Genomic DNA, 71,271 nt, shown 5'->3' on the forward strand with positions numbered 1-71,271 from the left:
TCAAGAAAATTCTCGCTCAAGTATTCCCCTCCTCGATCTGATCGAAGAGTTTTGATACTTTTCCCAAGTTGTTTCTCAACTTCACACTTAAACTCTTTAAATTTATCAAAGGCCTCAGATTTGTGTTTCATAAGATACACATATCCATACCTTGTCAAATCATCAGTGAAAGTAATGAAGTACGAATAACCACCTTTTGCTTGAGTTGGAAACGGTCCGCACACATCTGTGTGGATCAACTCTAGCACATCATTAGCACGCACCCCTTTCCCAGAAAGTGGCTTATTAGTCATCTTTCCTTTGAGACAGAATTCACAAGCACCATATGATTCAAAATCAAATGAATTTAGATAGTCTAACTTTCTCAATCTCGCTATTCTTTTCTCATTGATATGACCAAGTCTACAATGCCAAAGATAAGTAGCATTATCCGTATTACATAGCTTAAGTCTTTTATTTTGCACATTGAGAATATTCCGTTTGTATTCAAGCATATATAATCCATTCTCTAAAGAGGCATTTCCATAAAACAATCCATTATTAGAAAACGAGCATCTGCTGTTTGCAAAATGAAATGAAAAACCTTCGATGTCCAACATCAGAATGGAAATAATATTCTTTGAAATAACTGGAACAAAATAACAATTATGTAAATCTAGTCTATGTCCTGAGGGAAGATCTAATCTATAAGTTCCCATGCGTTCGGCAACAACTTTTGCTCCATTTCCAACACTTAGGTCTACTTCCCCAGGCCTCACTTTCCTGCTGTCAATTAAACCTTGCACATTATTACAAATGTGTTAACCACAAGCGGTATCCAATACCCAGGATTGTGAGTTATTCATAGACATATTTATCTCAATGACAAACATAGCTGAGCTCCCACTCATTGCACCTTGTGCCTTGAGTCTTGGGCAGTCTCTCTGCCACTCCGTGCTAGTCAATTTGTTTGTTTCCATCATACACTCATAAGATAAGTTTGACATATTATCTGAACAGAAAATAAAACGAAAGCAAATCAGAAAAGCATGCAAAGATCACATTTGCATCACTAATCAAACAAGGGATTATTGTATTGATTAGCTCCCACTAATTTTGACATATATTATGTCCCCCAAACATAAAATATGAATTTATATCAAATATAAATTTTAGTGGTCCAAGATCCAAGTCTATATTATTGCAGCCCCTGCTTTGGCTGATCACTACAATAATATCACAAGGTAGGCCTCCAAGCCAATTGCAACAACTATTTTGCAATTCTTGGTTTATTAATCCAATTAATATGCATCCATAAACTATTTAGGTCGCTTTGGCGTCACTAAACAATTTAAGCAAGTCAACCCCATCACACGATGCCAACCATGCATCTATGAATGAGCCTAGGCCTTGTAGATTTAGAGTAAACACTTTGGCGTAAAACTCGTGGTCGAAAAGGCTAGGAACATCAAACAATTATGATGGACGATGCGTTTGTTTCAAAACAAGACTTATATTTTATGGGGAAAAGTGTGATACTAGTTCTGTGAATATAATATCCAATATTAAATTTCAAACAATTACTGGGCACCGCCTACCCAGACATAGTATAACACGGACTACAAATACTGGGCGCCGCCTACCCAGACATAGTATAACACGGACTACACATACTGGGCGCCGCCTACCCAGACATAATATAACACGGTCTCTAACTACTATAGTTAAATAAATAAGCATAAATCAAATAGCATGCTTATCACATAGGATATCAAATAATGCTCAATGAATAAAATCAAATTTTATTCTCTAATTAAATGTGGATTTAATTATTTATATTAATTCTAAATTAATATAAAATTATAAAAATATTAATCCAATTAATATTTCATTCCAAATCAAACGTTGACTAACCATTCATATTAATTCTAAATTAATATATTAAATATTCAATGAGTTTCTTTCAAGATTCCCACGTGTATATTGAATATAGTTCCGACTTATATTGTCGTTGATTCTGCCATGGCTGAGGCCGCCGTATTTGCACATCCTAATCAACGGAATCATCATCTCCATCGCCATCGCGTCGCGATTCTACCGGAGCCATCCGCCGCCGGCGGCGGCAACTCGTTCGCAGCACCTGATTTCTAACAAAACTCCTCCACCGGCTTATTATGCGGATTACTCACCTCCACCGGAGGTCAGGGACGTGGCGGTGGTTCCGGAGGCGTACAAGAGAGAAGATACGGTTATCAACTTGAAATCGGTGATGATGAATGGATTGGAAGTCGGCGCCGATGCGGAAGAAGATGAAGGCGAGGACAACGCATTGGACGACAGTCATAGAATTTTGAAATCCAATTTCATAATTTTGATTTCCAAAATCATCCACAAATTAATTAGGAAACAAAATTAATTATGAATCAAGCCCCGCGCTCTGATACCACTGTTAGGAATTCTTGTATTCATCTAATGAGCGCAGCGGAAATTGCATACAAGAATAACAGATCTAGATTCATAATCATATTGCAAGTTGAGCACGTAATACACAACGGAACTAAATCTTACTTGTTGTGTTGTTTTCTTCTACGATTGTGTCCTGCAAGTTGAATCCACTACTATCGAGGTCCACGTGTATTCCAATCCGATGCAGGAACTATCCCGATACAATTGCTCCGTAGAAGAAAGCTAGGAATTCTCTCTACAGAGCTTTACGTATTTTCTCTCTAATGTTACGCTATTTCTCTTCTCCCACAATGGAGAATAAATGACCATTATATAGACAAAGAGTCATTAGGGTTTCATGATTGTTGGGCTTATGGACTAAATATAATTGTAGCCCAACTATAATTATTTAATCCATATTAATCTAATCTAGCCCATATCCTTTCAGGCCGGGCCCACAACCGTGCTCATTGGCAATCGCACGGTTGTGGATGCTCTAAGGAGGAAGGGAATATTTGAATTAATTAAGAACTAAGGCTGCAACCTACAACAGAATATGATTAGATCAATACTAATCCCAAAGTAAAATGTAAGTACTATTCGAAGTGAATTAAGAAAGCATGAGGCGGGGCCTTCTCGAGAAATAAACCCAAACGTGGGTTGATTATGAAGTCGAACCCACTTTCATTGCTTATGTATAAACCAAAAATATTTAAATAAATAAATAACAAGTAAACTAAAATTTAAAATCGATTATGCTAACAGACAAGAGTATACATGTACAATATATAGATTGCCAATTTGTCTTCAAATAGTTGTTTTGTAACGTGAACCTCCCTCATAGTTGCTGCATTACAAGTTACAGCAAACCATAAACCTTGGCTATTACTAACTTAACATAAAATTGAACATTTATCATCATGTGTTAAAAACCAAACCCTTCAAAGCTACACTGAAAAATAGGATGATATAAGAAATTGCAATTTTAAAAGTGATAATGAGCAAAGTGAGACAAGTAGAGGGACCCAATTGAAAAAAAGCAAATAATTGAGTGAAGATTTAGGACTTTGATATTTAAAAAGAAGAGAATAATAAAAGGCATTATATTTATATTACTTTTTATAGGAAAAATAGGTTGTAAAGGGGCCTAATCAAATGATGTGAAAACGTGCATGTGGCTTGAAACCTAAAAGCAACGAGAAAAAACAAAAGTACACCCCTTAAGCATGAGAGTTAAAGTTAGGGGCTGCCCCATTTATCATTGTTGAATAAAATTGGACCACCGTATGATGTGAGGGGCCATAATTGTCTCAATATATAATGGAATAACCAAGAGTTTACATATAATATTAAATTGGAATTCGATATATATGATAATATGATGTATTTCTTTGGGTTCACGTCCATTCATTTTTTCTAGTTCCAAATATATCAACTACTACTATTGTTCTTAAATGTATGTATCACCTTCTTTGTAAACTATAAAAAAATTGCATAAATCTACACTTATATATTTATACTACTAGTGTCCAATTAATACGGGACTCATATACTACTGGCGCAAAAGGGCGTCACTAGTTGCTTAAATGATTTCGTTTTCAACATTGCGTTATAGCATCATGTCAACACAATTGATTTTGTTACCAGTTACCCGACTGACACAAATGGCTTCACTAGTCGCTTAAAGGATTTCGGTTCAGCATTGCTCGTAGCCCCGCCGTCGACATAATTACTTTGTTACCAATATTTGACATACCATATTATCCTAAGTCAAAATAGTTAATCCAAATAACTTTAGTGAGTATCCATTGATCCCATACATATATTCTAGCATAGTGAGAGAATCAAGTTGGAAATTTTCCCTTAAATATAGCTCAATGGATCTGCATTGGACTGTTGGCCTTTAATGGACCAATAAGATTAAGAATGAATGTTATTTCTTTGGGTCAAGCCCAATTCTTCTGCTCATTTCCAATGCTGATATAATAAGCTTTTTGAGCTAGGCCTTAGTGTTTAATTTTGGTAGCTTGAGCAATGTAAATATTTTATGTGTTTGCCCAATCATATAAGTTTTACTTTCGATCTTGACAACTGTTATGTAGCTCGTAACATCAGCTAATTTGTCAATTCATATTCATAGTAAAAAACTTAAGTAACAAGTTTATGGGAAAAAAATACTGTAACTAAAGCATTTTAAGAACTTTTTGACTGATAATAACAGCTTTAACACGTATGCACATACCAATTACCAATTTATCAATATTTCGAATATGATGAATTAAAGATACTAATTGACAAATGAATCGAACAAATTAAAGATACTAATTTGTTAAAGTCTTGTGTTTAGGTGGCAATTATTATACTCGATTTCTTTCCCTCTAATACTTACAAGAATTTGTAACATTTAATGTTTAAAGTATATGTCTTTGACTCTGCCTCCCTACTGATTGGTTTTAAATGAATGCCTCAATATATAAAACCGGAATATATACTAATTGAACATCATTTCCGTTTGATTGGCTAATTATTTTTGCGAATAAAGTTTAAGATGATTGTCCTGACATATAGAAACGGTACCAATTACTATCTAGCAAATAGCAACCCCTAATAACTCGATCTACCATGAAATACAATAGGTAATCCATAACTTATATTTTACATTTTTATAATTGAGTTGTCGTTGCAATTGAAAATCACCAATACTACACCTCAAGTTTGACCAACAACTATATATAACCAATAGTGTATACTCCCTCCGTCCCAAAAAAGATTGTCTCATTTCCTTTTTCACACACGTTTGCAAAACTAATAATAAATAGTTAAAGTGGAGGAGTAAAGTAAAAGAGAGAATAATGTAGAGAATAGTCTTACCCTACATTATTATTTTTCTTATTATACTCTCTTAAACTTTACCTATTTATTATTATTTTTACAAACTGGGTGCAAAAATTGAATTGAGACAATCTTTTTGGGCCGGAGGGAGTATGTCTGTAAAATTAATTAATATAACTCATATCATTTTTATCTGAATATATGACTTCTGTTGAATAATGGTGGACTTACATTTGGGCCCGTTTTAACCGTTAGCTCATATGTATGAGAATTGGGCTGGGCCCAATAGACTTACCTCTCCACTCCAGATGCCGCCACGTGTACCCTCACTCGGATCCTTGTCTCCAGCCCGTTGGATCCAGGTTTGTGTCTTGTTATGTGAGTGCGACCCTTGGGTCTACTTAATATCTATTCACTCTCATTCTCTCTCTGGACTTCTCAATTTCTCACTACTCTCTCTCTCTCGTTCCTCTCTTTCGTTTCTCCTTCTCCGACGTCTCTTCGACTGTTTCTGATGATCTCTCACGGTTGAAAGTGAAGAGGATCGTGCTACAGTAGTGTGGGAAGCAACTACTTCGGTTGTTGGGTCGGTTGTGAACTAGGGTTTTGTTTCTGGAGCGGTTTTTGTGAGGAGGTGTTCTTGAACTGGTTAGATCTGGTGCTTGGGGGTTGTGTTGGTCTGGAATCTGGAGTGTGAGGTTAATCACCGGTTGATTTGGCAATACTCATTTGGATCTAAGTTCTGGAGAATAGGCTTGAGCCTATGGCGGGTGTCTGAGCCGTAGACTCATTCTTGAAGTGTTCTTTCTGTGTTGTTTCTCTCTTACAAGTGGTTTCTGACTTAGATCCGAAAGGATTATTATAGTTTTTACTAATCAGGTTTGTGAGTGTGCAGGGTATAGAAGACTCCAAGTGGTTGGTGATTAACTCTCTAGTCTGTAATAGCTAGATAGTCTCTTGTTCTGTAATCAAGCTTTCTTGTAAACTTGCCTTGTAATATCAGTCGCATTGTTGGAGTTTGACTGAGCTCCCTAATGAAGAACAAAGAGGTCTTGGTAAATAGTGAATCCGATCTATGTCTGATCCCAATAGTGGTATCAGAGCCCTGGTTCAGGGGCTGGGCCTGTGTGGCTCGGGGTTCGGTGGGTTGCGCTTGCAAGTTCTCCGATGTCTCTGCGTGAGCTCGACCAAGACCTGTGGTGACCTGTGGACCTGTAACATGGGGGTAGGCATGTGATCTTGGTTTGAGGGGAGGATTGTGGTGAAGCAAAACCATATCCCACATCGGAAAATGGACAAGAGTTGCAAGCATAAAAATGAGCTACCCCAACTCCATTAGTATGAGGCCTTTTGGGGAGTACCCCAAGAGCAAAACCGTGAGGGATTTGCCCAAAGCGGACAATATCATACTAATGTGGAGTTCGGGTGTGCACCACCGGACCCAACAGTGCTCACCACTTGCCCACCTCCTTATGCGACTTGGCGTGCCGATCTAGTCCCCCCGTGGCTCTGTGACTCATGGTGTACTTATCATGTTAGTCCTTACAAGGAGGTCTTTTCTGAGCTAAAACCTGTTACTAATACTTATGTGTCTATGGCTGATGATAAGAAATATAAATTCATGGTATTGGCACTGTGTGTTTAAAGTTTGATAATGGTTTTGTGCTCTGTCTGAAAACGTGAGATATGTCCCTGACCTTTGCTACAATTTGATGTCTTGCACTGCTCTTGAAGCTGCGGGGATGGGGGAAAATGGGGGGATGGTGGCATGAAAATTTGCAAAGGATCTATGTGTCTCTTTAAGGCCAGCAAGAAATGTGGTTTATATGTCTGCAATGCAGTGTCTCTTTCATGTGAAAATGCCTATGCTAATGTGGTTAAAAGTAATAAAACAATGTTATGGCATGATAGACTAGGGCATATGAGTGAGAAAGGTTTAAACATTCTGAAGAAGTATGCCATTTTAACTGAGTCTGATGTGGTTGATAGTTTACCTTTCGGTGATACATGTGTGCTGGGTAAACAGCACAGGGTCTCTTTTCCTTCTCCTGTGCCTACTAATGTGAGCAAGTGTGTTCTGGAATATTTGCACATGGATGTTTGGGGCCCTGCCTCAGTGTCTTCTCACTATGGTTCTGTGTATTTTCTGTCTATTATTGATGATTTCTCTAGGAAAGTGTGGTGCTTTCTTCTGAAACATAAGTATGATGTCTTTGAGAAACTGAAAAACTGGAAGATCTTGATAGAAACTCAGACCAGTAAGAAGATTAAAGCTATCAGAACTGATAATGGCCTGGAATTCTGTAATAAACAGATTGATGACTTATGTGCTGCACATGGTATTAAAGACATAGAACTGTTCCTTATACACCCCAACAAAATGGGGTGGCTGAAAGGATGAATAGGACTTTGCTTGAAAAAGTGAGATGCATGCTTAGTAAATCTGGATTATCTAAGAAATTTTGGGGTGAAGCTTTGTTGACTGCTGCTTATTTGATCAATAGGTCTCCATCTGTGCCTCTTAAGGGACAATGTCCTGAGTTTGTGTTTTTTGAAATTCCTATATCTCTTTCTCATCTAAGGGTGTTTGGCTGTGCTGCTTTTGTGCATAACAAGACTGACAAACTTGAGCCTAGGTCTAGGAAAGGTGTTTTCCTTGGATATCCTGAGGGTGTTAAGGGTTATAGGGTCTGGATAAGGGTTATAGGGTCTGGATAAGGGATGAACCTGGGTTTAAGGTCATAATTAGCAGGGATGTGGTCTTCAATGAAGCTGAATTCCCTTGCTTAAGTTGACTGCTGACCCAACTCCACAATCTGTGGACAATGAACCTCTTATGGAGGTGGAGTCCACAGAACCACCTCACTGATATGGAGAATCAGAATGATACTCCAAGTGAGGTGGAGCAGCCTTTCTGGAATTCTTATCCAGTCCTCACACCTGATGAGACACCTAATGAGGGAAATCTCAATGATTTTGTGCCTCAAAATGTGGATATTAATGTGGATAACAATGATATGCATGCTAGTCCTTTAAGGAATAATTCTCCTGTCCAGAATATTATTCAAAGTTCATCTGGTGTACAAAATGCTATTGATGATGCCGATTTGAGCAATTATGTGTTAGCTAGAGATAGAGCTAGAAGACAGAATGTGTCAAAACCTACTAGATTTGTTGGCTTGATTGCTCTTATTAATCTGGCTTTTAATGTTCATGAGTCTGATGGGGATGAACCCCAATCCTATAAGCAAGCAACTGAATCTAAGTTTTGGAACCAGTGGCATAAAGCTATGCTAGAGGAGATGCACTCTCTTAAGATTAATCTTGCATGGATACTTGTTCCTTTGCCTCCTGGCGCATCTGTGGTTGACTGCAGGTGGTTATATAAACTGAAAAATGAAGTGGAGGGTCTTAGGTACAAGGCCAGATTGGTTGCCAAAGGGTTTACTCAACAAGAGGGGGTAGATTACACTGAAATTTTTGCTCCTGTTGTTAAATTCACCACTGTCAGATTAATGTTTGCTTTGTGTGCTCACTTTAATTGAGAATTGAAACAGATGGATGTCAAAACCTGCTTTTTTGCATGGTGATTTAGATAAACCTATCTACATGAAACAGCCTGAAGGATTTGTTGATCCCAAATTTCCCAATCATGTGTGTTTGTTGAAAAAGGCTTTGTATGGTTTGAAACAATCTCCTAGGCAATGGAATATTAAGTTTAACAGTTGTATGCATAAGTTAGGTTTTGTGAGAAGCACTTTTGATGCATGCTTGTATGTTAAGGATCTTAACTCTTCTGTGCCTGTGATCCTGTTATTGTATGTTGATGACATGCTTATAATGAGACCTTGTTTGAAAACCATAAAGTATGTCCAGTCTGCTTTAAGTGAGAATTTTGACATGAAGGACTTAGGTGATGCTCAGAAGATCTTAGGGATACATATCTTTAGAGATAGAAAGGCTTCTACCCTTGTGTTGCATCAGGAATCTTATGTGTGCAAAATTCTTAAAAATTTTAACATGTTGGATTCAAAGTCTGTCTCTGTTCCTTTGGCTTCTCATTTTGTGTTGAGTAAAGATCAGTGTCCTCAAACCAAGTCTGATATTATTGCTATGAAGAAGGTTCCTTATGCCAATGCCATTGGGTCTGTGATGTATTTGATGGTAAGTACTAGGCCTGATATTGCATATGCAGTTTCATGCCTTAGTAGGTATATGTCAAACCCTGGATCTGTGCATTGGAAAGCTCTAAAATGGCTTTTAAGATACCTCAAACATACTGCAAAATATGGTTTGTGTTATTCTAAGTGTGAAGCTGGTGTCTCCTTAACTGGTTTTGTGGATTCTAACTATGCAAATGACAGGGATAAGAGGAAGTCAACTACCTCCTATATGTTTACTGTTTGCAGTTCTTGTATCAGTTGGAAGTCCCAATTGCAGCATATAGTGGCCCTATCCACTACTGAGTCAGAGTACATTACTATCACAGAAGCAATGAAAGAAGCTGTTTGGTTAAAGGGAGTTCTCTCTGAACTTAAATTTCTGAAGTCATCTCCCTCTGTGTTTTCTGATTCTCAGTCTGCAATACAGTTATGCAAAAACCCTGTTTTCCATGATAGAACTAAACATATAGATGTAAGGTTCCATTACATTAGGGACATAGTAGAAAAAGGTGAAGTTTTTCTGCATAAAGTGCATACAGACAAAAACCCTGCTGATATGGGTACAAAACCTTTGCCTGCTGAAAAACTTATCTTCTGCATTAAATTCTTGCACTTTGATCTTGGATAGTTGCATGTCCCGGGGATAAAAAGACCTCAGTCATCCTACCTGTCTTGGTAAAGCTGGTATGTGGACTGAGGCAAAAAGTCCTCCTAGACTAATGGGTTTAGACCCTCTGGTGTCTGGAGGCAGCATGGTGATTCCCTTAATGCCAGTGAACTCCGTTGTGTTCTTTGGGGCTTAGCGGGGATTGCCTTTATAGGCTGTGATGATGTTCACCTTAGCCAGGTTAGTTCAAGCTGGTTTCCCAGAATGAAGTCCAAGGTGGAGTATGTTAAATAATTGGTGGACTTACATTGGGCCCGTTTTAACCGTAGCTCATATGTATGAGAATTGGGCTGGGCCCAATAGACTTACCTCTCCACTCCAGATGCCGCCACGTGTACCCTCACTCGGATCCTTGTCTCCAGCCGTTGGATCCAGGTTTGTGTTTGTTATGTGAGTGAGACCCTTGGGTTACTCACTTATATTATTCACTCTCATTCTCTCTCTGACTTCTCACTTTCTCACTACTCTCTCTCTCGTTCCTCTCTTCTGTTCTCCTTCTCCGACGTCTCTTCGACTGTTTCTGATGATCTCTCACGGTTGAAAGTGAAGAGGATCGTGCTACAGTAGTGTGGGAAGTAACTACTTCGGTTGCTGGGTCGGTTGTGAACTAGGGTTTTGTTTCTGGAGCGGTTTTTGTGAGGAGGTGTTCTTGAACTGGTTAGATCTGGTGCTTGGGGGTTGTGTTGGTCTGGAATCTGGAGTGTGAGGTTAATCACCGGCTGATTTGGCAATACTCCTTTGGATCTAAGTTCTGGAGAATAGGCTTGAGCCTATGGCGGGTGTCTGAGCCGTAGACTCATTCTTGAAGTGTTCTTTCTGTGTTGTTTCTCTCTTACATGTGGTTTCTGACTTAGATCCGAAAGGATTATTATAGTTTTTACTAATCAGGTTTGTGAGTGTGCAGGGTATAGAAGACTCCAAGTGGTTGGTGATTAACTCTCTAGTCTGTAATAGCTAGATAGTCTCTTGTTCTGTAATCAAGCTTTCTTGTAAACTTGCTTGTAATATCAGTCGCATTGTTGGAGTTTGACTGAGCTCCCTAATGAAGAATAAAGAGGTCTTGATAAATAGTGAATCCGATCTATGTCTGATCCCTATAGACTTAATAGGTTAACTTGTATACACCACTAAATATCCATTGAAATTTAAAGGAATTTATTATCCAATACAAAATTGACGTGTCACTTTATTTTATTTCAAAAGGAAAAGTTTCCATCATTTCTTTTTCCAGCCATCCTTTGAATTTTAGCAAAGCTCAAACACTCTCTCAAAATCGCAATACGTGTTCTTGTCGTCTAGTGTGCAAGTACAGTATTGCCCTCGTAACGTTTTCTGTAAGTTGTCGTGTAGGTAGGGACAAATTAAGGTAATTTTAGATCCCACCGTCGTTTTATCGCAATCTTCGGATCAGACGTTGTCTGCTTCCACGTGTCCTCTTCGTTCAAAATCAGACCACGCCCATCATTTAGTTTTCAGTTTTTATCTATAAAAATTGTCAGTTTTTTTTTCTTTTTAAAGTAACCGTCTCTTTCTAATTTGCTATGTGCATTTATTATTATAATCTAAAAAAAGAGATAAAACTGTCTGTAATCGATAATGAAATAAACCGTTGCTGCCTCATTGTATATTCTACTCACAAAAGAAGACTCATCCTCACTCTTGTTTCTCTCTCTACTCCTTCACTCCACTTCAATCCCGTTGCTCATTTCCCTTGCCTACACGCATAGAGTGTTTCGAAATTCAAATCAATTCGGATTCTATTTCTGCGGATATGTCTGTTTTCGTGAAGAAACTCGTTGAAAAGGCTTCTATGAAAAAGGTTTGATTTTCGGAACATTTTAAATTCAGTTTCAGTAGTGTTTGTATCATCATCTTCTTCTATTCAACTTGTTAGTTTCCAAGCTTTCAATTTTTTTGAGATTCAACCCTTTTCTTTGATTGTTTGAGAGTTGTCATCGATCAAGTAAGTAAAACAAAATGGAGTTCTGAATTTCTTACTGGTCAGTTACAACGTTGTTTATTTGTGAGGATCTGATGGATTATTTGGACATAAAAAAAAATTAACTACTTGTGATAAATGGAATAGTAGATCTTGTAATTTAGTTATGAAATTGATATGCAAATCGAAGTTGATTTTTTGCATTTAAGTTTGTTAACAACAATATTTGCCTTTTGGAAGTTGTGGTAACTTGTTTTTTATGCTAGGAAAGAATTCCCATTTTAAGGCAAATGTATTTCTTAAAATGGCATATCTGTATAGTATAAGTGCAGTAAAAGTTTTCACAACATATCTGGATTTTTGGGAGAAAAAAAAAACTGTAACTACTTGTGACAAATGGAGAAGTGGATTTTGGTACTTTAGTTACTAAATTGATATGCAAATCGAAGTTGATTTTCGGCATTCAAGGTTGTTATCAATTATATTTGCCTTTTGGAAGTGGTAACTTATTTTTGTTATGCTAGGGGGGAATTTCCATTTTAAGTCAAATGTAGGAGTATTTCTTAAACTGGCATATCTGTATAGTATAAAAGGAGTAAATGTTTCACATCAAAATGTTACTACTCTTATTTTTAGTAATATCGGTTGAATTTGAAGGTTAAATGCATTTTTAAGAGGTTGGAGATTTCTCTATGTCCTGTATGGGATATAACTAGTAGCCCTTTTGCAGCATTCAGGGTTTTCAGACAGTTTGAGACCCGACGATGTGGATCCTCGTTTGTTTTTTCACTACGGGATTCCATCAGGTGCTGTGCTCGTGGCTCATGACTCCGTTCAACAAATTCTTGCTATTTCAACTAAGTAAGCCTATTCTCCAGCATTTATTACAGAATTGTTGAAGCTCCTCTTGTACATTTATGTTGATATTTAAACGCTTTATGGTACGGGTTATGTGACTAAAGGGGTCACATATTTTGTTCCTTGATACGTGTTTTGACTAGATGAAACTCTTTTGCGCCCCCTCAGAGATGGACAAATAAAATTGTTCGGTAAAGATGGCGCGCAAGCTCTACTTGAATCTTCAGAAACGTTACCAAGTAAATTTTTGGTGGTACGCGTCGCTGACATTATATTGTTTTCATTTTGTGCATGTACAGAGGCATCCTCTTAGTACATTTTATCCGTTCACAACCTTGATAACTTACATCGAGTAATAGTTTTTGTTGACAGTTTATCGAGAACCAGGGTATTCTTTTAAACGTAAATGTCAACAACCAAATTGAGGTAGTGACACTTGTTTATTGAACGAAAACATTTCTCTCGATTTATATGATAATATTTTGTGTTATTCATTCGTAGGTCTGGGATCTCGATAACAAGTGTTTGTCGTCTGTCCATCACTTTGGGAAGGAGATCACCTCATTCACGGCCATGCGCAATGGAGCTTACATGTACTCGACTTAAATTATGCAAGGAAGGAGCTAATTGAAATGCATACACTCTATAGATTTTTATTGGTATGTTGATCTTGGCAGGTACATAGGAGATTCGTCGGGAAATGTGTCCATCTTAAGGTTACACAAGGAGACATTCAGTATTGAACCAATGAAATACCATATACCTCTTTTGGTATCTTATGGCAAGACAAGCGAGGTTGGAAGTGATATCGCAGCAAAACACGTTCTTCCTCAACCGACATCTGAAAGTAAAAGGTAGTACTTGTTGAGGTTGTAGATCTATTGGATTGTTAGTTGTTACTGTGGATATGGACTAAGATGTTTCAAGTTCTCTCAGGGTGCTTATTATCTATTCTGATGGTGTTATTACGTTGTGGGGAATACGAGAAAGCAAAGCCGTATCCACAAATTCTGGTGTTTCCACTATGCTTCAAGAAGCGAAGAAAGTAACAGCAGCATGCTGGGCTTGCTCTGGTGGAACTAAAGTTGTCGTTGGGTACAGCAACGGCGATATAATCCTCTGGAGTGTTCCATGCCCCGCGGATTCAGATGCCGAACAAGCTGCAAGTCAGATTACTCCACTCTATAAGCTAAATATTGGATATAAAGCAGAGAAAATTCCAATAGTCAAGCTGAAATGGGCTGACGCGGATGGAAAATCAAGCCGGCTTTATGTTCTTGGCAGCAGCTCCGATAGTAGCTCCACGAGTTTGTTACAGGTACCAAACTGTTGGCTAGTCGCGTTAGTTTCAATAGTTGCTTTACAGATTTGCTCGATGGAATGTGGCAGGTTGTTTTACTGAATGAACAAACTGAAACGCGCACTGTCAAACTGGGGCTCCATCCTCGCGAGCCAGTGGTGGACTTTGAAATCACCACGAGCTCCGATCAAAACAAGCATAGGCGTGATTCTCTTCTCTTGCTTGGGAGGTCAAGCCATGTCTACACCTACGATGACTCTTTAATCGAAAGGTACCTTGCGCAGAGCCAAAGTAAATCATCTCCTTCGCTTCCAAAGGAGGTGATGGTCAAGCTTCCTTACGGTGATTCAAGCATCACGGTAGCTCAATTCGTGACGAGCATCCCCTGCATTCCTTCTTCTGCTGACGAGGTAAGCACGAGAGTTCACAGAAAAAGTAGAAGGCTGGCGAATGAGGACCCGGGCGTTGAGTTTCTTTGCTTCTTGTTATGTAGGACTTTAGCATGCTGGCAAAAGACAGTTTGCCACTTTTTCCTTTTGAAAGAAGCTTAAAGGATGGAAGCAACTCAACTTTTACTCCGTTTTCGAAGGCTAAGAACCTGCTTATTACAGGACATAGCTCTGGGGCGATCAACTTCTGGGATGCTTCTTGTCCACTTCTGCTCCCGGTAGCTTCTATAACCCAACAGGTAATTGCGTGGCTTTTCTACGACGAGCTTCAGTGAACTAGCATTGTTTCTTGGTAGTTTATAAGATTATAATTTTATCTATTCATATCCCTTTTATTTTCATCTTGCTTCTGCAGAGTGATAATGACTTGTTTTTAAGTGGCATTGCACTGACGGCGTTGCATTTCTACTATGAATCACATGTTCTCGTGTCGGGAGATCAAAGTGGAACTGTAAGCAAGTTCTCTCGTTGCGTGTTCTGTGGGCTATTGGTGCACTGATTTCTCACTTGTTGTTCTTTGTGCAGGTCCGGATTTTCACGCTTAAATCAGAGACGTTCGCCGCTCCAAGCACGTTTTTATCCTTAGGTACTTGTTCTTATGAATAGATAGAGTCACTGATTTTAAAGACATCAAGAATTTAATTGTTTCCCTACTAACACATAGGTAATTCGAGGAAAGGAAGCAGTAATATCATTCGTCGTGTCAAAGTTGTGAAGGTCAATGGTGCAATTCTGTCTATCACGACGACCGGGAATCTAAAACAGCTTGCTGTTGGATCTGATCAAGGATATGTAAGTTTATCTCTAGCATGTTTTTCGAATATCCTTCTTTTTCGAATATCCTTCTCCTGAACAATCTATCTTAAAGTCTGAAGTTTACGTATTGTATCTCGTGCACACAGGTGTATTTGATCGATCCAGAGGGTCCCGTTGTGTTGTATGAGAAACACATTGCAGGTGAATTCTGCACTGGGAATATCTCGATGCATTTTGAAACTTGCAGCTTCCACGGCTTTGAGAAAGATGTTATCATTGTGGCAACGAAAGATTCGTCTATTTTTACACTTGAGAAGGATACAGGAAATACACTAAGCTCTGATGTGGTCCGGCCTAATACACCGTCAAAAGCTCTATTTACACGGGTTCTAGGTGAGTGTTGTCTCTGAATTCTCTCTTCGTCTTCTTAGAAATAAAAAATAAAAAAACTCCGATTTTCCAGATTGCTCTTACAGAGGATCTAGCGTGCCTGATGCTATAGACGGCAACAGCATTCGCTCTGACAACTCAACTCCAAAGCAATCGTTTATGTTGCTATGCACTGATAAATCAGCGTATGTGTTTTCCTTGTCGCATTTGGTCCAGGTATGTGCGCATCCGGCTGTCGTGTAATCAGCATGACTGATTCAGAAAGTTCAAGTAATGATGTTCGTATTCGCAGGGTGTCAAGAAAGTGATGTACAAAAAGAAATTCAGTTCCCCTTGTTACTCAGCATCAACTTTTGGCTCTCCGGATGCCGGGCTTATACTCCTTTTCACCAGTGGAAAGATCGAGATTAGGTAACGTTTCCGTGCTTAGTTTACCAGAAGTTCATACGAAATGTATGATTGAATTTATTAATATGAAACATCAGATCCCTGCCAGAATTGTCTCTTGTGAAGCAAAGTTCAGTAAGAGCACTCACATTTTCGACTCTTAGACCTCTCTCGGTTTCTGACATTGTAGTGTCGTCGTCCCTTGATGGCGAACTCATCATTGTAAGTCTTCAGCATCACTTTTTTATCGCTCTACGGTTACCTGAAAAAGACTGCTAACTATACTTGCTCTGAATCTGAATCAGATCAACGGTGATCAGGAGTTACTTTTCGTCTCAACTTTGCTCCACGAGGCTTACAGATTTGTGGAATCGGCTTCCACAGTTCTAAAGAAGGACCTTGTGAATGCTCAGGGGCTCATCTGTTCACCGCCCGTGAAAGAAAAGAAGAAGGGAATATTTGCCTCTGTGATCAAAGACAGCAAGAGTGCAAAAGCGAGGAACGGTCATGAGGTGGAAACCGAAGATTGCAGACAAAGTATCGAAGAACTATCGACCATATTTTCGACATCCAACTTCTCAATGGATGTTGAAAGTGAGGAGAAGAAAGTTATGAATGAGGAAAATGAGGACTTGGATATAGGTATTTTTTTTCTTCTGTTGTTGTTTTGTAAAGTCTAAGCTAAGCCTTGACTTTTCTTCGTTGCTTATGGTTCGACAGATGACATTGAGATCGACGACGCGAAAGAGAAGCCAAGAGGGTATCCAGTGATAGCAGGGTTGAACAGACAAAATATTACAAATAGATTTCAAGCAATTAAAGGTAACTAAGTCTTATCACTTTACGTCGAAAATTAGTGACTTTTTCGACATTTCTTTTCGTTCGTCTCACAGGCAAGTTGAAAAATACGAAGGCGAAGACTGAAAAAGTGGCAGTAAATGAAGTGGAGGAGGAGGAGGAGAAAACTGGTGCTGCTGTTGATCAAATCAAGAAGAAATATGGCCATGCTTCATCTGTAAGTTCAAATCAATGCGAGGATAAGAGGGCTCTTTTTGATGAGATTTGGTAACGTAAATGCAGGAATCGGGGGCAGCGAAGAGGAAGCTGAGTGAGAACTTGAAGAAGTTGCAGGTAACACTTATTTGTATGGAAAGAGAAATGAAGAGAATTTGGTGAGGAATGAATGGAGGTTTTGTGGTGTGTAGGGAATAAGCTTGAAAACAACAGAGATGCAGGATACAGCACGCTCGTTTTCGTCTATGGCCAAAGAGGTGTTGCGGTTTGCTGAAAATGATAACAACTGACCATCTCTCAAAATTCAAATCCTTTGCATATTTTTTTTTTGAGTGCACAAAATGAAAAGTAATTTATTGTTTATACCACAGAGTGTGTATATTCTTGTTCAACGTTGTTATCGCTACACTGTTTGCACGCTGTCATTTATTTTTTTTACTACATTAAATAACTAGTCACTTTATTGGCTACTAGTGCAAAACAATGTTGTGAGATACTATTTTTTATACACGATTGATATAATATGAGATCTAATTAAATACGATTTACTATTTTGAGATATTTTTGATGAGGTGAATATAATTTAGAATTGAAATTGATAATTTTTTTTCCAAAATAAAAATAGTTGGAGGCTTAGGCAAGCAGACATGCATAGCCATGAAACTTGTCAAATAAAGATGACATTGGCTAATCCTTATAGTAATAAAGTAGAGAAAGAATAATGGATGATGTTATTAAAATAAAAATGGATTAATTTTTATGGATGTATAAAAATGAAAAAAAAATATAATAATAATTATTATTTTAACTTTTTACAAATTACATTATTTTTTTACTTGAAATTATATTGTTAATTGCATAACGAATATAATTCTCGTTCTATATGCTCCTTAACCAGTACAAAAATTGAAAAGTAACAGCTAAATATTATTTCTCTCCCATTAAAAATGATCAATTTTCATTTTTTATTTATCCAATGAGTTATTATTAAAAAATATATTTATTATTCTTTCAACTTAATAGTACAAAAATAAATTGCATAAAATGCCGTACAACCTAAAATAAAATGAGAAGCAGTACGTATTTTATTAGGGGTATTTCCGTAATCTCGCCAGAGGCTAATGTCTATTTCCGGCTAGGGTTTCTAATTTCCCCTGTTTCTGCGTGGGTAAAAGGCTCTCACTTTGATCTGACTTTCTACTCTATCACGACGCCGTATTGGATTCTGTCTTCGTCGCTGCCATGTACGGCCACAGGGGGTAAGGAACCTTGTCAATTTTAAAATGTTCTGTGGGCGGGTATTGGGAATTTCTTTTCAGAGGTTCATTTCTCTAGTGTTTTCTTTAATTGTGCAAATTTATGATTGTATGGATACTTCTACAAAACAAGGGCTTTCCTTTTTGTAGACGCGAGTGATTTTAACGGGTGAGTTTGGGTGTTTGTTTGCACATTGAGAACTATGAGATTGGGTTTTAGGTTTGATTTCAATTTACTTGTTTAGGCTAAGAGCAAGTTGAGTATAACTTTTGTTTTTATATAATACACTTTCTTATAACTTGTAGTAGAAATCGTAATGAAAGATCACATTTTGAATTGATAATTTTTTTTGAGATTTTAGACTGATTATGTAACATGAAAGGTCCATTTATATGAACTGGTGGTTTGCTTGGGGAATCATTGTTATCATTAATACTCCTGATTTCTGCAATTGGGTTCATGAGTTATCATTATTGATTAAGAGCTTGAGATGCTATAGAAAATCTAGATGGGTTGGGATTGGCTTATATTAACAAGGTTGAGTGGGGGTTTTTTCCTTCCTTGGGTATGGATAATTGAAGGGCATTGTTTGGGAGCGGGGGGGTGTCGGACGGGTACGAGATCGGCTCAAAGAGACCAAGAATGATGGAATCGAGTCCCTACTTCGCAGTGAGGAGCAGCACCAGTTCAGGCGCTTACGACAGCAGATACTCCTTTCCCGTGGTTCGTCTGAGAGGCCTCCCATTCAACTGCACCGATGTCGACATCTTCAAGTTCTTCGCGGGGCTCGACGTCGTCGACGTCTTCTTGGTGAACAAGGACGGGAGATTCTTCGGAGAGGCGTTTGTTGTCTTCGCAGGGCCTATGCAGGCTGATCTCGCTCTCCGGAGGGACCGGCAGAACATGGGGAGACGATACGTGGAGGTGTTTAGGTGCAAGAAGCAGGACTATTACCACGCGATAGCAGCTGAGGTGAAAGAAGGATCTCATGGTAGTGCCGGGCGCCGTGGCTCCCCACTGCCTGTCCGGCGCAAGAGGTCTCCGGAAAAGGAGAGGATGGAGTATACGGAGATCTTGAAGATGCGTGGCCTGCCTTACTCGGTGAGGAAGTCGGAGATCTCGAAATTCTTTGAAGACACCGTGAGTGTGGAGGAGGAGAAGATTCACATCCCGTGTCGATCTGATGGGAAAGCGACGGGGGAGGCGTACGTGGAGCTTGGTTCGGTGGAAGAGGCGAGGAAAGCCATGTGTAAGGACAAGATGATGATTGGATCAAGATATGTGGAGTTGTTTCCTTCAACACCTGAAGAATTGAGGCGAGCTGCATCAAGATCACGTTAGTGAATTTTAATACAGAGTTCAAGATCAAGTTCCTCTGCTTTACCTCTGTTGTTAACTTAGATCCACACTTTAGTTGTTTTACTACATTGAAACTTGACTTTTTAGTAAATTATGTTTTTCCTAAATCCCTTGGTGAAGATGAAAGATGCTTATAAGTTATCAACACTACCATTTTACAAAAAATTATCAAGAATTTGAGTTTGAATACAAATCTTGACATAACCATGGTGATCACTCATGGTTTATTATATATGTTGTCAGAGGTGTAATCATTTACTAACTTTTTTAAGTTGCTAACTATGCTACTTCATCAACGCAGTGAAAAATATCAATATGAATTTTGTTGACATTTCAATATACTGTATTGACATTTGCGATTATGAGTTAGCAGAGTTAGCAATTTAAAAAGTTAGCAATATAACGCACCCTTATATTGTTAATGGTAAAATAATTAAATAAATATTACTTAATGACTACTTATATATAAAGACTTCAAATATAAGTATATATAACATTCATATATTATACAATCTCCAAATACAAAACAAATTAATGTAGTTGACTGTATAATAATCATCATTTTTCTGAAAAATCTCGACGGCCTTATAACTAGGGCCGACAAAAAATACCGAAATACCGCACTTACCGTACCGAAAAAATACCGAAAATACCGCATTTTCGGTATACCGCATTTTTCGGTACGGTATGATACCTTACCGTTAGATTAAGGTACGGTAAATGTATGAATTTTGCATATACCGCGGTATACCGCATCATACCGCAATTACGGTATATACGGTAATTCTGCGGTATATACCGTTAATGATTATATATATTTAATATATTTATTATTTATAAAATTAAAATATTTAATATATTTATTATTTATAAATCAAACAAGTATGATTTGCGGTATACCGCAACACGGTACGGTATACCGCAATGTCGGTAAAGGTTTTCAAATATTGACATACCGAATTTTCGGTATACCGCAATGCGGTATACCGAAAAATTCGGTAAGGTATAGGTATGACATTTTCTCATACCGCAATTTGCGGTACGGTATGCGGTATGACATTTTCGGTGCGGTATACCATACCGTGCCACCCCTACTTATAACACAATTACTGAAAGAAAAATGGAAATTATAATTCATAGATATGGAAAAAAGAACAATTTACAATTTTGTTTGTTTTATTTCTTCGTTTAAACCTTAATGAGAGGAATGAATTCACACTTTCACAGTATAGTACTCTAAACTGTGTATCTTTAGAAATCACTAATTAATTGAACTTAATTGGTAATCAATAAACACTCTCTTAAAGCTTACTATTTTCAACTTTAACCGGAATTAACTGTAGTCTCTACTTCTCAATTGAAAAAGTTGCAAAAGTAATTTTTCGTCTTCAAAGATTATCAATACAGTTTAAAATTATCTTGTAGGAGTATGACCCAAACCTCTGACCTATTAGGTGAAAGAGAAATATTTTACCAATGAAGTCATGCTTCATCCTCGCTCTTTGTGTGACAGTCCTAGTGGAAAAATTTTCAATTTTATTGAAAAGAAATTCTAGTATTTATAGACATGCCTAACAAATTAAAGCATTTAGCATCTTAAGACCTAAATGTAGCTTGGAATTATGCATGGCTAGGCTAAGGTAGACCTATAGAAGATGAATTACTATTAATTAGCAGAAAGTGGCATCAAATTGTATCTCTATAAATACTCCAACATCTTCACTAAAGGCAAGTGGTCTTCTATAATAACATTGCAATTAAACATAACTCAATATTCTGGAAATCATGAAGGTGGGCAGCAAAATCATCCATGTTGTGATTGTTTGTGCGATGATGATGAGCATTGCCACGTGTCATGCTACGAGCCGTCATCTGTCATCGGGGCGGCGCCTTCAAGGTCTGGATCTCATTGGAATTATTTCCGGAATTCTTGGGGGTATCCTGGGAGTAGGAAGAACACCTTCCTCATCCTCACCACCTTCTAAATGATTTGTCACACATTCTAGTATACTCTCTATGTATATTGTATTGTATACATAGAGGGAGGAGTTGGATAAAATAAAACTTAATTCTAGTATTGAATAATAATGTTATGTCGTGTGATAATAATAAGCAATCCGGTTGGATCGATGTGATTTTCTCTGATTTATAAGTACTTCTGTATGCATGTGTGTTTATCATATTAATATAACTGTAATTGTTCTTGATTTTCACTCTATTGTAGTAATTTACTCGTATATTTTAACAAGACCGTGTCTACGTACATTGTATATATATGTTCGATTGAATTGCCCTTTGTTCGATCTAAAGATCAATTGCCAGACATTCTTACAAAGCTAGAAGGGTTTACTGAGACTCTCCATTCTGTAATGTGAATACATAATAACAAATACAATGGAATTGACACTTAATTAATGGCCTTTCTATCGCTCAACAGTGTGTTGGAATTGGTTGTTAGATAGTGCATTTTATGACATGAAAATTAAGAGGGAAAATAATAAGTGAGTCAGAGCCTAGGTTGGTTGAGACGAGGACGATTGCAGAAGATGGGAGCGTTGGCCTTAACAAACATGGCCACAAGGTAACTCATGCTTCCCCACATGATGGAAATAAATATGTTCCAAGGATCATGCTCATCTACAACTGCATCAAAGAGCTTTATTAGAATCATAAAACCATACAAGTATACTTGTATCATTTTCACATGCTAACCTCGAATAAGTGAAAGCATCGCGTAGAAAATCCCACTGAGTATCGCCGAAAAAGCCAATGGAAATGACTGCACAATGAAGCTAGCACATGAGATGAAATAGAGTAAAAATGGTTGTTGATTTATGGTGTTAGTAAGAGACTTACAGCAACAGCCTCAACGCTACGATTCCTCAACACCAGCCAACTAAAATGTCCGTGCAGCAGATCGATTGCATCCTGCTTAGAACCGTCACAGAAGTTGTTGAGGTAGTAACGCACCAGAGCAGTCCAACCCTCTTTCACAGTACCACAAATCGTTCTCTTGCCAAATCTGATGATTATATCATTACATGGTTATGTTTTTAACAGTACTAGTTCTAATACATGCCAAATTATTTCACCTCACAAAATCGCCTTTCAGAGCACGAGTGCCTGCGTACTGAATGCTGATGTCGTCGCCATGGTTAGCCCACACTACACAGATAACCTCAGATATTAGCATCAGAAGAACACAAATATCATATTAATCAGACTCACTATTTTTGAAGCATTCATCCAACTTTGGATGCATTCTTATAGTTTCATCAATATGAAAAACGCCAACCCTTCGAATTTGGGATTCCAATGTTTTACGACCAATCATGCTCTACACATACAACAATATATTAATGGTTTCACTCAATATTAAAATCATTCTAAATTTGAAGTATATTTTTATCCACCTGGGTAACATTAGTTCGGTCTAAACAATCCACGCAATTAGTCCTAACAACTCCAATTTGTTTCTCAACCTTCTCCCTCTTATCATTCAATAAAAAATACCTGAACAAAATCCAATTCAATTGACAGCCTCATTTATAAAACATGAAAGCATAATTATATTTATGGTTACCTGTTCTTATGGAGAAATATCTCGATTTGATAATATAGAATGGAAAGCCAATCAATGTATAATTCTCCGCAGATTTTATGAAAATCGAAATGCCTGTACCTGTGCAAAATATTGTAATATTGTACAAGTAAATTAATATTCATCCTACACACATAGAACTTAATAATTAGGCAAGGATGAGATTTTTAGAGCAAATGCATCTTTCACACCTGACATTATCACTAGCAATATGTTGCATTGCGAAGCCAAACAGTTCACATAGACGTCCCTCATCTCCATGCTACAAAATAAAATTGCATTGAAATTTTATTTAAATATGCAACTAAAAAACAAATTTTCACAACATAAAGTCGTAGATACTTACCTTGTTGACAAGATTAACAGCTAAAACATTTCCATATTTCTTATTCAGATCATTAAAGTGTTTTTCTACCACATGAGGCTGCAGCAATATTATGTAATTAATCAGCAGTAGTAAACTATATGTTGGAATTCAGAATATAAATAAACCTCACTTCGAAATTCCAGATGAAGAACTTAGGTTTATACGTCAAATCAACAATCTGATCCCAGATTAAAGGAATCGACCCTCGAACCTGTAACAAGAACTCAACAAGTTAAAGATTTCTTCATTTCAAATGGATGATTGCATTCTCCAAAGAATTACCTGGATAAACGATGCAATGTTGCCATTCAGTTGCATGATTTGTTCAGTTTCTACGAAGTTTGCAACAAAACCATCAGAATCAGCTCCTCTCGTCCACATCCTAGTGCCTTCAGAAACATCCAAAATGAGAACTCATAGTATAGATCATATATTAGTTCAATCCATTTGCGATTCATTCCATACATACCAGTTCGTCTGTTGCATCTACGTCCAATTAGCGAGACTTTGAGAATGTTCTCTCCGAGTGCATACTGAAAGCTCTTGAAACCTGATGACTAGTTAAGGCTTGTTGACTTCATATGCTATACAAAAGTAGTCAGACACTATTCATCATCAAGATCACCGCGTAAAATAAAAGGATATTGCCTTGCATAACAGGAAGCAAGTATGGATCAAGCTGCACAACCACCACTACAGATCAGGCACTACACATTCCCCCAATTGTTGTGGAAGGCTGAAAATTTAAACTAACCTTGTTATCTACTAGAAATCCCGAAATGTAGCTATTCCAGAGAAATCGAGGATCGGCCTGTGCAACAACCATTAACAGAGTACTACTTTAAAGAGCTAAAATTAAGGAAATTACTTACTTGTCTCCAAAGAGGAAGCAATTTGGATTCCTCACTCAAATCATGCAGTCTTTGAAGGCTGAAAATGATAGACTATTAAAACATTTGGCTACATACATTTGAAGAAATTAACAAGTTTATCTACCTCAATGTTAAATTGACTTCGTAGGAGAAATAAAGACCAGGAGTGTTCTCTGCAATGTGTAGCAACTGGGAGAATTCACTCTCTATCCTTTTCTGCCCAAAAAAGGCTAACCTCTGTTTTATTTCAGATTTAAAAAAAAAAAATTTATTAAAGCATTATTACTATACGTGTTCTTCTGAGGCATGCTTGAGGGAGATATCGCAAGGGAAAATCTTCATTGACGAGATTCTGAAGATGGGTTTATCTACATAAGTTCCCGCGCTTTCGCGTCCAGTTATCACTAGCAAATAACTGCCTAAACAATTTGGGGGAAAATCAACAATTGATTAACCTAATTGAAATTGATGGGGATTAAATCTAGTAAAAATTGGCTTGCCTGCCAAGAGCTTCAGTGTCCCAACCACTCCGTAGATTGTCCAGATATTTGGGGAACTGATAATCTGTGGAAGCTCGTCTGGGGGAGAGAGAGAGAGAGAGCCAATTAAGAATTACGTAATGAGAGAGGAGATGAATTGGGAATTAGATTTACCGGTGAGAGAGAAGGAGGCGTTGTAGCGGCTGACGGCGAGAAATGGGGCGGAGGAGCCATCGGTGGGCTCCACAAGATATTGATCTGGGAATTCCCACAGCCGCATTCTGTTATACACCTTCTGCACCACGGGATCGCCCTTCTCCATCATTTTTGCAATTTTCAAAAACCAATCCAAAAATCGATCGACTTGTTGCGCTCTCTCTCTCTCTCAACAGTAATAACCGAAATATGACACAATTTTCGCGGCAACTTTGTATGTACCGCCACGTGTTCAGATGACGTGGCGATTCAAGCAATGAATTTGTATATACATGTAATGAATTAATCTGTAATTTTAGCCTCATTTGAGAATCAACGTGTTTGCTCTAATAAAAAGAGAAGAATCACAAGACCTATAACGCTCCACCTTTTTGAACCCTAATTTTCGAACCCTAAAATTTTTACATTTAATGCTTTTGATGTCGTGAAGTCTGTGGATTTATTAGCGAGGAATTTTGGTTTTGAAATGCTCGAGACCCATTTTGATTTGGAGTTTTGACTATGCGTTGATTGAGTCAATTTCATTTATTATATGAAGTGGCTTTATGAACAATGGGTACTTGGTGAATTTGTTTGAAATTGTGATGGTGAAATCACATGTTGAATTTTAATAATTCTTTTTCTTGAGGAATATTTATTGGACTCAATTCCGTGTTGGGTACAATAAATTAAATAATTAATACAAGTTCAATCTTGTAAAATATAAATGGTGGGCTACACAATTTAAATAAAATACCAAGGGTGTTGAGCCCAAATAAATTAAATCCTACACAAAATAATTCCAAGAAAAATAGAGGATTCCATTGCAGATAAAGTTTCCCTAATCTGCAAAATAAAGTTTCAATTCAAAATCAGTCAAACAAAATTTATTTGTGAAATCAATTACTCTTTTTACACCTGCTCCTAACGTTTCCTCCACTTTTCAATCTGCAGCAAAAATAATCACCTTTAATTTCAATTATTTTGTGAACCAATTACCAAAATCAATCTTGCAAGACACGGTTATTTCAACCCTAATCTTCCTTCTTTTTCTACCGCCACTCCTCCATAACACAAGTTGCTCTACTGAAACCTGCAAGAATCCACAGGAAGGCTAATTCTCCTCAACTCTTACTCAATTGAGTGCACGGTAATCCTTTTTTCTATGCTCCACCGGTTACCCTTGTTTTAGACTACAATATCCTGCTAAACTTAATCCAATTTTTTGTTTGCTATACAAATCTGAAATCCTACACATCACTACTAAACCTAAGTTTCCTGCAAGAACAAGGCTGCCTTTCCTCCTATCTTAATCGAAACAGATTCAAGGTAATCTCATATGCAGAATTACCCCCTCCTGCTATTCTACAATGTTTTGGAAATCAACTCATTCATCTTTCCTGTCAGAAACCGAGAGCTAAAAATCTGTCAATCTAAGGTATACACCTCTCACACCAACACCAACATCCAATTCTATTCCATTACATTCATACATCCTACACCACCGTATACTACAATCTGCAGTTAATCTCATAATCGAATAAATCGAAGCAATCCCAATTAAAAATCAAGAAAAAAAATATTTAAATAAAAATCGTACCATCAATGGGAAAACGGGGCTGCTTTGGAGTGAGATCGGGGCTGCCGGAGCGGCGACGAAGCTCTAATTTTTGTTCAATTGGTGTTGTGAATCGTTGAAAGAGGGCAGACGGTTTGTGGAGAAAGGGGGATGTTCTGGGTTGAGATTTACAGTAGAGGATTTCTTTAAAGTGGGGCATCCTTGTTTCGAGTTCTTTCTATTTTTGTTCTAGCTCACTAATGGAATTCCATTTTAATGAAGGTGATTAGATTTATTTCAAATGGAGGAGTGACGCATAAGAGTTATGCGTCGTTATTAATGAAACGCACAAGGGTTATGCGTCGTTTAAAGACGCATAATGCTTATACGTCTTACCCTAATGACGCATAACCCTTATGCGTCTTTCAGTCAGTTTATAACAAGCAGAAGGCAGAAGCATCGCACAGATACACTTTCATTTCCTCTCTCGAGTTTGTATATGGTGGATGGGATGAATCGTTTAGGCAGTTGACAAGCTACATGTTTGAACTCCAGTCACAGAATCTGGGCACAATTGTTGAGTGTAAGCACAACGAGCTGTAGAGTCAGAGGCGTACAATGGTATTCAACTATGTTTTCTGGGCATTTGGGCCTGTAATACATGCGTTCCAGAAGGCTGCACCGGTGTTAACAGTGGATGGAACTCACCTCCGAGGAAGATTTAAAGGTAAATTGCTTGTTGCTTGTGGTTTTGATGCTAACAAGACATGCTTGCCTATTGCATATGCTGTGGTGGATGAAGAAACCAACGACAGTTTGTCATGGTTTTTTGGATCATGTCAGAATTCATGTGGTAAAATAAGAGAGGGAGGTGTGCATTATATCAGATAGGCATAAATGAATCTTGAATGCAATGGAGTCTGAAATCATGACAAGGGCCCCGCAGATACACCACAAATTTTGTTTGCTCCATGTGAGGGCAAATGTGTTGAAGAAGCACAAGGGCCCCAATGTGAAGGCCATTATATGGAAGTTGGGGGTCAGTACTCAGGAACGTAAATTTGGTAGAAGACGTCGGGCACTATATGATGTCAACAGTGGTGCGGTTCGAATGCTCAATAGAATTACAAAAGAATGTTGGTCACTGTGCTACGATGGTGTACTTAGGTGGGGGTGGCCACAACAAACATGTCGGAGTGCTACAACAACATGTTGAGGGGTGTGAGAGAGTTACCTATTAGAGCGTTGGATGATTTGACATTTTAGAGGACGGTACAATGGTGGGTGCAGAAGAAGACAACAATAGAACACACCGAAGATGAGTTAACCCCATGGGCGATGGACAGACTTGTTAAGAATGACTCAAAGGGGCGAAAACATTACATTACAGTCATTGACCGAGATACAGGGAAGTACCATGTTCGAACTCGAGGAAGAATAGAAAAAGGAGTGTTAAAGGGCAACAATGTTCAACTAGTCAAGTATTTGGATTAGAGTTGCAGTTGTGGTAAGTAGCAGATGTGGAGAATTCCTTGTTCGCATGCTTGTGCGGTTGCTAGAGACAGAGGTCATGTTATGACTGACCTCCTAGATGATTGCTACTACCTAGGTACATGGAGATCACAGTACTATGGTCAAATTTCATTTGATGCACCAAGACACGAAGATTATTGGGTTGAACCTTCATGGAAATTGCGCATCACCCCTCAGCAGTTGATTCCTAAAACGCGTGGCCGAGTTAGAAGAAGGAGGATACTTAATCAAATGGATGTCCGGGAGGAAGATGAACCGAGGGCTCCCCGCCGTTGCAGAAATTGCGGGATTGAGGGGCATGACCGAAGAAATTGCTCAGCCGGTGCTGTTCAGTAAATTCGTGGTATATATTTGCTATTGATTTGTGTATTGGAGATCTGTTATGTTTTGTATTGACATTTATGTTGAATTGCAGGAACTGCTGACAAGAGAGGGCATAGCGTCGAGGATGAATGTTATTGATATTTGTGTTTGGGGCATATTTGACAGCTACTATGTTTATGTATCAACATTTGTGAGATGTTGTCGACAATTATTATGATTTTTATTATGACAGTTATTATGATTTTTATTATGACAATTACTATGATTTTTATGAAAAAATATAAATAAATACCAACATATGCCCGACAATACCAACATATGCCCGAAACCTGTTTCAACCCATAAAAAATGTTCAAAAATCAACATACGACCACAACCTATTTCTCTGAAGGCGTGAACTTTGTTGGAGCTTTCCCTTTGTTCTTCCTTGTTGAAAATCCCCTGAATACATTGTGCATAACCTTCCCAATCTTACTTGATGAACTCTTCACAGTTGGTCGTGAGGATCCCTCGGTCGGTGGTCGAAATATTACTTTGTCATCTTCTTCCCCGCCCTCTTCTTCCCCCAGATGATCCACAAATTGATAATTCTGAAAGTATGGAATATGATTGCAAAATGGTGGAAATTCGCCGAAAATTGCTGGGATTCGTCGGAAATTGCTGGGATTCGTCGCTTGGGTCGCGGCTTCTGCTATGTGCTGCGAAGCCTTCTGCTTGTTTTAAAACCCGGCGGAAGACGCATAAGTATTATGCGTCGCTAGGGAAAGACGCATAATGCTTATGCGTCGCTAGGGAAAGACGCATAATGCTTATGCGTCACTAAATAACGACGCATAATACTTATGCGTCACTAAACAACGACGCATGATGGTTATGCGTCACTCTATTAACGACGCATAACGGTTGTGCTTCACTCCCTGAGTCGGAATGCAACTAAAACTCTTCATTAAAATGGAATTCGATTAACGCATTACCAAAAAAAGAATTTTTCCTCCTTGTTTCTTGTTCTTTAAAATATTTTAATTGGGGTTGTAGAGTTTTGATTAAAAATGGGAATAGGATTACTGTACGTGTATTTTTTGAAAAAAAAGAAGGGAGCTTTTTGACTTTTATTTGTTAACGTGTTTTAAAATGGGAGTATTCATGTTTTCCTTTTATTTTGTTGGTTGGGCTTGGAGGTTTACATTTTTTTTTCTTGAGGACCGGATTGAAATTGCTTAGATAATTGTGAGTCTAGTTGCTTTTGGGAAAATCATAATCTCGATCAAGAAAATAATTGGAGACATAAGATGCATTCATCTTATTTATTTGTTTGAATAGTTGTGTTGATTTATGCATTATTTAAATGCTAAAGGTGTTTCCTTGCAAGCGAGACATGATATCAAGGGAAAGAAAATAATTCCGGAATAAGCACTTGAGGTGAGCTCTCTTTTAAATAAGGACATCGTCCTAAATATTCTATTGATGGGAATGAAATGCAAATATGTTATCATGCCGTATTTTTTTAACTCATCTATCTGAAATGGCTTTGCCATTTATTATTTAAATCGAATTCGGGTCCTTGTAGGGCCGCAAACCCTACTTGGATTAGTGTACACCTATGGTAGACCGTGTGTCAGCGTATTGGTTGGCCGGTCTAGTGACTTGGTTTGTGGTCACATTCCAAGTCATGTATGAGCATATATGGTTGACGTCTATGGGAAATTGGTCGGCTGACCGCGATTTTTGAACAATGAAATATTTTGGTGCCTCGGGCCTAACTAAAGCTAAAACCCCGATAGTTACTTGACAATGGCATGATAAATATAAATATTTTTGATAACTTATTTTTGGCATAAGCCCATTGAGTATTTTATAGTACTCAGCCTTGCATGTGTTTTCCTTATGTGCAGGTTGAGCGGCGACGAGCTTGGGATGGTGTTGAGTCGAACCTTAATCATTGTTGGATTTATTTTGAACTCCGAGGGGCGTTGTGTTTTCATACATGTCGTCACTCTTACTCTTCAATGCTTCCGCTGAATTATGACTGTTTTTCTCCATTATGTTTTTGAACCCCTTTTCACTCTTGGATTATAAATTATGATAATTGTTGACCTTGGATTTAAAACCTAAGCATTTTCTCTGATTTTCCCTTGTTATTTGAATATTAATTATCTTTGTCAAACTCTTTATTAAAACCCTAGAAAATTATCCTTTCTTAAAGTCCCATTAGTCGCGACCACCCGCATTTATTAACCCTAAAAAGGGCGGTCGTGACGAGACCTTTCACATTTTACAGGGGGATTAGTTGTTGCGAAAGAGGTGCCTAAGATTTTAGTGAGCATCACAACTTTTGGTGGGAATGCATTTCTTACAACATTTTTTCGTGGGGGGTGTCTTTTTTTTTTCTAACATAAAATAAAATTGCTATAAAATGTCTAACCTTTTTCGCATATTCTACATGGAATGATAGAAGGCTATCTTCATTTCCTCATGGTTTTTAGTTTATATATTGATGATCTGTTGATTTTGTCGGACAAGATTTCTTCCACCGTCATATCATAGTAGAAAAAAAATTCAAACAATTATAAGCAATGGAATGAAATGATAATTCCTTTGCATTTTTATTCAATTTCATCATACTAAGAAATGAAATGGAATTGAAGTACGAATCATCATTCTACTCTCTTTTCTCTTCCATCACACTAAGAAGATTTAACATTGGAGTCGCTAGCCTAGCTAGGCTGTCGGCTGAGGGGCATCTGACCCTAGCCACTGCCAAAACCAATGGCAAATAGGTTCGTTCAGGTAAACTAACCATGAAATTGCTAATGACATCAACTGAAGCAGATCTCGAAGATTTGCTCCTCTCTTTGAAAGAGTCACTCTTCCTTAGGATCTAATTGGAATTGGAATTGGATTTTGAAAGTTGCATTCTTGATTTTGTTGGTTAGGATTTTAAATTGTTATCGATTTGCAAAATTGTTTGATGAGGTCTTTGAAAATCGACAAATTGCCTTCAAATCTTATCTAGCGGAGATTCAAGCCCGGATTTTGAGTATTGCTTGTGATCGAGTTGTGAATTAAGGTTGTAAAGTCGCGATAAGAACCAAATCGAACTTTGCATTAATTGGAAATGTGTAGTGTCATGATCTATATTATTATCAATAATTTCAACAAGGGTATTTTAGTATTTTAACGCAAAGATGAGCATTAAAGAAAAATTACTTAGATTTAGGGTTCAGTAAGATGAGGAACATTACCATTATCCAAATGTATGTAAAATATTTCGTAGTATAAATAAGATCATTAGTAGTTTTATAAGTTACTAAGTAGACTCTTATATTTTGATCAAACTGCTTATAAACCTAATTTTATGTTCTCAAATTTTATGTAACTTTCCTTAATTATTTACTGATTCACATCTCATTACAATAAAACCGAACACAAATAATAGAGAATTATAGATGATATTCCGAAACAAAATTATGTCAAACAAACCGACCTAAGAAATTCTAAAAAAATTATTTTATTGATACATGCGACCTTTGCTAATGCAGTAGCAAAAGTGAATAATATTGGACGTAAAAAATGTTGTATATATTGATAATATCATTACTCAGTTGATAAAATATTCTTCAAGCAGAAAGATTTATCAAAAGATCATATGTTTGCAAATCAAACAGCAACAACAATATCTATATCTCGATCAAACAACAACAACAATCACACAAACACAAAAGAAAAAAGATACTACTCCGTAGTAGTAATCAACATTACACTTTGACAAAATCATCACCTTAGAAATGAAAACAAGTTGAAAGGAAAACCCCAATAGCAATTATATGTAAAATTTGTTTGACATATAATCTTCAGTTGGAGTCCGGTGGTGGCGGATTGTTCAAGTCCGACATGTAGAAATCATGGAATAAAATATGTCCGTTCAATGGATTTTGACCAAATAATAAATGTGACGAGACATCTAATTTTGTGAAATTAAATGATATAGTGTCGATCTATATTTTACGCAGATAAATGTAGTATATTCACTTTCTCAAATTCGATTTCCGGTGAGTGAGAAATAGTGGATTAAAGTTGGGCATGATTAGCTTTTAATTAAAGCTTGGAGTTTGAGCTTAGGGAATAATTAATTAGTGTTAATTATCACACATTGGAGAAGTGACACATCTTTTAATGTGCTTAAATTAAGAGACTTTATGTTATTTAATAATTATAGTGGACCAAGATGGGTGAAAGAGCTCACACGCGCACACGCGCCGCCGCCGCTGCCCGCCCGCTCGTGGTCGCGGGACTTGGACTTGGCAATTGGTCTTTGGGTGGTCTTTGGGCTCGGGTCTGGACCAGTAGTAATCTTTTTAGACCATCGCTGAGTCAGCAATCCAAGTGGCTTGACACATCGTCAAGCTTGGCACAGTCAAAGCCTACACAGCTGCCACGTGAGAAATCCACACGCGGAAGGCACACTCCTGCCACAAGCTTGTAACCGCCGACGGTTACGAATGAACCATGATGAGCCTCCATGGCTTGGTTGACCCTGCATGGTGGCTTGACCTATAAATAGGCTAGCCATTCCACTGCATTTGATACAACATACACAAGCATTCTGCATCATAAGCTCTCTCCCTCTCCGGCATTGTTTTTCGGTCGAAAGCTCTACCCTCTCCTCCATCCAGTTCGCTGGAGCTCTCTTGATTGCGGTGTTGCTTCACCAGAGACGTAGCCGTTTTATCTTTGGGGACGACACGCCAAACCGAGAGCACTACTGGGGCGTATCTCGTCTTGCGGAAAGAGGCCTCCTCGACTCGGCTAACAACTGTTCACGGTTACTGTTTCGATTTCTCAATTGTAATTTCATTTCAGTTCAGTTTCCCCTTTTGTATTCCTTCTTTTGGGTTGTATTACGCCCGGTTGTATCTCTTGTAATCCCAGAAACCAACACGGCACGAGGTAGTTAGCCTCCTCTTCCTCAGCCTCCGCGGCCGCTGGTGGTTGTGCATTATCCACCGCCTGGAGATCAGCGAATTCCTCCTCTGCTCTAAACGCCGGCGGAGGATGGGCGCCGGTCCACCCTCGGTCCGGATGCTTCCGCATGTGCCCGAATACGGCCCTCGCGGAAGCAAACGCCTTATTACATACGGTGCAGTGGTACATTCTTCCACCCTCTTCCTCCCCACCGGGTTTCCGCCCACTCTCGCAGCTCCTCCGCCGTGGCCTCCGGAGAAGGCGGGCCCCCCGCTTCCACTTGGCGGCCAATGCTGGGGTGGTGGTGGGGGCGCAGCAGACTGCGGCGGAGGTAATAAAGCTAGTTCTGTGGTTGGCCGCCGCGGCCTCTGGGAGAGTTGGCTCCACTGCGGCCGGGGGAAGGGCGGTTGGGGTTGGAGGAAGAGGCGTCGTTGTTGGCCATGATCGGAGATGGGAGAGTGGAATGCAAAAGGTGTCGATGGTGGAGACATGTGAAGAGGTGGTGGAGGGTGGCGTTGGTTGGGATGAGTTGTTGTCAAGAGGCGCTGATCGCAACTTTTTGTGGGAATGCCTGTAAGAGCATCCACAACCGTGCTCTTGCCAGCGGCACGGTTGTGGGCCCGGGCGGTACTATTCATGCCTGCTCTCTGGCAAGAGCACAACACCCACAACTGTGCTCTTCGGCAAGGACGAGCACAATTAATTTAAAATTCAATTAAACAATAACATTTCCATAATATTAAAATTCATTTAAAAACCACAATAAATATTACAGATGACAAATAAAATTAAACATTACATAATTAAAATCCTAAAAATGAAAAAATACATAATTAAAATCCTAAAAATTAAAAATTACATAATTAAAATCCTAAAAATTAAAAAAACCACTACTCGTTGCCGAATTTCGCCCACATGTGGTTTGTATAAAAATTATGAATGAGAGATGAATTGATGTGATAAATGAGTGATGAATGTGTGTATTTATAGATGATTTTGGGAAAAAAATAAAAAAAAATCAAAAAAATTCAGAAAAAATGGGAAAAAAACGGCCATATTTTTTGGATTTGATTTTTTTTTTATTTTTTAGCATTATTTATAATTAAATACCGATTTTTTTAAAAAAAAATTAAAAATGTTTAAACACAACGGCTATGCCGTTGACGAATGGGAGCGCGCCACGTGTGCGTCCGCTGGCACGGACGTGCTCGATACATCGAGCAGCGCCGTGCCAGCGGCGCGAGCGCAGCGGCGGCGGATGGCGTCTGTGCCAGCGGCGCGGACGGCGGTTGCGACGGACGCCACCGCTGCGCATGCTCTAATGATGTGATGATGTGGAATTCAAATTTATTATTTTTAATTAATATTGATGTAATTTTGAAGCTTTAGTTTGCACATTCGATTTTAAATTTAAGGGAAAATTCTGAAAAATTAAAAGTTCATATATTTGTATTTAAAGTTTAGGAGAAAAATAAGAAAATACCCAAAGTTCATATATTTACAAAAACTGCATTTTGTGGCTGTGTCTTCTTTTCTAATACAGTTTTATGTTTTGTTTCTTGGCTTGCGTTTTAAGATTAAATATCTAACATTTCTTTGGAGTGTTGGATGATGGAAAGTTGGAAACCCTATTGCTTCGCCTGACCTAATTTTTATTTAAGACATGTTTTTGCAATCGTAAGGGTTATTACATTTTGACCAATATTGATACAATTATGAAGTCCTTCTTGGTATAATAGAATCGAACGAGGATGTAATAAAATGATACTAATTTTTTGTAACATTATACCAAGCAAATGAATTACACTGAAGTAGGAATCATTATTCAATTTCATTCGCATTGTATTACATTATACCAAGCAAATGAATTACACTGAAGTAGGAATCATTATTCAATTTCATTCTTCTGCATTCCATCATATTAGTAAGGGCCTAAGAGATTTCGCATTGAAGTTGCTAGGCTTTCAAAACTTGTCAAAAACGGAAGGGTTTGAATTGCGTTCAAATCCAGATCAACTTTCAAGCCCGGCTGGTTTTCTGGTGATGGGATGGTGAAAGCTATGGATTTAGACGCCATGAGAATAAGCTTCATTTTGCCTCTGGTGTTCTACCGTTTCATTTAGTTTGTGGTTAATTAAGGTTGTAAAGTATACGCATATTTGTCCCAAAATGATCCAAAACCAAGTTTGTAGGCAGATATACTGGAGTTAGGTTGTAGAACAATACTATTACCGATAATTTATACTCAACGTAAAATGTTTAAGATAAGGAACACAAATGTTTCTTAGATTTCCTTAGTGATGAAACAAACTGACCTTTTTTATAATTATATCACACATCTATTTAACCATTGAGAAGTAAATTATTTTTCTCTACTTTGTAATGAAACCTAACAGAATATGTCAAAAATTCTTAATTATAGATGCAAAATATATAGAATTACTGCATGCAGTGGGAAAATTGATCAACATTGGACGTAAAAAAATGTTGTATTGATAAAACTCCATGTAACACACGCAATACATTCTCAGTAGATAAAATGTTCTTCTTCCAGCAAGGCTCAACAACAAGGACCAAGACTATCTGTTTGCAAATCAAACAACATCTCGATCAAACAATAACAACAACAACAAAACACAATAATGATATCAGTATCAATCAAACAACAATTACTCAAACAAACTCAAAAAAAAAAAACAATAACAAGGTAGAAGAACTCAAACACCATCTTCAGTTGGAATCCTCCGGCGGCGGTTGGTTCAAGTCCGGCACTCTAAAGTTCTCCTCATCGTCTCCCGCATCTTCTGCACCTTCCACATCTCCCGCCATATGGAGGTCTGCGAACTCCTCCTCCGCTCTAAATGTTGGCGGCGGATGAACGCCCTTCCAACCTCGGTCCGGATGGGACCGCATGTGCCCAAAGAGGGCTTTCGTAGAGCTGAAGCCTTTTTGGCAGACACTACAGTAATGGTATCCATCGCCGCCTGCGCCACCACCCGCCGCATCTTGGTTCCTTGCTCCACCGCCGGCCCCACCGTCACGGTTTCTCTTCCTGGCCGCAGCGCCGCCTCCAATACGGATGCCCCCGCCTCCACTGCCGCTCCCACCACCGCCCCCTACGGGGATAGCCTGAGAGCCAAAGCCTCCGTGGCCGTGGCTAGGGCCCGGGAACGGCCATTGCTGAGGCGGCGGTGGGGGCGGGGCCCAGTAAGCGGTGCGGCCGGGCGTTCCCATGGTGGGAGGAGTGCGGGGCGGGGGCTGGTTATAGAGGGCCAATTCCAAGGGATTCTGCGGGGGAGAGCCGCGGCCGCGGGGGTTGGCAGCGCCGCGGCGGCGGCGTGGGCTTCCCTCGACGGGGGGAGGGATGGGGTTCGAGGAAGAGCTCTCGCTCCTCCCGGGGGCTTCATTGTTGCTCATTATTGGTTGATTAGTGTTTAAAATTGAAAAGCGGTGGGAAGGTGTGATCGGAGATAAAGTGAAGGAGGAAAATGGGGGAGAATTTATAGGCAGCGGAGATGGGTAAGAGGTGGCGTTGGTTCACTTTGAAGAGGTGTGAAAATTGATTTCAGAGCATCGCACCTTTTCGGATACGTTGCATGGATGCAGTTTTTTTTTAACTGCTGCAATTTTTTTGTGAATGAACTGTTTTTGGAAAATTCTTTTTTATTTCTAGTAATTACTGTATATTTTAATATGAGAGAGAAAATCGAAATGGGAAATGGGAAATTAAATAATGTAGAGACGAATTTTTTACGTAAAGTTTAGTGAAATAACAAAATAAATAAAATAGTTAGTGAAGTCATTCGTGATTATAAGAAGAAATAAAATGATACTCGAGCTTTATGTTGTGCATGCACAAAATATATAAGTCATTTAAATAATAAATTTTCTTTGATTTTTTATTAATCCCATAACTTTTAAAACTAGTTATACAAACTCATAGTTTAAAAAATATATAATTGTTACATGATCGAAATTGAAACTAATATAATCAAAATATAAATATGATATGATAATAAAACAATAATTTATATACTGAGATTTTTTTATATTTTGAGTGTGAACTAAAAATACATATGTATATCCAAAATGGCATGATTTTATTATCATATCATATACTACTAGTATATTATTACATCATGTAACAGTTGCGAAAATTTGAAAATTTGTAATTTTAAATTCTAGTTGAATAAACATTTCTGATTGAAACTGGCTTTTTTCACAATTAATCAGCACATTTCTTCTATCCAGGTATTATGTTATATTCTATCTTGGGATTGCATGCATGACTATCACGACTTCTTCAATTTTGACGTTTAAGTGAGAGGATTCAATTTCCCACCAATTCGAGTGGAGACCAAGGCAAATAGTGAGTTTGTTGTGAAGTTCAGAGAAGAATCGAAAGAAAGTGGCTTCATGAGGGCATCTGCAATTTGGTCGAACAGATAACATGACGAAGATTTGCTAATTTAGCTTGAACCTTGTAGCGAACAAAATGTATATCTAATTCAATATGCTTGGAGCGGCGTGACGAAATGGGTTGCTGGCTAAAGCAATGGTACTAATACTATCTACCCACACAATCGTAGTGCGAGAGGATGAGATTTTGAATTTGGAGAGGAGATAAGTTACCCAAGTGACCTCAGAGACAATATGAGCAAGACTTCAGTATTCAGTCTCACGAGAGACAACTGGTTGCTTTTTGGAACACCAAGATATCAAGTTCTTACCAAGTTGGATTGTTATCTAGTCGACTGGTCAATAACTCAATCTGCACGATTAGTCAGCCCTAAGCGTAAGTGCATGATTTGTGAGCCTTAAGAGCAAAGTAAGTTAGTGGCCATGCAAGTTTCTGTCAACTTCATGATGATGATTGAAGGTGGGTTATTATTGCAATGCTTATAAAGTACTCACTCTGTCCACCAATAATCGTCGCAAATTATATTACGCAATACTTTAGGACACTTAAAAAATTGTTATAATAGGTCAAACACCTAAAGTGTCACAATAAGTGGCCAGCAGATAGAGCTGGCAATTTTTAACACAACACGAAAACGCAAGATATTAATGCATTAGTGTCAAGTCTTATCGTGTTTGTGTCCTTATCTAATTGATCAGATGCAATAATTTTAGGTTGAGTTCGGGTCGGACCGGGTAAACTGTTAAAAATTAATATACTCCTATTATTATATTCTTTATTTTTATTTGTATTACTTTATTAGAATTAAAATTAGGTTCTCATTTCTCACTTTTATATGTTGCATTATGTTCGCGATCGTGTTGTGTTAATACAGACCGGTCATGTCGCTAACAGTTCATATAGTTTGTGGATCGTGTTCAGTATATGTAGCAGGCCGGGTTCAAATTTGAGTTTAAAATTTTCTTAGCAAGTACTCATTCAAGTTTGACCTTAACAATTTAGATTGTATTCTAGTGGACTTGTTCATAACTCAATCTGCATGATTTGTCAGCCCTAAGCATAAGTGTACGATTGGCCAGTCGTGCCAGTTTTTTCAACTTCACGACTGTGATTCAGAAAATTAGATCCATAGACCATTAGTGTGGCCCACAATCATAAGTCACAACACCAACATATTTGAACCTAATTAGTAATTTGAGAGGCCGATTAATTGCAGGATAAATATTTATGCGTATTTCTAGACTGACCACATAATTTCATTACCATACTTGTCCTTATATCAATTTACTTTTAGAATGTTACTCACAAAAGGTATAAAAATAATGTAACGTCTTGCTGTTGAACTGTTTAATGGGCCACAATCAAATTTAATTGAGGATTGTGTATTGTGAATTCTGAGTTAATTTTAAATGTGTTTTTATGTAATGTTTATCAATATTAATAGCATAATAAATTAATAATAGTCTAACATTGAGAGTATATACTGTAGAACAGTAAAATATAGAGACATAGTGGAGAAAGTAGTTGTATATATCATTAGTAAACATAGGCCACATATATATAGTACAAGAAACTAAGCTAGGCTATGTTACATAACCGATGTGGGATAGAATTCATATACTATATTAACACTCCCCCTCAAGTTGGATCATATATATTGATCAAGTCCAGCTTGGTACAAAGTTCTGAGAAACGCTTCACAGGCAACGGTTTTGTGAAGATATCAGCAATCTGGTTAGACGATGAAGTGAAAGGAGTAGTAATTGTCCGATTCAAAACACACTCTCGAATGAAATGACAATCAACTTCAATATGTTTAGTCCTCTCATGAAAACCCGGATTGTTCGCAATATAGATTGCAGCTTGGTTATCACAATGCATAGGTAAAGGTTCATTGAAAGTGAACCCCAATTCTCCAAGTAGATTCTTGACTCTGATCATCTCAGTAGCAGTATGAGCCATAGCTCTATACTCAGCCTCGGCAGACAATCTCGCAACAGTATGTTGTTTCTTACTTCGCCAAGTTACAAGGTTTCCTCCCAAGTAGGTGCAATATCCGGAAGTAGACTTTCTATCAGACTTAGAACCAGCATAATCAGCATCATAATATCCTTCAATTTTTAGATGACCATTCTTTTTTAATAACAATCCGTTGTCGGGAGATTTCTTGACATATTGAAAAATTCGAATAGCAACATCCCAGTGAACTTGCTTAGGCTTATCCAGAAAACGACTGACTAAGCCAACAGCAAACGAAATATCAGGCCATAAGTTTTCCAACTAGACGTCTATACTTAGCTTTATCCTCCAAGACTTCTCCACTGTCATCCCAAACACTTGGATCAACCTCCATAGGAGTATCAACGGGCTTTGCTCCAAGTAGTCCAGTTTCTTTCAACAGATCTGTAGCATACTTTTGCTGAGATAGAGACACTCCAGAATTTCCGTGTGCAATTTCAATTCCCAAGAAATACTTAGGACGGCCCAGATCCTTGATAACAAAATGTTGCTGCAAATATTTCTTTGTTTCCTCAATTCCACGAACATCACTTCCAGATATGAGTATATCATCAACATATACAATGAGAATAACAATACCCGATGCTTAAAACCAATAGTTCCAAGGACACTGCTGAACTTATCAAACCACGCCTTGGGACTTTGTTTAAGGCCATAAATTGCCTTTTTTAGACAACAAACTTTAGTAGCATCCTCCCCCTGAGCAACATATCCCGGAGGTTGCTCCATAAAGACCGTCGGAGTCAAATCACCATACAAGAAAGCATTCTTCACATCAAGTTGATACATGGGCCACGAAAGATTAATAGCCAAAGAGAACAGAATTCGGATTGAATTCATACGAGCAGTGGGCGAGAACGTCTCAAAGTAATCAATACCATAAGTTTGCATGTATCCTTTGGCCACGAGCCGAGCTTTGTAACGATTAATACTACCATCAGCAAGAAATTTTATGGTAAACACCCAACGACAAGATACAATATCCACCGAATCAGGGGCATGTACCAGAATCCAAGTACCACGACTCAAGAGAGCTCGCATCTCCTCATCCATAGCGGCTCGCCATAAAGGGTGTTTGAGTGCCTCTTAGTAAGAAGTTGGAATCACTGTAGACAAAAGGCAAAGAGCAAAGGCACAAAAAGGAGCACTCAAGCGAGTAAAGGAAACATGATTAGATACGAGGTGTTTGGTGGTACAAGTACGTTTACCTTTGCGAATGGCTATGGGTAACTCATCAGAAGGAGGTGGATCTTCAGAAGCTGGAGGCGAAGATGACTGTGGCAGTGGACATGAGACTATTGGTACTGTTTCAGGGGCTTCAGGGGCTGTTGCAGGTCGATGACGTCGTGTATAGACCTGTAAAAGAAGAGCAGGATGAGCAGAAGACATAGGAGAAACAAAAGTTTGGGCAGGTAAAGGAGTAGGATATAACTGGCTGGTTGGTTTTGTTTGAGAATGAGTAAAATAAGGCTGAAACTCAAAGAAGGTAACGTCTGCAGAGATATAATGGCGTTTGGTAAGAGGGTCAAAACATCGGTATCCCTTTTTGGTTCTAGAATAACCAAGAAAAACACACTTAATAGAGCGAGGAGACAACTTATCCAACCCAGGAGTCAGATCATGAACAAAACAAGTACATCCAAAAATGCCTGGAGGAATATGATAAAGAGGTTTATCAGGATGAAGACACGAAAAATGAATATCCTCATGCAACACACTAGATGGCATCCTGTTAATAAGGAAGCATGCAGTAAGAACAACATCAGACCATAGATACATAGGCACATGCATGTGAGATATAAGAGTACGCGCAACATCTAAAACATGACGATGCTTACGCTCAGCTACCCCATTTTGTTGAGAAGTGTGAAAGCAAGAGGTTTGATGAATTATACCATGAGATTCACAAAAAAATGAGATAGATTGTTGTGTGAACTCAAGAGCATTATTAGTACGAAGAATACACAGATCAACAGAATATTGGGTCTTTATTTCATGATAAAAAGATTTTAGAACAGTTGGGACTTCACTTCTGTGTTTAAGCAAATACAACCATGACGTACGGGAATAATCATCAACAAGAATTAGAAAATACTTGAAACCCCCCTGGACTCAATCCTACTCGGATCCCAAACATCACAATGAACTAAATCAAAAACAGAAGAGCTACGAGTCTCGACTCGAGAAGGAAAGGAAGTGCGAGATGGTGCTTGCCCAACTCACATGACTCACAATTAAAATCAACAGACGCAACTGGAACTAGACTACGAAGGCTGGAAGAAGACGGATGACCAAGACGACAATGCCACTGATATGGAGACACAACAGCAGAGAGAGCACTAGGAGAGACAGGTGAAATAGGATCCAAGTAGTACAGACCGCCACGCTCATGTCCTCTACCAATCGTCCTATTCGTCTGCAGGGCCTGAAAGATACAATATGAAGGATAAAAAGTGACAGAACAATTGTGAGTTTTTGTTAGCTGGCCAATAGATATTAAGTTAACTGGAAAATTTGGGGCAAATAAAACATTATCAAGAGTGATAATAGTAGTGGGTTTGACAACACCAGTGCCAGTTACTAGAGAATAGTTGCCATCAGCAAGATAAACAGATGGAATAGAGGATGGAGAAAAAGATGAGAAAAGGGATTTTGTACTAGTAATATGGGTAGAGGCACCTGAATCCAACATCCAAGACTTACCAGGAGATACAGCAAACGCAGCTACAGAGGTAGCATCAGTAGTAGATGAAGAACTTAGCGCCTTAATAGTGGTTTCGATAGGCGGTCTAAAATCAGACATGATAAAAAGAGACTGTAGCAGGAGGACAGCAACAGTAGGAGGAATATAATAATAGTTGTAGTAGTAGAGCAGCGGGCAGATAGCAGAGCAGCAGAGCAACAGTAGCAGACATATAACAATTGCAATTACAGCATGCAGATAACAATTGCAGATAGATAACAGTTGCAGGCAGTAGAGCCGGAGTAGAATTGAGCAAGTAGAGCCGGAGCAGAATTGAGCAGCAGTAGCAAATAACACAGAATTGAGCAGCAGTAGTAGCAGATAACAGTTGCAGGCAGTAGAGCAGAGTAGTGGAGAAGGGGCAGAACAGAGCAGCAATAGCAACAGAGGCGGAAAAAAACCTAAATTTCAAAACCCTAATTTTCGTTTTTTTAACATAGTGACGGATTCGAATCTGCTCTGATACCATGTAGAACAGTAAAATATAGAGACATAGTGGAGAAAGTAGTTGTATATATCATTAGTAACCATAGGCCACATATATATAGTACAAGAAACTAAGCTAGGCTATGTTACATAATCGATGTGGGATAGAATTCATATACTATATTAACATATACTATATTAGAAAAGGTACAGTATCTGAAGATTCTTCACATAATTAAATGTACTGCATTTATTCCAACATGTACCCTTTGGTACTTTTGTATTCGTATATACTGGTGGTATTGATTTTTACTGAACCATGTGTATTAAATTGAATACTACTATTTTAATCACTAAATTATATTCCACATATAAATATAGAGCACTTGATAAAAGAAGGATATTCTTGACTGGTTTATCTTTATATAAAAAGAAATGACACTTTCTTTTATTAAATTTTTTTTAGACTGTAAAAAACTTTTTTTTTCATTTTATGTATAACATCTCATGATTGATGTGAAATTCAAATGGTATCCTTTAATTTATATTTTAAATTTGAATTTTATGAACTAGATCTCATGAAAATCAATATGGGATTCAAATTGTGTTAATTGACTTAAGTGGAGAGAAAGTAAAATAGGAAATAGAATAAAATAGAGCGATGCATGAAGAGAAAATAAAGTTGGAGAAGAGATTTATTGTTTTTCCTTTATTAAAAAGGAAATGATTCAATTATAGTGAAAAAACTAAAAAATAAATACTATGACTAAGTACAATAATTTAAAGAAATTGTCTAATTTGGGTTTTGAATAGAAATATTTTTCGCTGTAGAGATTCTCATTAAAGGAATTTGTATGAAAGCCATAGAAGAAGAGCAAACTGATTTTGTGTAAGATTATATGTATTTTCGTTATATAAACAATACATGATAGCTTGGTATATATAGAGATAACAGAACACTCTAGATACTAAATGAATCAGTAACTATGCATTTATCATTTCTTGACTCTTCACAATCCACAGCTTGGGCGTGACCTTTCATCTTCTTCGTATTGATGGAACATAAGTTAACACTTCCCCTCAATTCAAGGGAGGCCAGCGAACATACTCCCAATTTGTTGCGTAGCCTCACGAAGAATTGCAAACTCAGAGGTTTAGTTAAAATATCAACAACTTGATCAAGAGAAGGAACATGTCTGAGCTCAATCTCTTTAGCTGCAACTTTGTCACGTACAAAATGAATATCCAACTCTATGTGTTTTGCTCTTGAGTGTAGAACTGGATTTGAGGCTAAGGCAATTGTACTCAAGTTGTCAACCCATATAACAGGGGGTGATTTAACAGGAATATGTAACTCATGTAGTAGAGATCGAATCCAAGAGATTTCAGACACAGCATGGGCTAGACTTTTGTACTCAGTCTCAGTACTAGATCTTGAAACAACCTTTTGCTTCTTAGAACACCAAGATACCAAATTACCACCAAAGAAAACACAATATCCAGTGGTTGATCTCCTATCATCAACATATGAAGCCCAATCTGAATCAGAAAATCCACACAACTTGAAATCTGAAGCTTTAATTTGCAGGCCATAATCAATCGTGCCACTCAGATATTGAAGTATCCTTTTTACAGCTTTCCAGTGGGTATCTAATGGACATGCCATATATTGGCTAACTTTATTCACAGAGAAACTAAGCTCAGGTCTGGTTATAGTAACATACTGCAGAGCTCCAACTACACTTCTATATAGTTTACCATCAACAGTTGGTTCTCCTTCGTCTTTACTGAGTTTAAGATCAGAAACCATTGGAGTAGGATATGATTTAGCCTCCAACATTTTCACTTTCTGCAACAATTCAGTAATGTAGGCAGCCTGAGATAAATGCAGACTAAGAGTCGTTTTAGACACCTCAATACCAAGAAAATGAGTCACTTCCCCTAGATCCTTCAAGGAGAATTTCTGATGCAATTGATCAATAATACTTTGAATCCTAGAAGAAGAATTTCCAGAGATGAGCATGTCATCAACATAGAGCAAAAGATATGTAGTGTCTGTCTTTGTGTGTTGAAAGAAGAATGAGTGGTCTGCTTTTGATTGGGTAAATCCAAGGGATAGAAGAGTAGACTGAATGGTAAGGAACCAAGAACGAGAAGCTTGCTTAAGCCCATACAAAGATTTATTAAGCTTACACACCATCCCTGGAGGACCCTGTTCAAAACCCAAAGGTTGTTTCATTTAAATCTCTTCTTCAAGATCACCATTAAGAAAGGCATTATTAACATCAAGATGTCGAATGAGCCAACCATTTGTGACAGCAATACTCAGTATTAATTTAATAGTGGTAGGCTTAACCACTGGACTAAAAGTCTCGACAAAATCAAAACCAGCCTCTTGAGCAAAACCTTGAGCAACTAAACGAGCTTCGTGTCTAGCAATTAAACCATCAGCATGCTTCTTGAGCCTAAAAACTCAAGTACAACCAATAAGATTCTTCCCAGGTGGAAGAAACACAAGAGTCCAAGTCTTGTTCCTTAACAATGCCAAGAATTCTGCAGTCATAACACACTTCCATACAGGAATAGCAATAGCAATCTTGGCTGAGTGAGGAATGAGAACATGGAGTTTATCATCATCACATGATTTAGTTTCTGTAGCAAGAGCCTTAGGTTTGAAAATGCCATGCTTAGCTCTAATGATCATGTGATGTCTGTTGGTAGTAGCAAGAGGAATTGATGGAGCGGTTGTTGTAGGAGAAGAAAGTGAAGGAGTATTGGACAAGACAGAGTCTGAGACACTGGAAGCAAGCAAGGGAAGATGAGAAGATATAATATGATCATGAGATGAAAGATCAGAGGGAGATCTTAAAGGAGAATGATAAGGAACTGAAGAAGATTCGAGGGAGTATGCTGTACAGCAGGAGTTGGGGCAGGAGTTGCAGAACGAGTTGGAGCAGGAGCCGCAGAAGGAGCTGGAGAGAAGATAGGATAAGAAGTGGGAGCTAGTGAAACGACTTGAGTGGTCAATGAAGTTGGAGAGAAGATAGGATAGGAGAAGTGTTTGAACACAAGCAAAAGCTCATCTTTAGTTTTCAGGAAATAAATCCAAGTGAAACGACTTGAGTGGTCAATGAAGTTAACATAGTACCTAAAACCATTTCTAGAGATTATGGGAGCTGGTCCCCAAAGGTCAGAGTGTATTAATCCCAAAGGATGATTATGCTGGGATGTGGAGTTAGTATAAGGAATTCTGTGACTTTTAGAGATAGAACAAGAATGACATATGAAATCAGTATTCATTGATGAAAATGGGATATTACAATTTGATAAAACTCTCTTAACAATAGGTAAAGCACAATGACCAAGTCTTTGATGCCAAAGTTCTAGACTATCAGACTTATTACATGAGGAATAAAAAAGTGAAGGGGAAACTGGATGCACTGCATTGGTAGGCAAAGAATTGCACTTTATTGAAGAAGCTGGAAGATCTTGAACCCTGTTGAGGAGAAATTTGTATAGCCCATTCTCAAGGATTCCTCGGAGTATTATTTCCTTGAAATCCTGATCCCTCACAAGACAAAAGGTAGGATGAAATTCAAAAAAGACATGATTATCTTTGGCAAAATGAGAGACACTAAGAAGATTTTTAGACACTTTAGGAACATGTAAGAGATTACTAAGCAGAAGAGGTCTAGAAGAATGATGGTTAGAAGCTAGAAAAATAGTAGCACTACCAACATGAGCAATTTTAACTCCAAAATCATCACCAAGACGAAGAGAATTACCTCCATGATATTCAGAGGTACTGTTAAGGTTGGAGAGATCATTTGATACATGGTGAGTAGCACCTGAGTCTGGATACCAAGATATTGCAGAAGCAACATCATTAGAATATTCAGGAGGAGATCCATAGCTAGAAGAGCCTCTGATTTGAGCAACATTGGCTGAAGGATTTGAACCAGAAACTGAATTGTGATAGCTGGGTTGTTGCTGCTGCTGAGGTGGTCTATAGAGGGACTGTTGCTGAGGCATGAAATTCTGTTCAAAACGGTACCAACAATGGCTAGAAGTATGCCCTGGTTTCTCACACAGCTGACAGATCAACCTATTCCCAAATCTTCCTCGGCCACCGGATCTACCACCTCTAAAACCACCCCTTCCTCTAGCATTAACTCTGAACTGATTGCCTCGATAATGCTGATGTTGAGTTTCTTCTTTGCCCGGCATAGTAGCATGAGCAATATGAAGAGATGGAGCAGATCCATCCATGTTAACTTTTGATGGCTTTGAAACCTCCAATCTTGACTCAAAACTGAGAAGTAAAGAGCTTACTTCTTGCATAGCCCATCCATCAACTCTAGCTGTGATGGCAACAATAACTGGATCATACTCTGCACAAAGACCATTGAGAACATGAAGGATTTGATCATCCTCTGAAATTTTACAACCTACAGCAGCAAGAAGATCACAATAGGTTTTGATTTTCCCCAAATAATCTATCATGGACATATTCTCTTTCTTCACAGATTGTAATTGCGTTTTGTATTGCATCATTTTTGCTTTAGATTGACTAGCAAAACTTGACTCTAAAGCATTCCAGATCTCATAACTTGTAGTTAAACCAACCACCAGACCCAATATACTCTCTGTGAGAGACGACTGTAACCAGGAAGCAAGCAATTGATCTTGCTTCTTCCATGGCAGATATTCTGGATTCATTGCCAACTGAGATGATCCATCAATAGGCAACATAGGAACTGGCGCAGCCTTGCTATCAGAAAGATATGATTCAAGCTCAAATGCCCGAATTGTAGACATAATTTGTTGTTTCCAAAGGAGGTAATTGCTCTCTGTGAGCTTAATTGAATTGGATGAGATTAGGTTAAAACATAAGCAGAAGCTAAAACTAGTGATTCTTCCATGTTGGAGCTATCACTGTCCGCCATAACATAAAATGATCAAAAAAATCAGCTTCAAACTTCAAACTTCTTGCAGAAAATCAGCTTAACACTAAAATCAAAAGTCTCCAGAGTGATTGGGGTGGGGAATATAGGGGCCTTACTGATTTTCTTCACTCAGAAGGTATCCATCATCGCATTTCATGTCCATATACTTCACAACAAAATGGTTTAACCGAGAGAAAGCATAGACACATTGTTGAATCTGGTTTAACTCTTTTCTCTCAGTCAGGCTTGTCCACATGTTTTTGGGATGACTCATTTGCTACTGCTACCTATCTGATCAATAGAACCCCCTCTCAAAACCTATCATTCAAACCCCAATTACCTTGATCTTAAACCTTTTGGTTGTCTCTGTTATCCGCATACTAGGCCTCTTAACAAATCCAAACTTGATTTTAGGTCGGAATCTGCTATTTTTCTTGGATATAGTCAATCTCATAAAGGTTATAAGGCTCTCTTGAATTCTGGGAAAGTCATTATAACTAGAGACATTGTTTTTCATGAGACTTTTTTTCCTAAGAAATCTGCTAGCTCTACTTCTTCTACTTCTTTCCTTATTCCTCATTCAAACAGCTCTGATACCATAAAGGAATTTGTATGAAAGCCATAGAAGAAGAGCAAACTGATTTTGTGTAAGATTATATGTATTTTTGTTATATAAACAATACATGATAGCTTGGTATATATAGAGATAACAGAACACTCCAGATGCTAAATGAATCAGTAACTATGCATTTATCATTTCTTGACTCTTCACAATCCACAGCTTGGGCATGACCTTTCATCTTCTTCGTATTGATGGAACATAAGTTAACACTCATGAAGGGTTTTAAGAATGTGTATAAAACAATAAACTTGGGTTGCAAAGCACAGCAGCTCCTAAGGTGGCAATACTCTGTCGTTTTGGGCAATTTTAATTTTCAGAGCAGTTTTCTTGATTCAAAAAAATATACTAACAATTTTATATACGTTTAGAAAAACAATCCTATAATAAGTTCAATAATTGATTAGCTGCCAAAGTAAAATTTTGAGATGAATGGTATTATTATACGAAAAATATAAAACTTAATCCTAATAAAAATAGTTGACTTAGAAAACAATATTTTCGCTTGAATTAGTCAAAAATAGAAATAATTTTGTAAATAAAGTTTAATAATGATTTCCAACATTATATTTTTATAGCTTATCATGAATTTAAGAATTAAATTTATGACAATTTTTATAATACTACATATATTTACATATTGTGTTTTAAGAATAAATATAAATTCGAAAAATAACAAATTAAAATTATAGTTGTCTTGTTTAAACTTTATACTATAGTATTTCTATATTTTTAATCTGTGGATATCTATTCGTTGTAGTAATTATTGTCTTATCAAATCTACCCTTTCTTCATCAATAATTATTTAAGTATTTTGAAATTCCGAACCAAACTAGGAATACAGTCATTAAATTGAAAATTACTAGTAATTTTTTATATATTGCGCCGATTTCTTTTGATGAGGTGCTAAGAGCATCTCCAATGGCGGCGTCGGCACCGGCACGCCGATTTTTCGCGGACGCCGGTGCTGACGCCGAACCATTGCTAGCGGCGTCGTCGAAATCGGCGTCAAAATCGGCTTGCCCACGCCGATTCTCACGCTAATCCTCACGGCGCCATTGTAGGCCCCGGATCGGCGTCAGATTTTTAATTTTTTTTTTAAATTTTCCGAAACACTATATATACGCGCTTTGGACGTCATTTTCATACGCGCTTTGATTTTTCCACCTGTTCTTCGCACACATCGACCCCAACGGATGCACAGTACACGCAGTATGAGACCTTCTCCTTAGAGGAGTTGGGTTTTGATATTAACGAGGTTCCGTATGTTGCTACGATTGTAAATTAAATTATATAATTGTTATTAGTGATGTGGATAGGCTATGGGAATGCTATGTGAGGGCTATTGGATGTCCAGTTGCATGTCCAGATGATGTGGCAGGAGGATTTTAGTGCTAATGATGTACCAGTGGGAAGGCTATGTGAGGGCTATTGGATGTCCTTCACCATTGGAGATGCTCTAATCAAACTGGATTCTCTCTTTACACAAACTAACAAAATAAAATTCAATGTAATTGCATCAGTAAATCTGACAACATTATCTTAGCTAGTTAATCCTAAATCGCAATTAAATGCGGTATACTATCAATTTACTAAGAAAATCTAGAATTTTGAAATAAAAATAGAAAACAATCCGTTGCCGTCCTAAATTAAATTGACAATTGCAAACTGTCTAGTCAATTAGTCAAAAGTGGGGAAGAGCGCCTCTCTCTCTCTCACACACACACTAATGGGCTTATTATTACAGCACATAAAAGTGCAAACTACTCAAAACCCATAATAATTAATTGAACAAATTAGTTAAAAAATGAAGTGAAAAAACAGACAAGCAACCACAATTGCATGTTTTAAAACACAATTTGAAAGTAACGTCTCCTAAGCCACGCGGCACGTGCCAACACAGGTGACCGTTGCGCACACTGACTTTCCCCACTTCACTAGCCGTTCGATTTAAAAACACATCTCCCTCTCCTCTCATTCCGCCATTGCTGAAGCTCCTCTCCCTTCTTCCCCTCCTCCTCTCTGCTCTAGGAGCTCTGATTTTTTCAAGAAATTGGAAAATGGCTATTTCTGATGAGAACAATTCTGTTCAGATTAGACCAGCTAATGTTCAACAAGGTAAAAAAGATTGGATTTTGTGATGTGGGCCGCCTCAAGATTGCAGCTTTTTGCGTGAATTGATTTGCTCTCTTTGATTTAGGTGGGGGAGAAATGGAAGGGAGGAAGTTTGGAGGTGAGATCAGAGCTAACAGGAGAGCTCTTGGTGTGATTAATCAGAATCAACATTGTGTTGTCAACAAGAGAGGCTTTGCAGAGTACTTATCTTATCTCCCGTCTTCTAATCCCTCTCTATCTCTCTGTGTTGAAGTTTTTTGACACCATGTGAAAAATCTCAGGTCTAATGGGGTTTGTGATAAGAATGGTCCAGTGCCAGCTCATAGGCCAATCACAAGGTAATAAAATAATTTGTGCTTCTCAAATTCAAATTTTTTCCCACATTTGAATTTTTCTGATTCTAGTTTCTTGAATTTTGATAGGAAATATGCTGCTCAAATGTCAGTCTCGCAGCATCCATGCCCTGAGGTAATGGGCTAATGATAGATCTTGTTTGGATTGGATCCTTAGTTGAATAGCAAGAGTTGCTAAGAATCTTTTGTTTTGTTACTAGGAATCTAAGAGGCCAAAGACATCAACATCAGGCATCGAGTTCACAGTGTGGGAGGATGTCCCTTTGACAGATGTAGATGATAATGTGGCAGATAAAGACCAGCCTATGCCGATGTTGTTGGAGAAATCGGAGATCGAAAAGGATCAAATGGTAGCAACCCCTTTTTCCCCATTGATGAATAATTGTAGTTCTTGCTCCTTAGCTAGTTTATTGAATTTGGAAGAAAATTCACAATGTAGGAGGTTGAAATGGAAGACATATTCGAAGAGACTGTTTTGGACATTGATGGTGGCGATGCGAAGGATCCGCTTGCTGTCGTGGACTACGTCGAAGATCTATATGCCTCCTACAAGAAAATGGAGGTGAGGAAATGGAAGTCCTAATGATTTTAGCTTAGTTTTGATATATTGAAGTCAAATGTGGCCTTTTTCCTATTCAAGAATTTGATTTTTGATGTGCAAAATAACTCCTATGATTAGATTTTGAATACTGTCAATGAAAATAGAGACAAAAGTGAGCTCAATGTGTGTTTTGAATTTGAATTCGTTTTTAGATAAAGGTAGGTTGATTATGCATCTAGGTACTTTAGAAAATAACCAAATTGTCACATGTTGGTATTGAGCTGTCATTTTATTCTTCATAAATGCTAATTTTGAATGCTGTAGATGCACCACATGCTGACTTTATTAATTCCATATTTTTTTGTTTTGTGTTGCAGAGTTCAAGCTGTGTTTCACCATGCTACATGTCACAACAATTTGACATAAATGAGAGAATGAGGGCTATTCTCATTGACTGGCTTATTGAGGTAATTAATTACTAATGCTTCAAAGTCTAAGTTGTTTTAATCTTGTGAAACTTACTGTTTTTCTACTAATGATCAATAGGTGCACCACAAATTCGAGCTACGAGAAGAGACATTGTTTCTTACGGTTAATCTAATTGATCGGTTCTTGGAGAAGCAATCCGTGGTGAGGAAGAAGCTGCAGCTAGTCGGCTTGGTCGCCTTGCTTCTAGCCTGCAAATACGAGGAAGTCTCGGTTCCTGTTGTCGATGATTTGGTCTTCATCTCGGACAAAGCTTATACTAGGAAGGAAGTTCTTGAAATGGTACATACATATACTAATCCGCAATCACAACACAACTCATTCAATTTGTGACATTCAAAAACTGATTTTTAAGTCCACTTTTTGCAGGAGAGGTTGATGCTGAACACATTGCATTTCAACATGTCAGTCCCAACTCCTTTTGTTTTCATGAGGCGATTCCTCAAAGCTGCTCAGTCAGACAAGAAGGTCGGTCGAAACGATCTTTGATGTGCTTTGGAAACCAAACATTAATAAGAAATCTAAATGTGTGTATTGTGTTAACAGCTTGAGATGCTCTCATTCTTCTTGATTGAGCTATGCCAAGTGGAGTACGAGATGCTCAAGTATCCACCCTCGTTCGTCGTGGCTGCTGCCTTATACACGGCCCAGTCGACGCTCTATGGTGGGGGGCAATGGAGCAAGACTTGCCAATGGCACACAGGCTACTCAGAAGAGCAACTATTGTGAGTCTTCATCTATCCCATCCCATGAAGATGCTTTTGTTTTGAGGCTAATGCTCGGTTATTTTTCTCAGGGAATGCTCAAGGCTGGTGGTGGGGCTGCACGAGAGGGCCGGGACGGGGAAGCTGACCGGGGTTCACAGAAAGTACAACACATCTAAATATGGATATGCAGCAAGATGTGAACCAGCACATTTTCTTCTTGTACAGGCTAACCAAACTAGTACATGTACATGTGATTGATTTGCAGTGTTGATACCAAAATTGAGAAATTTAATTGGGGGAAAGGGAGAGGGGGGGCAGGCACTAGTTGTTGAGATTAATTAGAGATTAATCATAGAGAAATTAAATAACCAGGTTAGCAGCAACTTTGAGTTGCCCCCAGGGGGATTAATTACCAATTATTCATTCTGATTTGAACAAGTGTAGAAACTCTGCACTTTCTGATTGTTTACTTACATTTGATTGGGAAATAAATACCATCTCTTTTATTATGTCTTAAATGTATTTTTGTTTGGTTATTAACTTCAATGTTAAATTGTTCTTTGATTTTAAAAGACTAAATTTGGAGCCATCAAATTAATTAAAGTTTGAATTTGAATTATGTGCAAGACCGTTAGTTGTTGAATCTCAGACGTTGATTACCTGTCAAATTTATTATTATAATACACGAACGGTATGGTATCTATTTTACATTAGAGTGTCCACTATAGTATAGGCGCGCCGGCCGCCCCGACGGGGGCGAAGGCGGGACCATCCAACGAGATGATCCATCGTGCGATTACTCATCGTCGGACCATCCAACGAGACCATAGCGGAGCGCACCAGCGTCTAATGGTGGACTACTTTGTGGATAACCCCCGTTATCCACCCGAGATTTTCCGTCGGCGATTCAGAATGTCGCAACGGCTCTTCAATCATATAGCGACGAATTTGGCGGAGCGGTACCGGTGCTTCACCCTCCGAAGTGATTGCACTGGCCGGATCGGACTGTCTACTCTTCAGAAGTGCACCGCTGCAATCCGGCAGCTTGCCTACGCCGGACCGACTGATATGTTCGACGAATACCTACAGATGGGTGAGACGACTAGCGTAACGGTCCTCAGGCAGCTTTGTAAGGGGATCCGGGAAATATATGCACGGTGCGGTTCACGGTTTCCCAGGAATGTTAGGAAGCATCGATTGCATGCATTGGGAGTGGAGAAACTACCCGGTGGCGTGGAAAGGCCAGTTCACTCCTGGTTTCAAAGGCAGACATCCCTCGATGATCCAGGAAGTCGTTGCTGACTACCGTTTGCGGATCTGGCATGCGTATTTCGGTGTTGCAGGTTCGAACAACGACATCAATGTTCTTCAGTCATCGCCTCTATTCAATGATGAGCGTCGGGGGGAGAGTCCCGAAATCAGCTTCGTAGCCAACGGCACGCAGTACAATAGGGGATACTATTTGGCAGATAGGATATATCCTCGGTGGCTCGTATTCGTCAAGACAGTTCGCCAACCGATTGGACCGAAGAAACAATATTTTGCGCGAAAACAAGAGGCTGCTAGGAAGGATGTTGAGAGAACTTTTGGCGTCCTCCAAGCGCGATGGGCCATTATACGGTGCTCGGCACGAAGATGTTGTTGCGAATATTATGTTAGCATGTATCATATTGCATAATATGATAATAGAAGATGAAGGATTTGCTGCAGAGTGCTGGGCACCGGAAGATGGCGCAAGTACAAGTAACGGTGTTGCCTCCGCACCGATCCAGATGGGCGTACCACGGAGCAATGAATATTTGATCCAACGTTTCACTGATATGCGCAGGAGCACAGCACATACCGCACTCCAGGCCGATTTGATTAAAGAAGTTTGGGCACGTAGGGGAGGTGGCGGCGCAGTGTGAACACCATCGTGATGTTCAATAGATTAATATTTCGTTGTATAATTTTTCCAGTACTTTAATACGACGAAAATGTAGTGTTTAATTTTAATTTCTTCACTTATAGCCATTTTTTTCTAATTACGTATAGTCCGATAATTTTAATTATAATTGAATTAAAATAAACGAAAAAAATTGGGGTTATTGGAAGTGTCCACCTATAGTGGCGGAAACCTTTTTTTTTGGTGCGGATAAAAAAATTTGGGCTGTGGACAAAAAAGGGGGCAGGGCTATTGGAGTTGTCCGCCTTATAGTGGACACTCTTAGGAATAATTTGAATCTCAGATGTTGATTACTTGTCAAATTTAATACTAGTACACGAACGGTATGGCATAAATTTTAGGAATAATTTGAGTTTTTTTCACTAATACTACTATTTTTTTCAAGAGTGAAATACATAAATAGTACCTGATATTTCACTTTCGCACAAAAATGATACATGATCTTTATTTTATATTGTTTTTGGTATCCCGTGATAAAAATAACCCTAGGTACCAAACATGTGATTTTTTTGTTATGGAGGATATTTTTGGAAATTTCAATTTAGTATACCAAACGCTGATTTTTTTTTCTTCCTTTCTTATTTCTTTTTTTCTTCTTTAGTTTCTTCTTCTTTCTTTTTTCTTCATTTTCTTTTTTCATTTTAGTATTTTGTTTTACTTTCTTATTTCTCCTTAGTGTGTGTTTCCTCTTTTTTCTTTTCTCTTCTTTTTTTCTTTCTTTTTAGTGCTTTATATGTCACGACCACATCTCCTTAGTCAAAGAAAGTGTAGCTATATCGCGACTAAAACTTACTGAAACTGTCTCAACTCATCATAAGATGCTTAAATCAAAGGAACATTGTCTGAAATGTGTTGAGGGTACAAATCATACTGAATCAGAGTAGTTATGGAACAATTGTCTTTGCTAAAAGCATGTTCTAAATTTGCGCAACGGAAGAGTACCAAGACAGATGTAATATGTATGAAGACGTACTACACCAGCTATCTTCCTACTTATTTAGCCTTCTGTCCCAACACCTCATCGGCTTTGACAACGATCAACGTGCACATTAAGTAAAACAATATGCAGGGCTAAGTACTTGATGCACTCAGTGGGCTCTTGCCGAAGTGAACACGGGGTTTTTCTGAAAATAAGTCCCGGTCACTAAAACTGTTATTTCTTTATGAAAATAGACTGCAGTCTTTTAAACTTCTGATGATATACCATATCTTAACTGCGTGAATCGGGAATGTGGCCACATTCCACGATCACTGGGCCGGCCAACCTGGCGCTAGCTCATGACCCCTGGACCGGCCAACCTCGCGCTAGCTCACGGTCTATATGTGTACACTAGTCCGAGTAGGATTTACTGACCTACTGGGACCCGAATTCGATTTAATTGGTTGGCATAGCCAACAGATAGGCAATCATAAAACAAAACATGGCATGACAACTTATTCAAAAATCATGTTTCCACATAAAACACGCTTTAAAAGAAAGAAGAGAAAGGCCCACCTCAATTGCTTAAACTCTTGCAAAGGGTGGTTTCCCGTCCTGAGGTTACGCGTCGTGCGACGACGTTCCTTTACAAAATTAATATACTTAAATTAGACTTTAAGTAATTATTTATCTTGCATGCATGCATGCCTAAGCGTGTGCTCTTTATTTTATTTCCTTCTTTCTAAAATTTAGAAGTCTTAGTTCTGTAATTAAATTGGCGATTTAATTTATTCGGAATCTGGCCGAACTGTGCGGGTATACTAAATTTCCCGAATTATCTTAAGTATTTTTAAAATACTTTCTGTGACTAATAAAGTCCGCTTTAATTCCTTATCGAATACTATCTCAACACGGCTTAATAATTTTTCTTCTTCCATGGCTTAGGAAATTAATCCCATTATACTTTTTGAACTAATTTAAGAAAATAGCTCCCACTAAAATATTAGTCCAAGAAATAAATTCTTAGGCCCTGCTTAGGAATTAATTATTCTGGCCCAAACTATTTATTTTCTTAGGTATTTCTGGCCCAGTTTAATTAATTGGCCCATTTCTCTTCTCCTTCTAATTTTCTTTATCTGAGGCCCAAAGCAAAAATAATTGGGCAAAGCCCAATTACTCCCTTCACCAACCTCGCTGATCTCTCTCTTTCTCCCTCATTCTCAAATTTCAAATCAGGACAAACCCTAACCCCTTCCACCTTCCTCCTCGGCAAAACCGACGCGCCGGAGGTCTACCAGCTCCTGCGGTATCTCGGCTCTCTCTCTTTTCTGGTGAAAACGGCGGCGCCTCGTCCGTCGGCCAACCTCGATCGGTACTCCTTCGCACTACCACCGTCGCCTCTTTGTTTCGTCACTGTGGGCATCACCGGTGCCGCCTCCGTCTCCAGCCGACGTCGCGGCTGTGTAGCCACCTCCAGCAGTCTCCCCCCCGTCGAGTAGACTCGGAGCTAGCCCCCAACCCTGCCGACACATCCGTCTGCCGCCTCCCCTATTTTCTCGGCGCTGTGGACGCGGAGGAGTGGGCGTCGTTTTCTCGGTGGAACCGCCGTCACCAGCGACTGCACGTTTCCCTTCCGGCGGCACAACATCTCGGCCAGAGCCATTCTCCCTCCAAAGCTAAGTTTCTTGAATAATTCTTTCTAGTGTCGTTAAATGAAGCTTGCGAAATTTCTATGATACTGTAACTTGAGCATTAGGGAATTTTTCTTACATTCTGCTATGATTGATTCGATTTCAAGGAGGGGTTGAGCAAGTGCTAGCTAGCTGTTTCTATGTTACCGATTATGTTGTGATATGGGGTTTTAAGGCATACTCCTTTGTTCTTGAGCTTTTGTGTTCCTAAGTTCTCATTCTTGGCTATCTACTGTGTATGCTACATGATGCTAGTATGATTTTGAGGATTTACCTCTTGTGATTGATGAGTGAGGCTGCTCCTTACTCCTGCTCGATCCCTCTCTACCTCGGTCCTTCTCTGTCTCTGTTCTTTCTCCCTCTCCTTAGCTTGTTTCTTTGCTACTGAGTTGTGGTGTTGAGGGATGGTGAGGCTGGGGATTATTTATACACGTTTGCCTAACTGAAAGCCTGAGAAAGGCTGTGTACTTGGCTAAGAAAAGGGATTCATGGCTGTGCAGCTGGCTGCCTTACTCTGCAGCTCTGCAGAGCATGAACTCTGAGCCCCTTGACTCCTTTTGTGACTGTTTCTGGTGTTTCATGGTAGTGGTTGTACTCTGCAGCAATACAGGGATGTACTCGTGGGATTAAATGTGGTTGTTATACTATTTTGTTTCCTTCTTGCAGAAACTCCTTTTTCCCTTGATGCTGCAGCACTTTTACCTGAATTTTGTATGTTGAATTGCAGGTGCACAACAAGGATGTAGGGTTGTTATGTGACAACCGCAGAGCTGCCTCCACTATAAATAGTAGGCGTTGCAGAGTTTGTTAGCTGTGGATCTGCAGAGGTGCAGCGGCTGTACCATCTCTTTTCTCTGGGCTCGGAGCAGCTTTCGGTTATGGGCTGAAGGGTGCAGGGTTTGCTGTTCTTTTTGTGGCAGATGTTGCAGGCTGATCCGGCCTTCAGGCCGTCGAGATCGGGCCATGGCCGAGCCTAAGAGCATTAGCAATGGGGCGCCCTATGGCGCGCCACGTCAGCAGTTTTATCCTCCTACCTCCCCACCTGCAGTGGGGCGCCCTAAGGTGCGCCCTATGGCGTGCCACATCATCATTTTATTGTTTTGTTTAATTAATTTAATTGTTTTCAAATAACAAGTAACGAGTAAATAAAAAACGGTCTAAATAACAAACGACGAAGTTTTAATAAAAAAAAGTTACATCATTGAACTAATAATAAAAAAAAAAACTAAGTCGGACCAATTCCCAACTTCCGACGCAGCTCATCGAGTAACGCCCGGAGATATTCGGCTTCGTCGGGGTCGGTACACTTCTTGAGGGCCCTGTGCGTCTGCAACATCGTCCTTGCCATCGACGCTGTTGCTAACGACTCAAACGCGGTGGCCGTCTGGGTCGGGAGCTCTACCGGGACTGGAGCTTGGGTTGCAGCGGTCGACGATGAGGTCGCGGTCGCCTTCCCCTTGGCCTTCACAGCTTGACGCCGGGAGGACGCCGGAAGGACACCAGTGTGCCGGAACTCCCTTCATCCACGTACGCCCGGTTGAGGTCAACCGGGTGGTTGCCGCTGCCGCTGCTCGCGTAATCACCAGCTTCAGTGGTCTTCGTCCTCTTCGGGGCACCAGTGTGCAGAATTCCACCTTGGAACTTCTGCTTGTCCCTCAAGAGCGCCCAGATGGCCTCGTGCTTGAAGTCGTCGTACATCGACCGGTACGACAACAGTGCTTTAGCGCGCACGTCGCTCAAGCTCTCGCCGCTCCCCTGTGACCGCGTGAACTTCTCGAACTCCGCCGCGTACAAGTTCACTTGCTTCTTGACTTGATCCCAGTGCTTGCGAAGTTGCTCACGCTTGCGCTTGTATGCGGTCGGCGGCTTGACCGAATTGTAGAGGTCCGCGATGCGTTCCCAGTACGCGATCTGTCGTTGGTTGTTCGCGAATATCGGATCTTCCGATATATCTACCCAACACCGGGCCAAGGTGAGAGTTTCGTCGTCGTTGTAGTTCGTACGGCCGGGGGCGTACTCATCGCAATCACCGGGAGGCGGCAACTTCTGCGCCCGTTGCCGGTTCCGCTTCTTTCTGGCTGGGGCGGAAGCGGAAGCGGTTGCGGCGGGGTCGGGATCGGCCGCCGCGGTTGGGCGGTGCGGAGACGGCTCCATGTCAGACAACTCATACGATTCCGTACTGAAATCGGGATCGTAATGGGTGTTGGTGTCGAACGAACGATAATTGCCGGGTTCTGTACCCTGCCAATGCGCCACTGCGCTAAACGTAGGACTATTGGGACTTGAATCCATTTCGTAGTAACTATGTAAATGTAAGTTTCGAAAATGAAATCGAGTGAAATGAAATGTTACAAATGAACGGTATTTATAAAAAAAGAAACTGCGTGCCATCGTCCGCGGTTGATCGTCCGCGACCTCCACGATGGGGCGTGCCATCGTCCGCCCATTGCGGATGCCCGAAAGAAGAGGCCCCAAACTTGGCATTTCAAAAAAATGTAATAGGATAGGGTTTTCTTTTGTTCTCGTCTATCTTCTTTCTTTCGTCATCAAGCATCTTGTAAACTTATTCTTAGCTTGGAAATTCTAAATACTATGTTTTGTTTATTCAAAAACATAAATAAATACTCTTTCATCCTTCTTTCTTTAAATTTCTAGTATTTATTTCATAATTCTCGAGAATCTAAGTCTTGGCTATTACATTATACATACATCTAATTGCATTCATAATATAAATCAAGAATAAAATACCTAATTAAATTAATTATTTAAAGTAATTAAATCAATTGAATATTTTTTTATTAAATTCTTTTATACTCGTTTTAGGGTTGAAACACCTAACTAAAAATATTCAACTTTTTATATCATTATGAATACAATTCACAATTTTAATAAGACTATATTGATTAGTTATTAATTTAATATAAAATAATAATAATAATAATTATATATTATATGATTCATAATTTAAATAATTATAATATAATTATTTATTAATTACTACTATTTTTTAGTATTATAACAATAATATTATTATAGTAATTAAATATAATTATAACTATAATTATAATTAAGTACTATATTTGAACGATATTAAAAATAAATTAATTATTAATTTATAACATCAAAATAATAATATTAATATTGATTAATAATAATAGTATAAAGAGTGAGAAGAATGATAGAAAATATTATAATGTCAATTTTGGTACTAGTTTTGTGTATGCCCTAAATATCCTCTATGACACAAATGGAAAAATGTATTTGTTTAGATGATATTTTAGGGTGAAAATCTCATTAAGTACCAGAAATGTGATTTATAAGTACCAAAATTGATATAAAATAAAGATCATGTACCATTTATGTATGAAAGTGAAAGATATTTTTTTTATAATGGAAATTTTTTTGTAGAGGTGAGATTGATCCCAAGATTATGGTTGCAGTTCACGGCTTATATAAATAATAAATCACATACTACAAGTTGGACGCTTTTGTGTTTTTATTTTAATAACTAAATTTTAGTGCTTTTGTTATGTGATAATCACTATTTTTGTTTCAACAGTATATCAATTATATCACTCGTAAATCATTTCTATCTAGTGGAGTATATAATTCGCATATAATTTGATAAAAAGACGGTTTCAATAGCATCTACAACGGTAAGCAGGACGACGTCCGTCCGCCCATGCCCGCGGCACGAAGACCTCGTCCGCCGCTGCGCTCGCGCCGCTGGCACGGCGCTGCTCGATGCATCGAGCATGTCCGTGCCAGCGAGCAGGTGACGTGGCAGGCGCTGATTGGCCAACGGCATAGCCGTTGGCAATTTGATTTTTTTTAAAAAATCGGTTTTTAATTAAAAAAATGATTAAAAATAAAAAAAAATATTTTCCCACTTCCCAAAAATATTATATCCGTTTTCTATCCACTTTTAATTTTTTTTTTCATTTTTCCACCCCCAAAATACACATTTTCATCTATAAATACCCCAACTTTCACACTCAAAAATTCACACCACACTACACAATTCTCATCTACATTCTCTCATTTCCATTCTCAATCTTTCTTCCACTCCTACAACATAACAATGTCCGGCCATGGCGATCACCTCCCGGGCTCCCACAGTTGGAACCCCGATTGGTTCGGTTCACAACCGTTTCCTAGTCCGGAAAAGGAATATTCGACCCCTCCTCAAACCCAAAGTTCGGGAGTTCCGGGTGGCTACCGGCCTTACCCGATCGACGACCAAGATGCTCCCGAAGGGCTATATGGGTGGACACCCGAGCCTAGAGCGAGATCGAGCGACCTCTCCCAAACTTCGACTCCTCCTACTCGCGGTGTACGCACACCGTACACTCCGGCGGAGATGGAGCAATTTTTCAAGGCGTTCTTGTCAATCTCCGAAGATCAGGAGGTTGGCACGAACCAATCCGGCGATCATTATTGGTGGCGCATCTATCGCCAGTACAATGAAAACCGGTCGGTGGGAACAATCGAGCGTAACGAGAGTATGGTGCGCAATGCCATATGCAAAGCCAACGAAGAAATCCAAAAGTTCTAGGGGTATTACCTCCAGGAAGAGTGGTCGGCGGTGAGCGGCCGGAGCGAGGTCGACATCATCAGTTCCGCCTTGTCGACCTACCAATTCATGAACTACAAGTCGTTCAAGTACCTCAACATTTGGCAGGAGACGCGGTCGCATCCGAAGTATAGGGGAGGCGTAACATCCTTCTCTAGCGGCTCCTCCAAAAGGTCAAGGTCGGTATCCCTATCCGACGCCGGCTCCGAAGACGTGGCTAGCTAACTTGTCGGAACTAACTTGGGTAGCCCTAACGCTGGCCCGAGCGGTTCCCAACGCCGACCGCAAGGAAGGAAGAAGGCAGCGGCCAACCGCCGTCGCGCTGCGACTCCATCCGGCGATGCTCTCGAACCTGCTCCCGTTACCTATGCGCCACCTCCACCCCCCCACCAACTCGTTGTGGGCGATTTTGGCCCAACTCAATATGGCCGATAGGTCAACTATGACTCTCGCGCAACTTCGATCGCATGAGGCCATGATATTGGGTCTCCAAAAATAATTGGTGGTAGTGCCTCCGGATGAATAGTCTTCCACGGGGTATTTTTAGCCTTTAATTATGTAATTTTTAATTTGTAGGAGTTTAATTATGTAATTTTTAATTTTTAGGATTTTAATTATATAATTTTTATTTTTTAGGATTTTAATTATGCAATTTTTAATTTATTTGTAATTTGTAATATTATTTTAGTTTTTTTTAATGAATTTTAATATTATGAAAATGTTTTATTTAAATTGAATAATAGAATGGTGGGACCCTTGTGCTCGTTCTTGTGAAAGAGCACGACTGTGGGTGTTGTACTTTTGGCTAAGAGTAGGTAGAAAAAGTGGGGTCGGGCCCACAACCGTGCTCGTTGGCAAAAGCACGGTTGTGAATGCTCTAAATTTTTTAAAAAATCAATTGTCAACATATTAGTAGTCATGTGACCAACTAATTACAATTGTAGAAATAGAAAAAGGACTAATTCATTAAGAAGATTAAAGATTAATGTCCGCTGACAAAATATAAGAGTGTCCACTATGGACACGCCGCGGCGGACGGCGTGAAGGAGGGCGGGGTGAGGCGGGAGGCGCGGCGGTCATAGTGGGTGGGGTGGCCGCCGCGAGGGAGGACGGGGGAGGGGGGCGGAAGCGGCTTCGCCGTGTGCGGGGCGAGGATGCGGCGGAGGGTGGGATAGGTGCGCCTATAGGCGCGGCGCCCATAGCGCAGCGGTGTCCGGCGCGGCAGGGGTCGGCGAATTTTTTTTTTTGAAGATCAGATCAGATCTGAAGCCGCGAGGAAGAAGATACTCCGAGGAAGAAGATGACTCCAATTTATGATTAATTTGGTCAATTGCATTGGGCTTATATGAATTGCATTGGGCTTTTTTAAATGGGTTTTGATTAATTTGATTAAGTTACTCCAATTAAAATGATTTGGTCTAACCCATTTAGTACTATTTAAAAAGCTAATAAACAAGTTTGGTCTTTGGTTTTAATTTTTTAAATTAAATTATGTGTTTTTTAGTAATTTTCAGCCTGGTAATTTTAATTCTAATTGACTTAAAATATATAAATAATTGATAAAAATATTTTAAAATGAAAATTGATTTTTAAATTTGGGGGCTATTGGAGGTGTCCACCATAGTGGTGGAAATAGAATTTTGGGGCTATGGACACAAAACTGGGGCTATGGACAAAAAACTGGGGCGGGGCTATTGGGCGTGTCCGCCTTATAGTGGACACCCTAAAAAATACTAGTATCACTTTTGTCGAGATCTGTAATTTCCATTTTCCCATAAAAATTATTCATTCATGTCCAATATAGAATTAAATTTTGATTTATATGCCACCAACCAACCAACACCCCCCAACCTACTCACATTCACACTCACTCAGATCTCCTTTCTCCGCCATCTTTCCAAAATCGCACCCAAAATGTCCATCTCAATGTCGTCGTCGTCGGCCGCCACCACTCCCCTCACCCACCTCAACCCCACCGCAACCTCCCAAATCTCCGCCTTCCCCACCTCCCTCTCCCTCCCCACCACCTCCCCCACTCGACCCCTCTCCATCACCTGCTCCTCCTCCACCCTCCAAACCCAAACCTCCACCACCACCGACCGCGTCTTCAACTTCGCCGCCGGCCCCGCCACCCTCCCGGAAAACGTCCTCCTCAGAGCCCAATCCGAGCTCTACAACTGGCGCGGCTCCGGCATGTCGGTGATGGAGATGAGCCACCGCGGCAAGGAGTTCCTCTCCATCATCCAAAAGGCCGAATCGGATCTCCGATCCCTTCTCTACATCCCCCCCGATTACACCATCCTCTTCCTCCAGGGCGGCGCCACCACTCAGTTCGCCGCCGCGCCGCTCAACCTCTGCAGCAGCCCCACCGACGCCGTCGATTACATCGTCACCGGATCCTGGGGCGACAAGGCCTTCAAAGAGGCCGCCAAGTACTGTAACCCTAAATCCATCTGGAGCGGCAAATCCGACAAATACACCAAAATCCCCAATTTCGATTCCCTCAATCAAACCCCCGGCGCCAAATTCCTCCACATCTGCGCCAATGAAACCATCCACGGCGTCGAATTCAAGTCCTACCCTACCCCGGCGGGCCAAAACGAAGTCCTCGTCGCCGACATGTCCTCCAATTTCTGCTCCAAACCCGTCGACGTCACCAAATTCGGCATGATCTACGCCGGCGCGCAGAAGAATGTAGGCCCCTCCGGAGTCACCATCGTAATCATTCGATCCGATTTGATCGGGAACGCGCAGGCGATCACGCCGGTGATGCTGGACTACAAGATCCACGCCGACAACAATTCGCTCTACAACACGCCGCCGTGCTACGGAATCTACATGTGCGGGCTGGTTTTCGAGGATCTCGTCGAGCAGGGCGGGCTAGCGGAGGTGGAGAAGAAGAATGTGAGGAAGGGGAGCCTTCTTTACGATGCCATTGATGGGAGCAAGGGGTTTTTCCGGTGCCCGGTGGAGAAGAGCGTTCGGTCGCTGATGAACGTGCCATTCACGCTGGCGAAGCCAGAGCTCGAGGCCGAGTTTGTGAAGGAGGCGGCCAAGGAGAAGATGGTGCAGCTCAAGGGGCATCGGTCGGTTGGCGGGATGAGGGCTTCCATTTACAATGCGATGCCGTTGGCCGGAGTGGAGAAGCTTGTGGCTTTCATGAAGGATTTTCAGGCAAGGCATGATCATGCTTGATGGATTTTGGTTTTTGATTGTGAAATGAGTGTTTTTGCTTCTTCATTGCTAGATTTCGAGTTCTTGCTTAATGAGTTTTGTGTTGCGATTTGAAAGCATGGATTTTGGGTTTAGGTTAAATCAAGTCTTGTTTTTTCATGTTGAAATAATAAGAATATTTGGGATTTATGTTGTTATTTGAGAGTTGATATTCTCATGGATTTTGTTTTGGGTGTATTTTCTCACCAACGAAATATTTTTGTGACCTTATTGCTCTTCTAGTGATGTCGATTTATAAATTGTCATGTTTGATATTTAATATTCATCGTTTCATTTTTCGGAACAAAATTGGAACAAAATCTCTCGTAAAAAATCATATAGTGGCCGGAATAAGGACGTGACATCCAAATTACATGTTCAGTGCTCAAATTACATGTCGATTTTACACATTCAGTACTCAAAATTACACGTCGATATTGCACTGCTCTTCGGCCTTGTGTTGTACAGTACAACATTGGAATACTATATGAATGGACTAAAAAGATCCTTTGCTTCAATATCAGTGTAAAACTATGGGAAATTTCTCATCATCACTCTAAATCCATCACAGAACCAAATGGAAATAATGTTTGCCAGAGAAACTAGATGTTTACAGCATCGCACAGCCTCAGTTTGAATCTTACACAGATCGAAAATACAAAGACAGGTTCCATCAGCAGCAGCGACACGATAGAACATCGTAGCAAGTATAAGGTCTGGACTTCTCCTCAAGTTCTTGAGCTGTAGGTAGTCTTTCCATTCTGTACATGCTGCTGCTTCTAGCACAACAGAATATATACAAATTCCTGCAAACTCCTTCGTCGAATGGATAAACTCTCTCAGGAATCCCCCTGTATAGTATACACTTATTTATAATTATAGTATAATTCAAAAGAATAAGAATTGGTTGTGAAGCATAAGATATCAGGAAGGCCGGAGTTAAGAAGACCTTAAATATGCAATTCTTCGCCGTCTCACAAGCTCGTACGTGGTTTGATTAGTCATGATAAGGAAACTGTTAATTTATACAGGCAGAGGCACAATTATTTTCGTATTAAATATTTGCATTTTTAAGATAGGCAACACAAGAGCATGTGTGTTCAATGGATTAAACATACCTATGAAAAAGGAGCAGAAGCATCAGGAATATTAGACAAATTGAGAGAGCAGCCAATAGCAAAATCAATATTATATCTGCCCACCTGAAGAAAATACATTTGAGTTCTCAATCATGATAAGCTAAAATTAAGTACTATAAGGCCATATCAAAATCAGCTATATCTTAGGCTTGGTAGAAATAAGATTTGGAAAACAAGGGGGAAGCATTCCTACTATCTATGATTGCGATGCGATAATTTTGAAAAAAAAAAAGAAGTTAAGGATTCTCCAGTTATAATAACTACCACCCTCAGTAACTCAATTTGAATCAGAAGGCATCTTCAAAATAGACAAAGAGAAGGAAGATGTGGTTCTAATGCATAATAAGTAACATACCATGCCTTCAATATGTTAGACTTGAGGTATCCAATGTACAGTATGCAAGTCCAGAGGGTCAATGCTGTTTCTCCACATATGTACCACCTGTTTTACCATTAAAAAAAACAATTTTAACTAAAGAAAACATGTTTGCACATTCAAATACGTATTAGTTTTGTATGATGAAAACGATCCAACCAAGCATGAAACGTTCCTCAGCTTAAATAAATGGAGCTTATCTTGAAAGAGAACACTTGTAGCAGGAAAAAAATAACTCCCCCATCCACACCCCCAAAAACTTACCTCTCCAATCCATCAAGTCAAGTAAATCAAAGAATTTGATGACATTGTTTCAAATAAGATATGAAAAGCTAGGACTGGAAACATTAATAAGAAACTGAATATGTCAACAGACATAGCGGCACTAACCAAAAACGGCAATGATTTCCCTGGCCTATGCATGTTCCGAGCCAAACACAGTGATGATCAAACTGAAGAACACACTTGTTACAATCATGACAATGCTTAGCTCGTGGAGGCTACAAAAGAAATATAATGGTGCTGAGATTAGAAATTAATAACATTTGGACAAACAATAGACATATAAAGGTTTGTAGGAAGAAATGGGCACGAGAACAACTACTTAATCAGCATAAATCTTCTCTACTCTTGAAAAATGAGAAATAACCTCCCAAACCCTTGTTTTGCATAGCACCAACAAAGATACAAGGAGTAATATACAAGACCATCAAATGACAACTATTTTCCATATTTTAGAACTTTGCAGAAGCAGCATTTGCCTCACTCAATTGAGTCCCGTAAATGTTATACTACAATATTCCAACGTAGGATCTATTTCGATCAAAATTTTTTCTAGGTCATCAATCATAATTACTTTGGAGAAGCATTAAGCTGATGCATGCAATTCAGTAGTTCCTATCCACTCTTTAACATACATCAGACCTACTTAACAACATAGTATTTATATCGAATATATGGGAATTATATATGCAAGATTAGAGATTGAGCAACTTGATAATCTATCCTAACAGTTTCTTAGATAACAGAAACACAATCCAAACACCCAATCTCAATGGGAGGCTGGGAGCAACAGATTGGTATGTATGATCAGCGCCAAAAGAAATCAGGTTTTGCTTCATCTAAGCATAAATGTCAGGATGCCCAATAAAGATGAGGACAAAATATTCTACCTGAAGGATGTTGCAGTAAGGGCAGATCAAACATCTGAAAAAACAATCATTACAAAGAGAGAATAGATCAGAAAAAAAAATGGTGATAGTGACAAATATGTACTAAAGACATATTCTATTAAAAATTATGACAAGATGGTTATTGATGTAATGTGCATTCAAATGCTTTAATGATCACTGTATGACTTCAATTAGCAGAAACGATGACAGTTATTCAGGTATAATCAATGCTAATTCTCAACCAAGCATCGCTGCATCAGTTTTTTATTTTCACAAGGCATCTATGGTCCTCACTGCGGAAAATAAATAAGACACCACACATAAATTTGTATATTATTAGTGTATGTTCAGTGACCAAAATAAAACTGTGTTTAGTTATTTATTTCCCACTGCTATCAATAGTGACAGTGCAACACCATTCCAAAGAGCGTATTAGCTCCATTCTAAGAAGTAACAAAACAAGGAATTTAGTACTTTTGAGCAGGCAACTATAATGCCATTGAAAGATATTGTATAGTACTATATTGAGATATCAGGATATAACTATCATGATCACATTTATGAATGGGAATGAAATATGTTGTTGTCATCAATTGTATTACCACCACATAATCTGACAAAAGTCCAACTAGTTCTTTATGATTTTGTGCAGATTTCTTTTTACACTACATTGCAATTTATTTGCCAGATATTCTTTTCAAGTAATTGCTGAATCTTCTGACTGCCAAGCATTTGTGACCAATTAGCTCCAATTCACATGCAAAATACAAGAATTATGAATGAAAATATCTGTCAACCAGCACTCTGCACAACCAAACATGCAATGGTGATTCTTTCTATGTATTAATAATTTAAAATAGTACCAAGTTCTCATATAATTTTTTAAAAAGAGCAAAAAGCCATGTGAAGTCAAATCTAAACAATATACTAGTCTAGCAGATATCTGAACAAATATACTGTTTTTTGACAAGATTCCAGATGAAATTTCATTAGGTTTAAGCATCATACTAAAGTCAGACCGACCTTCATATCGCTGTCCCAAACTCTAAAAGGGGAAAGTCCTACTTAGAATCCTTTCTAGTTTCAGAAAAGGAGCCATTAAGTGACAGTAACTTACTCATCCACTCTAACAGTAGGTTATCAAAAAGAGATACGTATGGAACAAGTAAAAAAATCCTTGTCTTGAACGGCGTAAAATATTCAAAATACGCACGTACGTAGTTGATGACCGTTGCGGAAACAAACTCATCACTAACTTAGTCCAAGCTGTTGCATTTCCTCTGTGATTGTTCCTTCCATCCACAGTGATAGCAACATCGCCATTTTTGCTTGAAGCTGTTGCATTTCCTCTGTGATTGTTCCTTCCATCCACAGTGATAGCAACATCGCCATTTTTGTTTGAAGCTGGTTGTCTTTGCTTAAACGTTATAACAAGACATACAATAAAACATGGCAATTGGTCAATTCACAACATATAACACCAATACGATCACCACAGTTTCTGAGCTATTAATTTATAAATTACTCCTGCCTCTGGTGCTGATTTCATAAAAAGAATCAGAAAAGATCCTGCTTACTTTGAGGGCAATAATGGCTTTCTAGCTGCAGCATCTCTATCATCAATGGCCTTCTGAATGCTACATTTCAGAGAACGAGAAACAACAATGTTTAACGTGGAATAAGAGATCTGCTTCTCAGAAGAATTTCTAAATACAAATTTGGAACAGCCTTCTGGATATAATTCCTGAGAACTTAAAAATTCTCTTATTCCACAATTTCACAAAATAATCAAACTTACTCTGAAGCTAATAATGTCCTTCTAGCTGCAGCATCCCTTTCATCAATAGCCTTTTGAACATCGATTACATAGCTACATTTGCAAAGAAAAAAATACAGAGGCTTTACCAACAAAGTTATGGAATAAACGATCTACTTCTCAGAAGAAGTTCTGAATAGATAATTAAATATTGGGAACCATATGCAGCTTGACGACATAATTACCCAGGAGATGTTCCCGCAGTCGCAAAATACTGAACCAGAGTAGCTACAAACAATAATACATACGTAGCAGTGTACCTATGTTGAAAAAGAGAAGCAAGCATGTTACCACCATCACAATAAACATATAAACGGAAATGACCAGTGATCTAAAAGCAAATGCAAGAAGCCAAGAACATTTATGATTAGAACCAAAACTATAAAACTGGCAATCAGTCTAATTCCTGAAGTGGTACTCCAGTTTAGTAGCTGTGAATTTTCCACTAAGATCGTCTCTTCATCCCTTTTGGTTGAATGTTCTAGGATAAATCCAATCGACACCAACTCAAGGAAGCCACAAGGACCTTTATCTTCCAAATCCATTGTAGTGTTAAACGCTTATGAAGATATCTACTCAATATTTGGCAAGATGAATAAGCAGATCAGTCCCATTAAGAGCAGTTAGAGGCTATCTGAGCTACAAATTTTAAATATCCCTACGAAAAAAGCTCATATATGCATTTGAACTCGATATCCATGTCACGTCTTAGCATCCTAAAACAACATATGAAGCTCATCAGACTAAAAAATGCTAGCTTTACCATTTCCTGATCACTCCACCAACTATGACTCACACGCACACACCCAATTACACCAAATTTGTGCCCAATTTCACTTACACAAAGAAGTTAAATATAGTCAAAGTATCTGTGGATTACCACTGTTCGTGTTTGGTCTTCTCAATCAAATCACGGTCGAACAAAAACAATACACCGGCAAACAGTATATGCAGCAGCACCAAAGCTAATTTGAGAGAGAAAGCAGATCGTCGGGCTAGAAACAGATTCAAAAGCAAAACAATCAATCAGAGACAAAATCCCCAAATCAAATGAAAAGGAAACCTAAGTAAGCTGGGTAAATAACAACCGGGGTCGGAAAAGCAGGGGAAGAGGCGGGAACATCGGTCGGCAGCGCGGCTACACGAATCCCTGAGAGAGCTGCCGCATGATACGCCCATTGTTGTTTCGTCACACGATGCTCATAACCTCACTCAGCATTAGATGGTTGTACAGTGCACTCCTTTAGTTGTACATCAATAGATAGATGGAGAGAGAGGCTGCGGCGTCTGAAACTCTTGCTCCGATTACTAAAATTAGAGATATATCTGCAAATCGCAATTATTAGCTCTTTTCCTCTTTAATTCT

General features: G+C 39.0%; 6 protein-coding genes and 1 pseudogene across 9 annotated transcripts; 4 read left to right on the forward strand and 3 right to left on the reverse strand.

The window, feature by feature from the left end:
• The first annotated feature begins 11,683 nt into the window (after positions 1-11,683).
• LOC121773502 lies at positions 11,684-17,738 on the forward strand. Of its 4 annotated transcripts, XM_042170375.1 has the most exons (21): positions 11,684-11,905; positions 12,756-12,886; positions 13,052-13,136; positions 13,256-13,309; positions 13,385-13,476; positions 13,561-13,737; positions 13,820-14,201; positions 14,273-14,593; positions 14,677-14,871; positions 14,988-15,083; positions 15,158-15,218; positions 15,297-15,424; positions 15,535-15,781; positions 15,852-15,994; positions 16,071-16,189; positions 16,264-16,387; positions 16,471-16,807; positions 16,886-16,987; positions 17,059-17,180; positions 17,246-17,296; positions 17,371-17,738. In XM_042170375.1, the coding sequence occupies exons 1-21, from the start codon at positions 11,858-11,860 to the stop codon at positions 17,467-17,469; spliced, it is 3,114 nt and encodes a 1,037-aa protein (XP_042026309.1). In that variant the 5' UTR covers positions 11,684-11,857; the 3' UTR covers positions 17,470-17,738. The 4 variants fall into 4 exon arrangements, with proteins under 4 accessions (XP_042026309.1, XP_042026312.1, XP_042026310.1 ...); XM_042170378.1 differs by lacking the exon at positions 11,684-11,905 and having other exon boundaries at positions 12,754-12,886; positions 13,027-13,136; positions 13,243-13,309; XM_042170376.1 differs by lacking the exon at positions 11,684-11,905 and having other exon boundaries at positions 12,754-12,886; positions 13,027-13,136.
• Positions 17,739-18,338: 600 nt separating this feature from the next.
• Positions 18,339-19,902, forward strand: LOC121775534 (heterogeneous nuclear ribonucleoprotein H2-like). The gene is made up of 2 exons (XM_042172620.1): positions 18,339-18,438; positions 19,018-19,902. Exons 1-2 carry the CDS (start codon positions 18,422-18,424, stop codon positions 19,775-19,777), a joined length of 777 nt encoding a protein of 258 aa, XP_042028554.1. The 5' UTR covers positions 18,339-18,421; the 3' UTR covers positions 19,778-19,902.
• Positions 19,903-22,133: 2,231 nt separating this feature from the next.
• On the reverse strand, positions 22,134-25,439 carry LOC121773818 (phosphoinositide phosphatase SAC6-like). The gene is made up of 19 exons (XM_042170731.1): positions 25,289-25,439; positions 25,136-25,213; positions 24,927-25,054; positions 24,760-24,851; positions 24,636-24,693; positions 24,518-24,574; positions 24,409-24,442; positions 24,233-24,313; positions 24,046-24,152; positions 23,894-23,974; positions 23,743-23,820; positions 23,588-23,658; positions 23,379-23,477; positions 23,209-23,308; positions 23,024-23,132; positions 22,888-22,960; positions 22,652-22,817; positions 22,508-22,574; positions 22,134-22,438 (listed from the first exon to the last, which is right to left on the reverse strand). The coding sequence occupies exons 1-19, from the start codon at positions 25,437-25,439 to the stop codon at positions 22,302-22,304; spliced, it is 1,767 nt and encodes a 588-aa protein (XP_042026665.1). The 3' UTR covers positions 22,134-22,301.
• Positions 25,440-36,416: 10,977 nt separating this feature from the next.
• LOC121774254 (translation initiation factor IF-2-like) lies at positions 36,417-37,103 on the reverse strand. Its single transcript, XM_042171160.1, has one exon. It carries the CDS (start codon positions 37,101-37,103, stop codon positions 36,417-36,419), a length of 687 nt encoding a protein of 228 aa, XP_042027094.1.
• Positions 37,104-50,833: 13,730 nt separating this feature from the next.
• On the forward strand, positions 50,834-53,570 carry LOC121773441 (annotated as a pseudogene).
• A 10,449-nt stretch (positions 53,571-64,019) lies between these two features.
• LOC121774905 (phosphoserine aminotransferase 2, chloroplastic-like) lies at positions 64,020-65,682 on the forward strand. Its single transcript, XM_042171811.1, has one exon. It carries the CDS (start codon positions 64,104-64,106, stop codon positions 65,382-65,384), a length of 1,281 nt encoding a protein of 426 aa, XP_042027745.1. The 5' UTR covers positions 64,020-64,103; the 3' UTR covers positions 65,385-65,682.
• Positions 65,683-65,729: 47 nt separating this feature from the next.
• On the reverse strand, positions 65,730-71,231 carry LOC121774906 (protein S-acyltransferase 10-like). The gene is made up of 12 exons (XM_042171812.1): positions 70,994-71,231; positions 70,786-70,900; positions 70,091-70,165; positions 69,888-69,959; positions 69,667-69,726; positions 69,307-69,501; positions 68,090-68,123; positions 67,308-67,417; positions 66,897-66,983; positions 66,521-66,604; positions 66,352-66,417; positions 65,730-66,253 (listed from the first exon to the last, which is right to left on the reverse strand). Exons 1-12 carry the CDS (start codon positions 71,082-71,084, stop codon positions 66,076-66,078), a joined length of 1,167 nt encoding a protein of 388 aa, XP_042027746.1. The 5' UTR covers positions 71,085-71,231; the 3' UTR covers positions 65,730-66,075.
• Between the last annotated feature and the right edge of the window lie 40 nt (positions 71,232-71,271).

The sequence above is a fragment of the Salvia splendens genome, chromosome 17, assembly GCF_004379255.2.
Source record: "Salvia splendens isolate huo1 chromosome 17, SspV2, whole genome shotgun sequence".
In the NCBI taxonomy this organism is placed as follows: domain Eukaryota; kingdom Viridiplantae; phylum Streptophyta; class Magnoliopsida; order Lamiales; family Lamiaceae; genus Salvia; species Salvia splendens.

Coding starts and splice junctions, on each gene's coding strand:
- LOC121773502 (XM_042170375.1), top strand. CDS start 11,858: ATGTCTGTTTTCGTGAAGAAACTCGTTGAAAAGGCTTCTATGAAAAAG. Junction 12,887..13,051: donor ATTCTTGCTATTTCAACTAA/GTAAGCCTATTC, acceptor GCGCCCCCTCAG/AGATGGACAAATAAAATTGT. Junction 17,297..17,370: donor AGAACTTGAAGAAGTTGCAG/GTAACACTTATT, acceptor TGTGGTGTGTAG/GGAATAAGCTTGAAAACAAC.
- LOC121773818 (XM_042170731.1), bottom strand. CDS start 25,439: ATGATGGAGAAGGGCGATCCCGTGGTGCAGAAGGTGTATAACAGAATG. Junction 24,443..24,517: donor GATTTCTAGTAGATAACAAG/GTTAGTTTAAAT, acceptor GTGGTTGTGCAG/CTTGATCCATACTTGCTTCC. Junction 22,961..23,023: donor GGATGAATGCTTCAAAAATA/GTGAGTCTGATT, acceptor TTATCTGTGTAG/TGTGGGCTAACCATGGCGAC.
- LOC121774254 (XM_042171160.1), bottom strand. CDS start 37,103: ATGAGCAACAATGAAGCCCCCGGGAGGAGCGAGAGCTCTTCCTCGAAC.
- LOC121774905 (XM_042171811.1), top strand. CDS start 64,104: ATGTCCATCTCAATGTCGTCGTCGTCGGCCGCCACCACTCCCCTCACC.
- LOC121774906 (XM_042171812.1), bottom strand. CDS start 71,084: ATGGGCGTATCATGCGGCAGCTCTCTCAGGGATTCGTGTAGCCGCGCT. Junction 66,605..66,896: donor TCTAACATATTGAAGGCATG/GTATGTTACTTA, acceptor TATTTTCTTCAG/GTGGGCAGATATAATATTGA. Junction 66,254..66,351: donor CGAAGAATTGCATATTTAAG/GTCTTCTTAACT, acceptor TATACTATACAG/GGGGATTCCTGAGAGAGTTT.